Source organism: Pogoniulus pusillus, chromosome 29 (genome assembly GCF_015220805.1).
Source record: "Pogoniulus pusillus isolate bPogPus1 chromosome 29, bPogPus1.pri, whole genome shotgun sequence".
NCBI classification, from domain to species: Eukaryota; Metazoa; Chordata; class Aves; order Piciformes; family Lybiidae; genus Pogoniulus; species Pogoniulus pusillus.
In genome coordinates, this window is record NC_087292.1 from 6188977 (window position 1) to 6259839 (window position 70863).

The 70863-nt window shown below is 44.5% G+C and overlaps 2 long non-coding RNA genes across 7 annotated transcripts; one reads left to right on the forward strand and one right to left on the reverse strand.

The window, feature by feature from the left end:
• The first annotated feature begins 28574 nt into the window (after positions 1-28574).
• On the forward strand, positions 28575-37079 carry LOC135188457 (uncharacterized). Of its 6 annotated transcripts, XR_010307700.1 has the most exons (7): positions 28839-28901; positions 29669-29748; positions 30404-30465; positions 32167-32322; positions 33916-34340; positions 35895-35999; positions 36459-37079. It is a non-coding gene; the product is annotated as an uncharacterized LOC135188457 (long non-coding RNA). The 6 variants fall into 6 exon arrangements; XR_010307698.1 differs by lacking the exon at positions 28839-28901 and adding an exon at positions 28598-28636 and having other exon boundaries at positions 35895-37079; XR_010307696.1 differs by having other exon boundaries at positions 35895-37079.
• A 2000-nt stretch (positions 37080-39079) lies between these two features.
• On the reverse strand, positions 39080-41240 carry LOC135188317 (uncharacterized). Its single transcript, XR_010307655.1, has 3 exons — positions 41106-41240; positions 40615-40665; positions 39080-39720 (listed from the first exon to the last, which is right to left on the reverse strand). It is a non-coding gene; the product is annotated as an uncharacterized LOC135188317 (long non-coding RNA).
• Between the last annotated feature and the right edge of the window lie 29623 nt (positions 41241-70863).

The window sequence follows — 70863 nt, forward strand, 5'->3', positions numbered from 1 at the left end:
CTCTTCAGAGCTCAGCACTTAATCTGAACAGGGCAATAGCTGATTCCATTTTGTGGTCATTTGCCCTTTGCTTTCATTCTAGTCAAATGAACAAAAAAGCAACCACCACCACACAGTCATCAACACGGTGTATATTCATTAAAAGAATGACTAAAGAGTAAAGAATAAAATGCACTGAACAAATTTTCAACCCAATTTTTGCCTTCAGAGTGTACTAAATTAATTTTTGCTGTGCAGAAGTCACCAGTACCACAACTACTGGGATATGCCAGTACTGTACCAGCTGGTCACAAAGATGGATGAGTGAGTGGACACGGGAAAGGCTTCAGTTCTCTCTCTTCAGAGCAGCTCTCCCAGACACTGGACATCCCCTAGACACTGTGCCAAGTCTCATCTGCTTTGTCCTTGGTGTCTGGTAGTGTGCTGGAGGCAGTAAAACTCTGTGGTGCAGCTGCCCAAAAACCACAGGACCAGCTGTGACCTTTTGGACTTGAAGTCCACTTTTTTTCTTAGACTCCTAACCCCACGAGTGCTGCCTCTGTAATCCCCTGGGCGCAGCTGTGTGCAGGTGTTGCCTACAGTACTAAAGTCACTCTCTCTGAAACAGCATGGGAAAGAAATGAGTGTAGACAAAATAATAAATACACCTGCATAGGTCTCCTTTTCCTTGCAAGGCAGTAGATGTTTTGGGGCCTGGGTCAGAGTCATCTGATATGTCCCAGATCCCCTTGTCCTGCGCTCATCACCTTCTCTAACTCATGATGTTTATCTGCCTTTCCTTCCCCAGGACAGGTATCTTTGATCTCGGCTGGCCTGGCTCCTAAACAGTCTCTCCTGCAATGAAAGCATGAGCTTCTGATCCTCTCTAATCCCAAAACATCCTGTCTGATGGCGTGAGTCTCTCAAATGTCTTCATCCTACCGCAGATATAAAAAAAAGAAGAAAAAAGAATGTCTTTACACTGCATCAAACCTGCTCTTTATGGAAACAAATCTTACTATAAAACAGCTGAAGCATTCCTGACTGATGGCAACCTGCAGCAAGCAACAGCAGTCACACAGGGCTGAATTCAAACCCCTTCCTCTGTGCGTCTTCTGGCTTGGACTATGCTGATATTCACAGGCAGCCTTAGCAAGGACAAATGCAATTAGTTACAGAATCAGTGAGGGTTGGAAGGGACCACAAGGATCATCTAGTTCCAAACCCCTTGCCATGTCCAGGGACACCCTACCCCAGAGCAGACTGCCCACAGCCTCAGCCAACCTGGCCTTAAACACCTCCAGGCATGGAGCCTCAACCACCTCCCTGGGCAACCTCTTCCAGCCTCTCACCATTCTCATGCTGAACAACTTCCTCCTCACCTACAGCCTGAATCTCCCCACCTCCAGCTTTGCTCCCTTCCCCCTAGTCCTGGCACTCCCTCACAGCCTAAAAAGTCCTTCCCCAGCTTTTTTGTAGGCCCCCTTCAGATACTGGAAGACCACAAGGTCACCTGGGAGCCTCCTCTTCTGCAGACTGAACAGCCCCAACTCTTTCAGTCTGTCCTCATAGCAGAGGTGCTGCAGCCCTCTGAGCATCCTCATGGCCCTTCTTTGGACACGCTCCAGCATCTCCACATCCTTCTTGTAATAGGGGCTCTAGAACTGGACGCAGTACTCCAGGTGGGGTCTCCCTAGAGCACAGTAGAGGGGGAGAATCACCTCCCTCGCCCTGCTGGCCACACTTCTCCAGATGCAGCCCAGGCTCTGGTTGGCTTTCTGGGCTGCAAGTACACACTGCTGGCTCCTGTTGAGCTTGAAGATTAGCCAGCACTTCTGAAAATTAGGTGTGTGCTGCTAAGCATAACTTTGCAATTTTAAAAATTAAAAGCCAAGGAAAAAGATTTATTTTCATGTTAGATGTGTCTATATATAGATATATACACACACACATATATGTATGTATATAGCTATATATAAAACTCTCTGCTGTTTTACACTATAAGCATTATCTGTTCAAGCCAGAGCAGATTAAAAGTAATTGTTGTTAGGCACCTCTGTTTTTCCTTCTTACTGTTTTATCTCCTAAGCAACTTTATTTGGTACAAGACAAATAATCTGAATTCCTGAAGTCAGAAACAAGGAGTGGGAGTCCGGGAAACTGGCTGCTGATCTAATGCAGTTTTTGCAAGTGTGGTTATGGTCAGAAACTCTAAATATGGCAGCATGTTACTGTACACACGGTATAACTGCACCCTGTGTGTCAGTGTCTGAGTCACAGAAGTGTAGCTTACTGACAAAAACATGTTTTACTACTCTTCTTGGCTCTGAGGGGTCACTGGACCTGAGAGTTAATAGTTGAGCACAGGCATTGAGTGTTACCAACTGACAGACTGGGCTCAGTGCTAGGTAGGGTTTGCTCTTGGTGAGAGGGAAGGAAGCAGCAGGAGAGGCATGGTTTGGTAAGCAGATATTGAGCCAAGTGTCATTTTATTTGATGCTATCAGTCGAAGATGGCAGTGAGTAGGGATTCCTGCTGGCACCAAATGGGAAGGGGCCGCGCTGGGGGGAGTGTAGGCAGGAGAGCTGTCTCATGCCTTGGGGGTGAACAGATTCCACCTCTGTGAAAAGGTTTGTTTCCAACACCATGCAGGACAGAAACATCTTTCCAAACCTTGATGCTGCACAAGAGAATTGTCCCCCTGTGGCTGCCTCTCCCTGCTGATGTAGGACAGGATTCTTCTACCACAGAATCCCAGCATAGTGGGGCTTGGAAGGGACCTCTGGGAATCATCTAGTTGAACCTCCCTGCCTAAACTAAGGCCCAGAGCAGGTTGCCCAGGAACACAATGTCCAGGTGGGTTTGGAATCTCTCCAGAGTAGGAGAATCCACAACCTATCTGGGCAGCCTGCTCCAGGGCTGCAGCATCCTCACAGCAGTGAATATTTTCTTCATGTCCAGATAGAACTTCCTGGGTTCCCATTTGTGCCTTTTGTCCCTTGTCCTGTCACTGGGCACCGCTGAAAAGAGACTGACCCTACCAGCAAGCGAGCTGGCAAACACCTCAGCTTTTCAACTTGTGAGCAGAACTGAGCTGATCTGAATGGTGCTTGCAGACACTATGTTAATATAATGTTTTTCTTTTCACAGAGCTCTTCTCTTTTTTTTGGTTCTTATTAACCTTTTAAATCAGAAGTATTCACTAAGGAGACCAGCTGGCATTCCCACACTGCACACGTTCATCCCAACCTTTATTATTGACTGACTCATACAGACTGCATCTGTGAGAGTTATTAGCGGCAAGTATTAAATGCAGGGGGTTTAATATTTGCTAACTAGGAGGTGTCTTTTCTTTGTGCTTGAATTTGTTTCAAACGTCTGTGTTTGTGTTATTTATATGAATACATTTCACAGGCTGCTTAATAATAGTAGCAATTAAGATAATAGCAATATATACTAGTAATACTGAGCTGCACTGCTTTTCATCAGAGGAGGTCAAGGCTCAAGGGTACACCTCTGGGGCTGGTATAATGTAGAGCTGATCTCCTCCTGGTATTGCTTCTTGTGGAAAGCTAGGAGTATCAGGACGCCTGTATTTTGGCCTCTGGAATGTCTCTTAGGCATTATAAATGCCAGTAAGAAATATAAAATTGGAAAGAAAACAAACAGCAGGACATTGAAAAATAGAAGCACAAATACTGACCTATTTGAGTTGGGTTTTGTTTTCTGATTTAGCAGAATGCTATTAATATTATAATTAAAGCTGGGTTGTAGCCTGGGGGTTTGAACACCTGGCTCTTATTAGAGCTGGATCCACAGCATGTGGTGAAAAACACCCAAGAGGACAAGAAGGGATGGTCCAGAGGAGAACACAAGAGGGCACAGTGGCACCTGTGGTGCACATTTTTCCTGGCTGGCCTTTTGAGGGCAGGGTGAACTCAAGCCTCTGTTTATGTGTCGTAAATAATTACACTAGCGTGGTTGATTAGTTGGAACGGTAAAAATGTGATTTGGGCAACTTGGAGAGGATTGTTTGCTAGAATGATATTTTGGTTGGTTATGAGGGTCAAAGGTAGGATGTGGTGACTGTATCATAAAAGGTTAACACAGCAATGCGCCCCACTGTAAGTCTGACAGGGTTAACCTGGGCACTCAGTAGAAAAAGACCTGCTGTATTCAGTAAGGTACAAAATGCACCTTCCAGGGATGTGTTTTCTGCAACTTCCCTCACTACTTTTCTGCTGTGTTGCCCTAATGGAAGCCAATGTTGTGTCTTCACAAGCAAAGGATACTAATGCTGCTTTTCATTTTCTGTTCAAGGAGGACATAAGCTTTTGCAAAGCCTTTTCTTGTGGCTGATCAGAAACGACCCACACAAACCCAAGAAGCTCAAGCCACCTCACCTTGGTGAATGCTGCTGGAGTGAGAGGTCAGTGGTGAACATTTCCTTCTGAAATTCTAGTGCTGTAAATAGATATTTGGAAGCAAGCAACACAAAAATAAGCAAGATCCTATCCCAGATGTTAATCTGAAGTTCAGAAAACACCATTCTCCTTAGATACCTTATGCAGCACTCTTGCTCAAGGAGCATCCCTGTACCACCGTCACTTGCCTGTGCTGGCTTGTGTGGTGGGAGATATGGGCTCAGAGCCCTTTCACCAGTTTAAGTCCAGCAAAGAGCTGCAAATAGTCTTTTTCAGATGTGTTTAGTCACTATTTCTGGCTTTTGCAGGAGGTTGCAGTATGGGCCTTTACTATGGGAACTGTGGTTGAAACCTCTGAATGCTCTAATCAATGACAGGATATTATCTCACAATTGAAAATGAGCAACAACCTTTCCTTTTGTGCAAAGAATTCCTCATCCTTGGGCCTCCCATACATACCATTTTTAAGACACAACTTCTCCTCCCATCCCAACCAGCCTCCAGTGGTTTCTTACTCTCCCAGAAGCCAATCAATCAGTTACTGTATTTGGGGCTGGGAAAGGAAGATGCGATAGTACGCTGCATGCAAAGAAAGGAAAGAAACAAGATCATTAACATCTTAATACCCTGTCCTGACATCTCACAAATTATTTTAGACTTCATAGCCAATGTAAACAGGTTTGTTTTCAACTCCTCTAATTGCCTGCTAATTGAGAGCAGATGCAGGCCTTAACTTTCGGCAGATAAAGAGCAGCCTCTTCTCTGGGGTTTCGCATCCATCACAAAGTCTCTGATGTGTGCCCACGAGCTTCCCTGCTTAGCGCTGCCGAGGCAGAGAGTGGTGGGAGCTGCTCCTCTTGAAGCATGTCTGAACCCTCAGTGAGACAAAAGGGAAGCCAGAGCTGTGGGACTCATCAGTAACATCATCATCATTATTTCATTTCGTACTTCAGTGCACTTTCTGCAGCAGTGCAGGTTTCCCTCTTGGGGGAGGGTTGGAGTTCTCCGAATTATAGATGGGTTTCTCGTTATGATAGAAATCACTGGGTTTATGAAAAATGCATTGCTGTCATATTCCATTATCTACTTCCTCCCATGCTGCAATCCTGTAGCTTGCAAGTCATTAGATTCTTTTTCAGAGTTCCTTTGAAATAATCCTTTCAAAAAACACTATTCATTGGGTATGACCCCGGAGAGATACTGTCTGGTACTAAAGCGCTCTTTTAGTTCTGTGAGGGAGACCTGTAACAACAAGATAAGTGCATGTATATTCCAAGTAAAGTCTGGAGCTGGCTGTCTCCCATTAAATGCAAGAGGAGCCTGCAGTTCAAATGGTAGAATTTTGCTTTGTAAATGTAGGAGAAAATTTGGTTCAGATATCTAGGTAAATTTGCATTTGGTAGTGATTTAATGTTCCATGGTCTGTTTTAGTCCCAACTTAAATATTACATTAAAGCCAGCAATAAAAATATAGAAAAAGCATGCGAGCTGCTGGCTTCAGAAAGAGTGGAGATGATTTTGTTCTTGCTGTCAGTGCAGCAGCAGCAAGCTGCCTTTTACCTTCTCCTCGTCATTTAGCAAGTCAGCAGCAGCAGTTAAATGATAGCCCTCCAGTCTTTCTTCGGGACTGCTTTTGCAAATGAAAGCAGGAACTTCAAATCCTTGTGTTTTTCATCTAACTTGCAAGGTCTTCCATGAATTTGGGCATTTTTTTGCATCTATCTGCAAAAAAAAAGGTGGGGGGGCACAAAAGCAAGTCTTGGTGAGAAGCATCTTTTGTGCAGGGAGGCTGCAGGAGTTTTGGGTTCAGGAGGTCATAAAGGAATGCTTAAAACAGAAAACAAAGGAGCAAAAGTAAAAGAGAGCTTGGGGATTGGTGCATGATAAGTGGATAGAAGGAAAAAGAAGGAAGAGTTCACACCTAGCTAGTGTCATTCCAAAATACCAAAGCACCTAATGTCTAGATTATGAAAACATTGCTCAGACCCAGAACCACAAAACCTTCAGGTTTCGCTGTGATTTCTTCCTGAAGTCCTCTCTCTCTCTCAGGGCTGGCTGCAGGCCTCGGTGTGAACACAGAGTCACCCCTGCTGACATTATCCTTCTCTGGAAGGCTGCCACAAAGCTTGCAGAAGAAAGTCCTGCTCTGCCAGCGGTGCGAGCGGTTTAATAGGAGGGCAGGGGGCTGGCAGTCAGTAGCACGAGGCATAACAGACTAAAGTCCATTAAATCAGCGCGCTGGGGCTGAGGCATTTACAGTCACACAGTCAGATGTTTCCAGTAATTATTTCCCTATAGCATTTTTATTAGGTGCTCCATAAATAATATTCACTGCCGTGCTCTTCTCATGGTCCTTTATAAAGGAAGAGAAGAAGGAGAGAAGAGCAGAGGAGGGGAATCCACTTCATCTTCAGGTGGATTTTGTGGTAGTTTTGTTCCTCAGACCAAATAAAGCAGATAGGAGAGAAGTGGGGCTGTTTAGTCTTGGGAAGAGAAGGCTGAGAGGTGTTTTTATCAACACCTATAAATATCTGAGGGGTGGGTGTCAAGATGAAGATGCCAGTCTCTCTTTGGTGGTGCCCGGTGATAGGACGAGGAACAATGGGTACAGGAGGCTTCACCTCAACAAAAGGAGGCTCTTCTTTACAGTAAGGGTGGTAAAGCTCTGGAGCAGGCTGCCTGGAGAGGTTGCGGAGTCTCCTTTGGAGACTTTCAAAATCTTCCTGGATGCATTCCTGTGTGCCCTGCTTTAGGTGATCCTGCTTTGACAGGGGGTTTGGACTCAATGGTCTTTGGAGGTCCCTTCTGATCTCTAACATTCTGTGATTCTTTGATCCTATGAGCTTGGAAAATGTGGGCAACTGAGCTCCTCAGTGATCAAATGCTGTTCTCTGAAACCACTGCTGGATCAACTTGACTCAAGGCTCCTGTCCAGGAGCACCTCTCCTATGAGGACAGACTGAAAGAGTTGGGGCTGTTCAGGCTGGAGAAGAGGAGGCTCCCAGGTGACCTTCTTGTGGTCTTCCAGTATCTGAAGGGGGCCTACAAAAAAGCTGGGGGAGGACTTTGCAGGATATCAGGGAGTGACAGGACTAGGGGGAATGGAGCAAAGCTGGAGGTGAGTAGGTTCAGCCTGGATGTGAGGAGGAAGTTGTTGGGCATGAGAGTGGTGAGGGGCTGGAATGAGTTGCCCAGGGAGGTGGTTGAGGCTCCATGCCTGGAGGTGTTTAAGGCCAGGCTGGCTGAGGCTGTGTGCAGCCTGCTCTAGGGTAGGGTGTCCCTGCCCATGGAGGGGGTGTTGGAACTAGATGATCCTTGTGGTGCCTTCCAACCCTGCCTGATTCTGTGATTCTGTGTTTTAGATCTATCATGAATCCCATAGAGAGCTGAGAGGGACAGGCAGGCAAGTGCTGGGAATGAAGTGAGCTCTTCCTTCTATAGATCCTTTCTTTGGTTTTAGCTTGCCTTTTTTGTTTTTATTTTTGTGGTAATACATTTACATATATCATCTCCAAGGTCATCACATCACCAGACAGCACTACCTCCTTCTCTGGAAAGACCTTCCCAAATCACACTGTTGCCACTGTGTCCGTACATGTAGCAGCAATTGGTAAATTGGAGGCTACTGTGCAAATGCTTTTTCCAGGCAATGTCACTGTGCTGCCTCAATGACAGCGTTGATGTTAAGGAATACAGCTTCTTTCCTGGCACTAGGACTTGTATTTTACAAAGGGCTTTTACTCAGGCATCTGACTCAATTTTCTAGCTAAATTAAGGTTCCTCACATAAAGATCTGGGGGTTTTTTCTTACTGGGCTGCAGTATTGCCATCAACCTTAAGCAGAACTCAGGGGAAGAACAGTGAAAGGAGATGGAGTAAACAGTTATAGTTCAGATTTGCTACTATAAGGGTCACAAACTCTTCCACATGTGTGTGCAAAGTCTCTAAGCAGCAACAGGTGTGTATTTATACAGAGCTACACACAGCTTCTGCCTGAGCTGGAAATTTGTGCATTGAGTGTAGATGAGCCCCAGGAGCAGTGAGATTGTGAATAGCTGGGCAGAAAATAGAGCTTTAAACAAAGAGAGTGGTTTTGATTATAGTAACTGTCAATATCTACTCAGATTTGGTGGCCTTGCTCCTTGGTGGTCTCGATGTTGGTATATGAAGGTTCAGTGCCACATACCTTATTTCAAAGGGAACAGAATGTTTTCAAACAGCTGCTCGTCAGAGTACTAGAACTGTCTTAGCAGCCCCAACTGCTGGCTGAAATGTGTGGTGTGACAGTCTGACCCACGATCTAAGACTAGATGAGACTCAAAATAGCTCTTGCACTTTGTATTAAAGGGGCACACAGGAGATATTCCCTAAAGCTCTGCCTGGAGAAGGTTGCTGAAGCCTATCAGCGCTGGAAGGTGCTCTCTCTGCTGTTGGCCATCACTGTAGCAATGCCAGGGGATACCATACCAGTAGGAAAAGAAGAATTATCTCTTTCTCAGAAAATATTATTTCCAGGTAATTTCTCACTTCCCTTTTGTTCTCTGTCTTGTTTTCAAGCTACTCAGGCTGGGGAAGTCGCAGCCTGAAATCCAATCTGGACCCATTCGGATATAAATGTGTGTATCTGTTCCGTGGCATGGGAAGACTCAGTTCAGTGAACCCAGGCCATTGGCATTTTGTAATTCCTCCTTGCTCCAGCAGGTAAGGCAGTAACCCTTTGTTACTCCTCTGAAAATGAACATAGAAAAATAGATTCTCTACAAAGACCCAGATCTTCAAAAGAATAATAGCCCATTGGGTTGGAAAAGAAATATTTTATTGGAACCATAAGGATTCGTCTTTTTTTGGGGGGGAAGAGAGAGAGAAAATTTGAAATCCGGAGTTTATTTTTCCTTCAGTGTCTCTCCTTAGAACCAACAGGAATTGAGATTTCTCTCTCTCTCTCTCTCTCTCTCTCGTGTTTGTGCCTACTTATTAAACACACATGTGGCCTGGATTCCTTGCGTAGGTGCAAAGAGGTTTGGGGGGGGGGGGGGGGGGGGGGGGGGGGGAAGGAAAAAGGGGAAGAAAAAAAAAGGTGTAACCCAGTCCAGTGACCTATCTCTTTGCCCTTAGGACTCTTTCGAACAGCTGTGAGGGAAAAAAAAAAAAGGAGGGGGGGGGGAGGGGGACACAGAGAGAAAAAAGGAGCAGTTTAACAAGCCAAATCCAGATGTTCATTTCATACACACACCCCGAACAGCTTTTGCATGGTTTATTTCGTTTTCTGAAACCATTTTTCACCAGGCTGTTTTCTCAGCTGGGAAACTTCTGGTGTAGTGTTTTCAAAAAAATATTGCATTTGGCATTACAAGAAAACAGAGCCTTTAAGACATTAAAAGGACAATATCCTTGTTTGGCTTGGCCCAAGGAAGCAGGGCTATAGGAATTCTAGAGTTTTGTACCACCCAAAGAATAGGTAAAAGAAATTTTCCACTCTTAAACGTAGTTTACATGGGAATTTGAGAGTTGATTTAGCTTGATTTTTTTTTTAATTCCCTTTTAGAGACTTCTCTGAGGAGTTTGTGTTGGTGTAGTAGGATTTATTAGCGTGAAGGCATAAGCAAAGTGATAGCAACCAGATTGTGTCTAGAGTCTGATGAACCACAAACTATGGTTCAAAACTCAGATGGGTACTTAATGAGTGTTCCTTGTGTTTTGTAAAGACCAGATCATGGTCACTCACATCAGCATCTACACCATGTAGGCAGACAAATGTGACATTATTCAATGTTGGTGCAGTTATTTACAATAGAGATAAGCCTTAATATGGACCACAGCTCATACCAGCTGTGTGAATAGTGCTGGAAGCAGAGAGGTTGGTCACAGTATCACAGTATCATCAGGGTTGGAAGAGACCTCACAGATCATCAAGTCCAACCCTTTACCACAGAGCTCAAGGCTAGACCATGGCACCAAGTGCCACGTCCAACCTTGCCTTGAACAGCCCCAGGGACGGCGACTCCACCACCTCCCCGGGCAGCCCATTCCAGTGTCCAATGACTCTCTCAGTGAAGAACTTTCTCCTCACCTCCAGCCTAAATCTCCCCTAGCACAGCCTCAGGCTGTGTCCTCTCGTTCTGGTGCTGGCCACCTGAGAGAAGAGAGCAACCTCCCCCTGGCCACAACCACCCTTCAGGTAGTTGTAGACAGCAATAAGGTCACCCCTGAGCCTCCTCTTCTCCAGGCTAACCAATCCCAGCTCCCTCAGCCTCTCCTCGTAGGGCTGTGCTCAAGGCCTCTCCCCAGCCTCGTCGCCCTTCTCTGGACACGCTCAAGCATCTCGATGTCCCTCCTAAACTGGAGGGCCCAGAACTGAACAGAGGACTCAAGGTGTGGTCTAACCAGTGCAGAGTACAGGGGCAGAATGACCTCCCTGCTCCTGCTGACCACACCATTCCTGATGCAGGCCAGGATGCCACTGGCTCTCTTGGCCACCTGGGCACACTGCTGGCTCATGTTCAGGCAGGTATCAATCAGCACCCCCAGATCCCTCTCTGTCTGGCTGCTCTCCAGTCACTCCGACCCCAGCCTGTATCTCTGCATGGGGTTGTTGTGGCCAAAGTGTAGCACCCTGCACTTGGAGCTATTGAATGCCATCCCATTAAGCTGCCAAGACAGTGTCTATGCTGAGTTTAGAGGTACCCCAGCAACCCATCATGTAGACAGACAAATTTGACATTATTTAACATTGGTACAGTTATTTACAATAGAGATAAACCATAATATGGACCACAGCTCATACCAGCTGTGTGAATAGTGCTGGCAGCAGGGAGGATGGTCGTTAGCTGACAAGGCAGTGTCTATGCTGAGTTTAGAGGTACCCCAGCAGCTGGCAGCTAATGAATGAAATTAAAGAGATCAAGTGCATGCAAGATCTATACTGCTATCAGTTTGCTAATGAAAAGATTTATTGCCCTTCAAAAAACTCAGTATAAAGCCTCAACTCCACTGAAGCCAGTGAGCAATTTGCAGTTTGCTGCCCTTCAAACCTAAAAGTTCAATGAGTACATTGAACTCTTATGATCTTAAAGGTATTTTCCAGCCAAAATGATTTTTATCATTCTAAAAACACCCCATGCTTTTCACCTGTGAGACTCTACAAGTGTCTTTCACTATTCCTTATTGTATTAGAGAAAGACTTGATCTAAATTCCTCCATATAAAGAAAGATCCATAACACTGCAAAGATTTTGAGCAATGTTTGGGACTCCTTTTGCTCACTTTTTCTATAGCAGGGGGGAAAAAATTTGCAGATATTCATATTAGAAATGACCCAGCTTGTACAGAACTAAGACCACATCAACTGCAAGTTTGTAATGTTAAAGTGTTTCCTGGTATCCTCTATCTGGTTGTATGCATTACATGTATATATGTGTGTATCTGTCTGCTTGCATGCATACTTACATGTGGATTACTGCATGCATCTGTACAACAGCATATATTAAGTACTTGATTAAAAATGATATTTTGTTTGTATGGTCATCCAATCTAAAACCCGTGCAGCTTCACATCTGACTTTGGGTACTAAGACTTCCTGATATCTAAGCTCAGATATAAATAAATCCAGGCACTTTTGCAGAGATGCTGTCAAGACTCTGTATTAGGAAATTCTGTCAGTCAATGTGTATACAGTGCACTTCCACATTTGCCTTGAGAAATGTGGTTCTAGAGATATCAGGCCAACAAGATGTACAAACACCTTACCTATGTTCAGTCTCTTTTGGAAGGACAGACCGTAAAGAAACAGGGAATTAGTGTCAGGGTTTCATCCTGTGCTTGCACAGAATATGACAGCTGTGGCCTGTGGATGGGGCAGTTGTGTACTTCTGTGAGGCAGAGTCAGTAAAGCTGATTCAGGAGCTGAGAAGGAATTGAGGAGGTATTGTTGTTGAGTAGGGAAGTTCAGAATAATGCTGCCTTCCACTCTCACTCTGAACCATTCCAGTCAAGTAGAGGAGAAAGAGTAAATCTGGTGAAGTGTGAGGGCTCTTATCTCATTCTGTCTCTCAGCAAAGCTATGTGGCCTCCCCAGAATGTCATCTTTATTTAGTCAAGAACTGCCCTCTGTAAACCTTCCCCATCACTGCACTGAAACGGTGATGTTTATTATATCAGCCTGTCCTAAACTTTGGCCCAGTAGTGGTTAACAGGTGCCCTGGGAGCACTGGTGTCGGTGACCTTTGTGAACTCATTCAGTGCCACACAACACAGGAGAAGCTCAGTGTTACTCACTGCACTCCATGCTCCTTTGGCTTTCCTTACAACTTCAACTCAGGTTTGCCTAATACTTTGCAGAGGATGGAGAAACATTTCCTGGCAAAAAGATCAAGGTCAAGGGGACATAGTGGTATTTCTATTTGTCACATCCTGGTAAATTCATTTTGATATCACTCACTGTCATTGCAGGACAGCTGTGTGTCATCCCTACTTGTTCTCCCTAAAGACTACTGTTTCACTGTCACTGACAGTGCAAACAGAGACAACATACTTTAAGGTAATTTCTGGAGACTAAGATACTAAACTAATCTACCAAAGTTGCTTTTTGTCCACAGAGTGCATCCATGCCCCTGGCTTAGTGACAGTGAGGAAGAGTGAGATTTATTCTCTTTCTGAGATGACAGATCATGGGACAGAGCAGAACTGGTCCTGGTTACCCATAAATGCTGTCGTGTGCTCATGTAGCTCTTAGTACAACACTGCCTTCCTCCACAGTCGGCCTGCTTGTTATAGGTGATGATGATGATGATACTCAGAGAGAATCCAAAGCCCTGCCACAATGGTACAAATGACAAGTGGCGCACACCATGTTTTCAACAATGCTCTATCCTGCCTTCTGGTTTTCAGGAGTAAAAGAAAAAGTTTTCTTTTAGAGTAGGACATCATGATTGAGGTAGGAGATGAGGATTGCTGAAAGTGATTGTCTACATCACTGCAAAAAAGGTGTAACAGGTATTCTCAGAGTCATGAACTAGTTAAATTTGGAACTGGCATTTGTAGATCACCTGGCCCCTGCTTAAAAGAGGGCCAGCTTCAAAGGCAGCTGAGGTTTGTCAGGGCCATGTTCTGCCAGGTTTTATAAATCTGCAAGGTTAGGTGTTTAGTCACCTTTCTGCACAACCCATTCCAAACCTTAACTGTCCTCCTTTCAATGTATGTTATTAACCAAGCTGGAATTTGTCTTGCTGCAGATCATCATCATTGCCTCTCGTCCTTTCACTGTGCATATCTGAAAAGAGCTGGGCTCCTTATAGCCATCTCTCAGTCAGTAAAAGGCATCAGTTAGATTCTCTTTAAACTTTTTCTTCTCCAGGCTGAACAAATTCACCTTCCTCAGCCTCTCCTTGTGTGTTCGACTATCGCAATAGTCTGCTACTGGACTCAGTCTAATTTGCTGGTATCTTTCTTGCTTTGTGAGGAGAGAAAATGGTCCAAAAGTAGATCTGGGTTTTAATTGCAGATGATATTTTGTATTAACTGTCTACTTTATTGACATCAAATGTGGAAGCTTGGCATAACTGTAATATAAGGGCTCTCATTCAAGTGTTGGGAACATCAGGGTGTACCTGCTTGGCCTCCTTGTTTCTTGAACACACTGTACTCAGGTTATCCTGTCCCATTCATTTGGCTCTTGGTGAAAGCAATACATTTAATTGCGCTCTCCCCCCTCCCCCCATTACCATCCAGGCTGGATGAGGCTCTGGCCAGCCTGATCTAGGGTGAGGTGTCCCTGCCATGTCAGGGTGGTTGGAACTAGATGATCCTTGTGGTCCCTTCCAAGCCTGACTAATTCTATGATTATTGAACTGTCTGGATCACCCTGGAGGTGCTGAATTTTTCTTCTTTGTCAAAGTTCATACACTCCCATGGATTTTTTACAAAGAAACCAGAGATACCTAGGGAAAAAAACAGAAGGGGTGAAAAGCCCTCAATTTCTTTTTCAGTGAATAATTTAGTGCCAAGTTAACCAAAATGTCTGAAAAGAGATCTTTGGCACCTAGCTTCATTAAACCCTCTGTGCCCAAGTGTATTCTCTATCAGTGTCAGCATCCAGCACTTCATCTTGTCCCAGTCGCAGCAAAGGACTTGTAGAAATAAAATGCAGGGGAGAGGACAAGCAGATTGTTGTGGCCATTTATGCATGTTTGTGTGTGCATGTGCACATGTGCTCTATAAGCTTACAGTTGGCCTGTGGATGTGCTCTATCTGGACTTCAGCAAGGCCTTTGACACTGTCCCCCACAGCAAACTGCTGGCTAAGCTGCCAGCCCGTGGCTTGGATGGCAACACTCTGTGCTGGGTTAGGAACTGGCTGGAGGAGTGGACCCAGAGAGTGGTGGTGAATGGTGCCACATCCAGCTGGTGGCTGCCACTAGTGGTGTCCCTCAGGGATCAGTGCTGGGCCCCATCCTCTTTAACATCTTCATAGATGATCTGGATGAGGGCATGGAGTCAGTCATCAGCAAGTTTGCAGATGACACTAAGCTGGGGGCAGATGTGGCTGGGTTGGAGGGCAGAAGGGCTCTGCAGCAGGACCTTGACCGCCTGTAAAGATGGGCAGAGTCCAATGGGATGGCTTCAATAGCTCCAAGTGCAGGGTGCTGCACTTTGGCCATGCAGAGATACAGGCTGGGGTCGGAGTGGCTGGAGAGCAGCCAGACAGAGAGGGATCTGGGAGTGCTGATTGATACCTGCCTGAACATGAGCCAGCAGTGTGCCCAGGTGGCCAAGAGAGCCAGTGGCATCCTGGCCTGCATCAGGAATGGTGTGGTCAGCAGGAGCAGGGAGGTCATTCTGCCCCCGTACTCCACACTGGTTAGACCACACCTCGAGTACTGTGTTCAGTTCTGGGCCCCCCAGTTTAAGAGGGACATTGAGATGCTTGAGTGTGTCCAGAGAAGGGCGACGAGGCTGGGGAGAGGCCTTGAGCACAGCCCTACGAGGAGAGGCTGAGGGAGCTGGGATTGGTTAGCCTGGAGAAGAGGAGGCTCAGGGGTGACCTTATTGCTGTCTACAACTACCTGAGGGGTGGTTGTGGCCAGGGGGAGGTTGCTCTCTTCTCTCAGGTGGCCAGTGCCAGAACGAGAGGACACAGCCTGAGGCTGCACCAGGGGAGATTTAGGCTGGAGGTGAGGAGAAAGTTCTTCACTGAGAGAGTCATTGGACACTGGAATGGGCTGCCCGGGGAGGTGGTGGAGTCGCCGTCCCTGGGGCTGTTCAAGGCAGGACTGGACGTGGCACTTGGTGTCATGGTCTAGCCTTGAGCTCTGTGGTAAAGGGTTGGACTTGATGATCTGTGAGGTCTCTTCCAACCCTGATAATACTGTGATACTGTGAGGGGGGGAAAAGAAGACGATATGAAGAGAAGGAATGAACCCCGAGAACACATCAGCCTTCAATAACCTGCACTCCTTTTGGGGAGCCACGTTCTGTCGTATTAAAGAATGTTGTGCCACACTCAACCCTCTTATCTGGAGCACAGGTTTCAATCAGAGTATTTCTGTTCTTGTCCACTAAGCTTTTACCAGCAGAGCGAGTGGGACCTCCTTCCCTTGGCAGTGGTTTGTGTCAGCGATCTGTCTTGTGCAGCTATTTCCGTGGGAAGGCCCTCCATCTGCTGCTTGGCAGGGAAGGCAACTTTCCTCTCAAATGTTTTCCCTCTCTCCCTCTTTCTTGCCCTGTTTAAGGTATACCCTTTGGAAATCTTCAGCTTTCAAGATTTATTTTTGCACGGGGCACATACTTTGTTTTACGTGGTCTGGCTTTCTTGTGCTCTAGCGAGCCGCCACCCCCGTGCCCTGCTTATCCTGGCAGAAGGAGAAGTATGCTGTTTGCTTTAACGTTACCTTTGGGCTCAGTATGCAACAGGTCAAAAGATGTGACAAGTACACATGCTAATCCCTTTCCCTTTCGGTTAATAGAATAACACAGATGGGAAAGTTTACATTGGGATCTGACACTCACTCCAAGCTGATGTTGAGAAGGAGACAGGGTTGGACATTGCCTTTCAGATCAGAGCAGTTATTACACAAACTCACCTCCCCGCTCAGCAGCAAGTTGGTCCTACCATCCTAAGACCCATTTGCTCTCCCAAGAACATTGCTTCTCTGCTTTTACTTTTAGGTAGAATTTGTTAAGACTTTGAAAGCTTTTGCAGAATGAAATATTCTCCAGGAATCAATGTTCAAGTGGAAATGTTCAAGGTGTTCAAGTGAGAAATATCAACATTTTCCACTGAAGCACCACCATTTGTTTTGAAATGGTGGCTTTTAAACGTTTGGCAATTTTGAGCACTGAAATACCACATAAGAAAATGCTTCCACTAAAAGCAGATACTCTCTTAGAAGTATTAATTTGATTTCAAGAAACCCTCATATTATCATTTTTCTCATGTATAATCAGACTGTTTATGCTTAATTTGATTGTATTTTCTGTTTCTTTGTGGCCTCCAGAATATATCCTCTGACATTGTGCAGGACATAGCCTGTTTGTAAGTTGGCATGCCTGAAGATTTGCCTCTTAAACTATTCCTGCAGGAAACACACAGAAGAATAAGACCTTGTGTTATGTTCATGATGGCCAAAGCTGCAGTGCAACTAACTGGAGTGGCTGACCCATCACCCACCAAACACCAGTCTCCTCCAATCAGGTAGGTACCACTGGTTGAAAAACATCACAGTGCCTTCCATGACAGTGTTCTGCTACCCTCTTTGTCAGGGAGTAAGTTTCTGGTTACCAAGAATGCCTTAAAATTCAGGATTTGAGGATATCTCTACAATTAGATGACTAATGAAGTTCAATTGTTAGACAGGCAGGAGCCTCAGAGTATAAATCTAGTTGAAACATAACCGTTTTCACTGAAAAAAAGACTCATATTTGACCTGAATTTACTAACAACAAAACCACTTAAGCTGTATTAGAAACTGTGCCTATAAGGTTTGCATAACCACAAATGTTGGTGGAAAGCCTTCCTTGGGTGGCCTGCTTTCTGATTAGAGCACTAACAGTTGTCTTTGAGAATCACTGCCTTTCACTTTCATCCGCTTTCTTCCAGCACGTGCAGTTTCAGAGCTGCTTTTTCACACTGCTTTATAGGCTCCTCCATGCATACAGTGGCAGATGGTGCACCTCTTCCTGCCTGCTACCTACCAATACCCATGATAACTTATTAATGCTTAATTCAAAACATCAGGATCTCAAATTCAAAATTCAGGCTCTCAATTTCTGGCCTAGCAACAGCTCTGAGGCTCTTGCATGTTGAGGAGCTCATGCCAAAGCAAGTTTCTGATTAACAGGAACCCCTTCAAATTAAGGATTTGAGAGTATCTCTGTAATGAGATAACATTTAAGGTCTGTTCTTAGATTGACTTGGGCCTTGGTTTGACAGGTGAAAAAGATTCTATGATCAGGGCTGGTCCACTGAGTGACTGAGATACAGAGATTGAGGACATCTCAGATTGTGCAGGTTTGTGAGGTTTTAGCTCTGGGAGTCATGCTGATGTATCTTTCTTGTTGATCATAGAATCATAGAATAGAATCATAGAATCAACCAGTTTGGAAGAGACCTCCAAGATCATCCAGTCCAACCTAGCACCCAGCCCTATCCAGTCAACTAGATCATGGCACCAAGTGCCTCATCCAGTCTTTTCTTGATCACCTCCAGGGAGGTGCATGAGATGGGGATCTTCAGGGGAGCTGAATGTCCCATAAAAGCTCTCATCTAACTTCTGGAAATGCCTTTCTCCATCCTTTGTGACAAAACCTGAAACAGCAGCACTTTGACTATCACTGTAGTGATTAAACATGGGTCAGGTGAGTCCCAGATCCTGATTCCTACATGGGAACCAAACTTTCCAGTGGTTCTAGTGGAAGTTCAGGCTCCTCATTTGTGTTGAGATGCCTAAACACCTTTGTCATCTTGACCTTTACTATGTTGTAATTTCACTTCTAACTTCTTGATTAAGACCTCTAGCAAGGGAGAGCAATTAGTGCCCATTACAAGGAAAGCTTTTGCAACATGGGTGACTGCCCACAAGAAACACAGTTGAGACCACCAACTGTTTTATTTGTTTTTGTTCCAATTTCCGCTGATTGAGAAGTTTGTGAGATACATCTCATTTCCCTGGGGGCTCTCTAGGGAAGCAGTGGTCAGACAATCCTTTTCTAGGCTCTTTTGAGCCATGCTGGTGGTACAGCACTGCTGGCACTTCTACGTCTCTTCGCACTGGCAGCTACATAGGTTATTCAAGTCTGCCTGAATGAAATCTGATTCGATGCAACAGGCAGCTGACTTCAGCCACCAAACTCTTGGTGTTAGATGGTAAACACATTTTTTCACCCTTGCTCACAGCCTGATTTGAGCAAGTTACCTAGAGAAAAACGTCTTAATGCCCTGAGCTCCAGGTTCTGAAGACTGAAACAAAAATCCCTTATAATGGGGATGATGCTGGAGAGGCTCCATCATGGGTGTGAGCCACTGGCCTGGATTTTTAAAACTAGCTTCTCACACACTGTGTTTCAAGGGGAAGGTTTTCAGCTCTATACCTGTTTGCAGACCTAAATTTGAAAGCTTCAGATGTTTTTGCATTTCTCTGCACTAATTTCTGCTCACAGCTATCGCCCAGCACAGTAGGTAGCACCTAAACTGCATCATCCTTTGGCTAATTGGAGCAGGAATTTCGGTATCCCTTGGAATCATGCTCTTCCCTGCTTCCTCCAGTTTGAGTGATACCAGGAATTTGCTGGTGGCTGTTTAACCTCAGGAGGACTTTTTTGCCTTCCCATCTCCTACCCCACAGAGCCAAAGACGCTCTTGCCAACAAGTTGAGCTGAGGCCCTCCTCATTTCCTCCCCTGCAATTCCACCCTTAACTTGGAAGAGAAGGCAGAGAATAGATTAAACTGACTCTTTCCTCTGTGGCCAGTCTGTCAGCCCTTCCTGTGCATGGGAACACAAACCAAGTCACATTGAGTTCTAGTAGTGACTCAAACAGAGACAGAGCCTTTGGTTTAACTGGACTTTGTATGTGACTATCTCAAAGAATTGAAACAGTACAGTTCTGCCATGTAAATAAAATATGCCAGCACACATCTTCTCAGCCCTCCATGCTGTACTTAGGACTTGCCTCTACTGATGTCTTTGGAGTATTTCCACCCAGGTTAGTTTGAACTGGATGATCTCCTTAGAAATAATTTTTTGATGGTGTCATTTATGGTTCTTAGTTTGATTTCTTTAATTGAACCTATTTTCATCTAATAAAGATCTTTGATTCCTCATGCAGTAGGTGCAGAACAGACCTGATTCTTGGAACCTTACAAGCCAGAAATAGTTACAAGATCATCTCTACCACAAGTAGTAAAATCTTGGCTTATAGAAATGTCTCAACCAGCCAGAAATCTGCTTTCATAACAGGGCTAAGGCACAGCATGAATGCCAGTTCATTTAAAGCACACAATTAAATATGTGTGTATGTGGACTATAAAGCTGTTTGGGGAAACCAACTAGTGGATAAATATACAATGTGTTATTTGTATGTTAATATAGTCTATGTTTATTCTCATTCCAGAGATGATGTGACTGATCAAAACAGATCTATAACAAAAACATTTGAAATATATTTTTGGACCAAGAGAATGAATTTTTCCTCTGCCACGATGCCTACAAAAGGAGCTGGCAATGCCAGGGAACATGATGTGCTGACGAGACTACTGCTTGTCGTAGTTGTCACATAGATCTCTTTTATTTCTTGTTTGTTTGTCTCAGTCTCTCTTTTGTCCTGCACTTAGATATCAGACTCCTTGGGCAGAGTGTGATCTGGCATCCATTGTTACACCAGTAGTTATTCCAAAGGAGCTCATGATTTGGGGCCAAATGGTGAAGAAAACAGGCATTGAATGGAAGTCACAGAAGAAAGCTCTGCAGCTGAGCTTGGACTTAAGATGCAACATTAGAAAGCGTTTATGAGAATACTTTGCAGAGTCAAAGTTAGTTTCTCTTCCAGTTTTTGATGTATTTCAAGGAAGAAGTGACCGTACCCATCCGCCAGAGTTTCCTTCTGGTGCTATCTCTGTGCTACGTGGCAGAGAACATTTATGTTTCCTATGAGTTCACTCTAAATCATCTCTCCTTTTGTCACCAGAGCATCCCATTTTGTCGCTGGCTTTCTGAGAATTTAGATGAGAGATCAATCCTTGGTATCCTTTTCCTTGTTGTGCTTCTCTTTCTCTTTACCTGATGCCAGTCCTACCTTATTCCTTGGCACCGTTGAGATACGTATGTACATTTTAATGCTATTTGCAGAGCCTAAGTGTGCTGTTTGGACACAATCCTAGAGGAAAAGGAGAAAGAGGTAGGTTAGAGTGGCACCATTCCTGGAAGACCAGCAGGAGATGGAAAATGCCCATGAATTCAAGACTGTTTTCAGGCAGCCTAAATCCTACCTGTGTTCTTGTGCCTAATGCTGTCCACAAGACATTCTGGACCTTCAGGGTTGCCAAACCAATAGGAAATAAAAGCTGAACTAGGAGAATTAGATGGAATACAGCTGTTGGAGCCTACACGAGCCTGTGTCCTTCACAGTCATGGAACTTACTGGCAAAGCTGTGTGAATAATGAACTATTTTTGTTTTCTGACAGGCCTGAAAACACGCAACTAAAATATTTGTAAAGAACTGTTGAGCTTATTGAAAACAACCTCTCTCTAAAAAGTGTGTGGACTGAAGAGCTGTCAGCCCTCCTTCTCATGTCATTTCATTTAACTGGGTTTTTTTGGTAATTTTCTTTAGGATTTAAATAAAATGTAATTTAAAAAAGAAAAAAAGAAAACCACACACCAAAAAAAAATGGAAATAAGTTTAACCTTATTAATGAAAAATGCAGATATTTCTCTTGGAAAAAAAATAAACCTAAACATTAAAATGGTTTTGAACTGGTTTTATCATTTGAGATGGTTATTTTAAGCTGCTAGCACAGAGTTGGTGACTATTCTGGTTGATCAGAAGGGAGATTTTGGCAAAATCTCTGCTATAACTCTTTGACCAGCTCTGGGCATCAGTCTTGCCTCTTCTCCCTCTCTTCATGAGTTCTGTAAGACACTACCAAAGACAGTACATGTTCATTCAAGACTCTGGCTGCAATATTGGTTGATCCTAAAGCAGAGATATAGAATCAGGAAGATTAGAAAAGACTCCGAAGGCATCAAATTCAGCCATCAACCCAATGCCACTATGGCCACTAAACCATGTCCTAACGTATCCTGTCTACATGTGTTTTTTTTTAACACCTCCAGGGATGGTGACTCATGAATTGTAAAATTAAGAGGGAAAGATTTCACCATCTCTGCTTCTTGGGCTTTTAGACTTCCTAAGGGTTTGTAGTGTAAAACTGTCCATGCTACTGCCAGAAAGGCAGACAGCCTGTCACTGAGAAGAAAGTCCCTGATCCACATGCCATAGGACAGTGTACCTCTTATTTCTGCATGGCAGTTCTGTGCCTGGCAGTGTTGGTCAGATGGCTGAGCTGTGGGTTTGTGCTGTCTCAGGTGCTGTCTGTAGTGGGGTGGACATTTTTGCATACAACAGAAACAGTTGTTTGCCCACCCATTAGAAAGAAAGAAATAGAAGTCCCTACCACTTGCAGAACCTCTACTGATCTGTTGATCATCCTTGCAAATGGAGGAAGATGGTTAAAGTGCTGGAAGCAAGGTTCATGCTTGGAAATAGTCCAGTAAAAAATAAATAGAAGAGTGGAAGATGATCAATTGTGCTAGTTTGAAGCAGGCTGGAATGTTTTGGTGAGAAGAACTAGATTACAGGCTGTGGAAAGAAAACAATGGTGATGTCTACTTTGCACACAGTCTTGCTGAGATGTATAGGAACAAGAAATAAAAACATTAGATAATCACTCTCGCTTGGGCTGCTGGCTGAGCTGCATCTCTCTAACCTCACCCTCGATTTTGGACTAATTCACTTTGTTTCCTAACCTCCATCCTTCCCTGGGTCTGGGGTAAGGTTGAGAGGGGCAGGGGGAAGGTGCAGGGGTGGTTGAGAGCCCCTCCTGGGGACTCAGGTTTCTGGGAGGGGAGTTGTGTTTCTGCATTACCTTTTACCTTGTCTATTTCTGTATCTAACTGTATATGCTGTAACTAGCTGCTTGTCTATTGTGCTAGCTGTAAATATAAGCTTCATTCATATTTCCAGAGCTGGCTGAGTCTAGTCTGGGTGATTTCTAAAGTGTGTGGGGGTGGGGAACACCCAAACCATCACAAATGAGCAAAGAGGCTGCTGGTTCTTCTCCAGGACCTGCTGGTCAGGTTCTGGTTCATGCTGACTGCCAGCTTGTGCTTCGCTGTGTAGGTCTCAGTGTCATCTGGAGAAACAATCAGTGAAATAATTTGCTGTTTGCTTAGGATCACTCACAGGTGTCCTGGTACATCTGAGAGTGCAATTTTTTTCCTTTAATAAGAGGGCAATGTCACTGAATCAACAGCAAGACGTGTCTGGTGCATGTGATCCTCCTGTGAAATTCATCTGCTAGCCGCTGAAGCCACGAAATACAACCAGAGTGGATCCGTGTGTCTGCAAGGCAGAAAGTCGATATCGCACAGACCTCAGTTGTGACTTTCCCATGAGAGAACTCAAGGAGCTGGGGTACAGACATGGTGCATCTCAAAGCCTCAGGGCACTGGGGACTTCTGTCTCTTCACACAAAACTGTGGGGAGGTTTTTTTTTCCCTTTCCAGAGCAAGGAGATTTTCTCTTGGAAAGCACAGCTCCAGCAAGTTTAAGCAGAGAACTTCTTCAACACCTTTCCCATCTCTTTTTTGTCCTGCTTGTGATGTTCTATCTCGCCTTGGTATCTTAAAGAGCCTGGAACTATGAGTTTTTAATATTTTTTTTTTAGCTTATACTTACCATAGGACTGTAAATTCTCTTCACAACGTGATAGTATTTGGCAAATGGGGACTTGGAACGGTGCAGCTTTGAGTAAACGAAAACATATCTGGGCAAGATGCAGCCTTCAGCAGAGCAGAGCTGTCTCTCTGCAGTGGTCACAGTGACACATGTAAAACATTTGTACAAAGGGAATATGCTAGTCACCAGCTGTTATTATAAGCCTTTCACATTATTTAGAGCCCAGAACAGGTTTTAGGCAGCCAAGCAAGGGACTGTATGGCCCCTAAGTGCCTCTTGCAGCCTTGTAAAACCAGGGCGTGATCTTCCCTTCTCTTATCTCTAACGTTATTTGCAAAACAAAGCACACTGGTGTTTGGTTTGCTAACCAGAGATGCAAACCACTGCAACGCTTGAGGGTGTTTCATTAGAACTCCATTAAAAGTGACCAATCAAGATTTAAAACTATAATCAGAAGCCACAGAGCAAAGCCTCACAGGGTATAACCTGTCCGGTGTCCTTTGCTTCCCTGTGAACATGAGGACGAGTTGCTTTTAATTTGCAGCTCTTGCAGCTCTTAGGAGTGGCACAGTATTTCCTTTATATATTTATTTAAGCAGAGGTTTAAAGCCCTGCACAAATGTGGGGAAAGGCTTGTGAAAGAGAAACTGGCTAAGGCTCGCCGTGGTGTTGTTTTGTTCTGCTTTTAGATGCAATTGTATCCAGCGCTGCAGCTGGCTGTTCCTCTTTTAACAGCCAGGCTCTTCAGCCCATGTGCTTAGGATAGCTTAGAAACTGCCAAGCTGGGTACCCATGATTGCGTCTGGCAGAACGTCGTTACGGTGCTGGTGGTAAAGGAGAAGCATGTGTAATGCTAGTGAATGCTGCTGGAAATAGGACACCTGCCTTGTGCCATCTATGATCCAAGTGATGGTGGTTCTGAAGTGACAGTCTCCCTGATATTGGTTTTTAAACTATTTTCCTTTAGAAGTGGCAAGCCTGATGGATATCTAAAACAAACTTGAAGAGAATGTAAGACATATGAACTGCAGGGAGGGTTTTTTTTTTTTTCCTTTTCCCTGAAGATTATTTAGGACCCAGGGTGATTAAATCTGAGCACCTCTGATCTGTGCTAGCACTAGTTGCTAGCAAGATATCTACATGTAGCTGCCAAAAAAAAGGTCAGTAAAAGGGTGGTAAAAAGGAAAGAGACAGATGCTTGGATACATGGGAAGATGAACACAGAGTTTTGAATCTACTTTCATCAAGAAGATGAAATGAAAGTGAGATACTGTACATAGTGTCACTTTAAGAGTTCAGGGAAGCAAGCAGCAGTAAACTGAAGCCCTCAGGGAACCAAGTTCAAGGCAGTCGTTTGATACAGCATCCAGGTTAGCACACAGAAACTCAGCCTTGCCCAACCCGTGTCCTCAAACTGATTAAATGTTTCTCCATTCAGTCACCCCCCACTTTCACACACCCCTCTCTCTCAGGCACATGGCACATCATAGCCAGGCAGAAGAGGCAATGCTCTGAAAACATTTGCAGTTAACTTTACTCTCTCCAGCTGTCTTTGGGAGGCAGGTAGCTGTGACAGTTAAACACTCGCAATGCTGACATCTTACTTCAGAGTGTCTGAAGCCACTTTCTGTTTAGCCCTCTTCCTTTTACCAAGATGAGCTGAAAATTCAGGATCTTGGCAAACATAACTTCAGCATCTTTTTGGCATATTCTGACCTGATCACATCAAAAAGTTTTGTTTGATCTTTAGTCTCAAAGGTGTTACTCATTTGTGTATGAAGAAAGTCACGTTTTGAGGTGAAGAGTTGGTTGTGCTAGGTAAAAAATACTCCTAGGGGTTATAGTGCCTAACTTTAGTGCTGTATGTAACTCACCTTGACCTTTTTAATTGCTGCTTCTCTCACTGAGGAGCATGTTGCTGGGGAAAAGGCTGTGTGTGTCATGTGCTGTGACCTCTCTGCTCCAGTAGTGGGACAGGAGCTTGTGCCGGTGACCAAGCACCCTTAGTGAGGCATTGCTGATGAGGCGAAGGGATTGTGTGCTGCTGGCTCCAAAGTGAAAACAATCACTCTGAAATTCAGAGCTTCCTTAGAAATGTAAAAAAATGGGGTGGGAGCATAAGTTAATTGTGCTTTTACACACTGTTATACTTGTCACTCTGCCAGACTCTACATTTCTTCCAAGGGTGAAATGAAAACTCCAAATTCATGTGGTTATGAAACAATTTCAGTGTGAGCACTCGGCAAAGAATTATAGAGTGGGAAAGACACAGTCCTGTGTCACAGCTGGTTGAGAAGGGTCTGAATTGATCAAGGCTTCTTCCAGCTCAGAGGAGCCTTTTAGAGTGCATTGAAACCATTCTGCATCTATCTGATGAATGTATATAAGGTACTGATTTGTTATGACGTTTCTTTGATTAGGAGATGAGGCAACTGGCAGAAGGCATCACCATCATTCCAAGAAATCTCATTTCTCTGCAACTGGAGATTTTGGAAATGAATCTGGCTTGCCCTGATTTACACCAGAATAAATTCATATATTGGAAACTGGGCATGGCCAGAAATTACTGGTACTGCAGGGAACTCCAGAAACATAATGACTGCAGTGGAAGACCTTGATGGACAAGGACAAAACACCATTTTCTTTCCTGCAGGAATAGAACCTGAGGTTACCTGAAGACCTTGTAAGCAAATGTGGCATCAGCCCCGCTTGGATTTAGTCCTGAGACCAAGGGAGTCCAATACCATTTTAAAATCACATCGTTAACCCTTGTGATTACATCCTGGACCACAAGTGCTTCACTGAGACTGTAATTGCAAGGTCAGTCCTGATTGGCATCACCAAGACAGGAGAATTGGTCTCAAATAAACATCTCACTGGGCAAATAGTGTTCTGCTTATTTTGTTATTACAGATGAGTCAAGGGTGAAAAAATGCAGGAGGTGGAGGTCAAAATACCCTGGGCTAAATCTAAACTGGAGCAAATCCATATTAAATACTCAAATGTGCCTAAAGTTAGCACATGCAAATCTTCTCTTTTAGACACATAAACTCTTAAAGATGCGTTGTAGCCTAACTCTCACTTGGGTGCTTCACTCCCATTGATCACACCATGTGCTAAGCCAGGCACCCAGGTTTCTGTGGCATGTTCTTACTCTGAAGAACAGTTGGTCTGAAGGGAAAACATTTACATAGATGACAGCTATTTTCAGGAAAGTGAAAAGCACTGGGTGAAAAAGGAGGTTTTGACATTGTGTGAAAGATGGGGTTTACACACAGTAGTCTTTGCTGTGTGTATATAAATGGGTGTTTTACCATGTATTGATTCACACACCATTTGTAAGTGTCTAATTTATTTATTTATAGAGATGTATGGAACCCATGGTTTGAGAAGCAGTTTGCATAACATCTGGTGTGTCAACAGCGTAACCTTTCAATTTACTTGTTGGTGAAAATGTCAATAGAACGAACCTGAACTCAGCCTGGGTTTACACAGATTTCCTGGCAGACAAAGCAGTAATGATTTGCATGTCAGTGTAAGTGACATGTGCCCTCCAGTTTGGAGTAGTTTACACAGCTAAGAGGTATAAAAAGGGTAGAGCATATGGCTGGTTCCTTGCATGCGTACGCTGGCGCTACGAATGGTGTGTATTTGTGTGGTGTGAAGCCTTTAGGCTTGGCATGACTTCCAGTTTTTCACCAAAAGTGGGTTTTGTTGGTTTGGGTTGTTGGTTTTTGGGGTTTTGGTTTTTTTTTTTTTTTCATTTGAACACATGGTGGGGAAGAAAAAAAGGAGAAGGGAAAAATTTGAGACCTGAAAGTGACTTCAGATTCTGGTAGAGTATAATCCACGAGCCTTCCCTGGGTGTAACCTGTGAATCTTCCCTGAGTGCAATCATGGATTCATAGAATGGTTTGGGTTAGAAGGGATCTTAAAGATCATCCAGTTCCAACCCCCCCTGCCACGTGCAGGGACAAATTCCACTAGACCAGGTCGCTCAAGGCCTCATCCAATCTGGCTTTCAACAGCTCTAGGAAGGGGCCATGTATGACCTCCCTGGGTGACCTATTCCAGGAGCTCACCCCCCTTACTGTAAAGACTTTCTTCCTCATACCCAGTTTAAAGCTGCTTTCCTCAAGCTTCAAGCCATTCCCTCTTGTCCTATCATTACAAACCCTTGTAAAAAGTCCCTTCCTGGCTTTCTTGTAGGCCCCTTTCAAGTACTGGAAGGCTACTATGAGGTCTTCCAGGAACCTTCTTTTCTCCAGGCTGTATCTTCTCTGGGTGTAATCCATGAGCCTTCCCTAGGTGCACTTTTTCCAGTTACTTTGACACTTTCTGTTTTCTACAAAGATATGGTTCTAGGATGTCATCATCAAGGAATCTAGTGGATCCTTGATTGCTCCTAACATGCTAACAGGAATGACAACAGTAATGTGCTGTTTACACCTGGTATAATCCTGCCAGTACAAGGTAGGACATATGAATCACACAGCATTTTTTTTTTCACTCTGTGACTCACTGCCTGATGCTTTTGAAGTAGTAATAAATGCTGTTGATACTGAATAATTAAAAATAGCTCACTTCAGTGTAGAATCCAAGTCCATTGATGACATCCAGGTGTTTCTTCTTGATTTCACACAATCATAGAATTATTTTGGTTAGAAGGAATCCAAGTCCCACACTAACCCATGCCCCTCAGCACCACATCTACACAGTTTTCAAATCTCTCCAGAGATAGGGAGTCCACCACTGCCTGTTCCAGGGCTTGATGACCCTTCTGGGGAAGAAATTTACTTAATGTCCAACCAAAACCTCCCCTGGCTCAACCTGAGGCTGTTTCTTCTTGTCCTATTTCTTGTTACTCTACAGATCAAACTCCAACTTACTCCAACCTCCTTTCAGGGACTTGTAGAGAGTGAGAATCACAGAACTTTAACCCTGACCCCCAGATATTCAGTGACTACAGTGCAATGGAGTCACAGAATGTTAGGGGCTGGAAGAGATCTGGAAAGATCATCGAGTCCAAACTCCATGCCAGAGCAGGATCGCCTATAGCAGATCCCACTGGAACACCATATCTGCACCTTTTCCACCCCACCCAACCCATTTTGGCCCTTTTTCCCCCCAACCCAGAGCACCTGGGCTCTATTGGAGTCTCCTCCCACCCCAGGTGTGGCCACTTGGCCCTCTCTGCCCACTCCCCTTTATAATCTGCCCCAAGACAGGCAGAAGTCTCAAGCTGTGGCCAACTGGGCAGAGAGATCCTCCTCCTGGCATCACTGGTGAGTACTCGTGGTGTGCACTGGGTGAATGGGAGTGGGATCTAAAGGCTGGGGGGGCTTGGTGACCCTCTGGTTAGGCAGGATAGAGAGTTGATAGTCACTCTAAAATCACCCAGAGCACCTGGGCTCTGTTAGAGTCTCCTCCCACCCCAGGTGTGACCACTTTGCCCTCCCTGCCCACTCCCCTTTATAATCTGCCCCAGGACAGGCAGAAGCCTCAAGCTGTGGCCATCTGGGCAGAGGGATCCTCCTCCTGGCATCACTGGTGAGTACTTGTGGTGTGCACTGGATGAATGGGAGTGGGATCTAAAGGCTGGGGGGCTTGGTGGCACCTCTCTGGTTAGTGTTGTGGAGGGCCTGTAGGCCTGAAAAGGCTTGTTTGTGCCTTGCCATGCTTGGTCATGTTTTTCTGCTAGGACCCCTGGTTGTAAATGAGTTGTATAAGCCCACACACACCCAGCTCATGTCTCCCTGGGGAAAGTGCAGGCAAGAGCCTTCTGCCTATTATGGTAAGGTTTGGCTAACTGCCAACCTGATTGTTCATTCTAGTGGCCAAAGAGGCCATTGATCTTGGCCCACGTTTAATAAATAGGGGTGCACAGGTAAGCAAAGTGCTCAGCTCAGACCTTCAGGCACAGACCCTGCGTAGCTCAGCCACTCAGATGCTCAGAGGCCCAGACCTCATGCTCTGACTCATTCACAGCTCACCTGCCTGCATACCTTTCTTGCAAAGCTCATTTAAACCTGCACATGTATATATATGAGGAGCCTATAGTCTCCTAAGACAGCTGTGCACATCTGCAAGCTATTGTGTTATCAGGACCGGATCCTGTATTGCCTTTACCTACGGAGCTCAGACTCCCAGCAGCCACACACACTTTACATGCTCGCTGCCTAACCATTGCCTGGTAAGAGCTGTTGCCACTGAGATAACCAGGAAGCAGGCTTTGGATTGTCTGCACACACACACAGCCTGCTAGCTCTGAACAACCATGCTAGACACAGCACGATATTTTCTTCAGATCCTACCAGCTGAGAAGTCCTGGACAGAAGCATCCAGAAGAAGCCAGCAGCACTACAGGCAGAGATTGCCTCTTTGCCAGGAGAAAAAGGTCAGAAACCTATTTCCCTGGAAGCTGGGAAGATTTATCCTCTCCCCTCAAGCCGGGAGGATTCCAGCCTCAAAGTCCACAGGCAGAGATCCCCAGAAGTCTGGACATTAGGCACAGGCTGTGAGGCAGCCCTGGAGGGTGATTAATAAGAATTGTGAGTAAAAGTTTCAATACCTGTGTAAATATAAGATATCTCTGCCATAGAGCAGAATCAGCTCCAGTCTGCTCTGCTGGGCAAATAGCATAGAGACCCCAAATGGCATTAAGCCATGGGGAAAACTCCTCTCTCTGTTTATAGTTTGAATATTTGTTAGATAATTAACAAGTTTCTGTACATATTTTATCCTAGACTGTTTTTATTACCATGTAAAGAAATTTAATATTCATATACAGTGATTGGGGGTGGTGAGAGTTCAGGATATTGAGATCAATAAATCTATATTGTTATATAAAATTATCTTGCCCCAATTAATTTCTGCCCTCTGCCAAATAGGTGTAGGTATTGAGAATCCCCCTCTGTAACAGTTGGGCAGGATAGAGAGTTGATAGTCACTCTAAAATCACCCAGAGCACCTGGGCTCTATTAGAGTCTCCTCCTACCCCAGGTGTGACCACTTTGCCCTCCCTGCCCACTCCCCTTTATAATCTGCCCCAGGACAGGCAGAAGTCTTAAGCTGTGGCCAACTGGGCAGAGGGATCCTCCTCCTGGCATCACTGGTGAGTACTTGTGGTGTGCACTGGATGAATGGGAGTGGGTTCTAAAGGCTGAGGGGCTTGGTGACCCTCTGGTTAGGCAGGATAGAGAGTTGATGGTCACTCTAACATCACCCCTGGGTGCTGGCTGGGCCTTCTGACTTAGGCTGAGCTCCTCTCTGTTTAGCTGCTTCTTTCTGCTCACTTGTAAAGCTGTAAAAAGGGCAGGACTAAATCCAGGCCTGATTACCTGGTTGTCCTGAATCAAAGAACTTCAGAAGTTGGAAGGGACCTCTAGAAATCCCCAAGTGCAACCTCCCTGTCAAGGCAGGGGTCCCTAGCATAGCTCACACAGGAGTGCATCCAGGCAGAATTTGAAAGTCTCCAGAGGAGGAGACTCCATAGCCTCCATGGGCAGCCTGTTCCAGGGCTCTGTTACACTCACTGTAAAGAGTTTTCTCTTCTTGAGGTGAAACCTTCTCTGTTCCAGTTTGTAGCTGTTGCTCCTTGTCTTGTTGCTGCTGACCAGTGAGAAGAGCTTGTCCCCATCCACTACTTGATGCCCTCCTCTCAGATATTTGTACACCTTGATAAAAATCTCCTCTCAGTCTTCTCTTCTCCAGACTAAGCAGCCCCAAGGCCCTCAGTCTGTGTAGGGGAGATGCTCAAGTTCCCCAGTCATTCTTGTGGCTCTCCACTGGACTCTTTCTGTCTCTCTTGAATTGGGGAGCCCAAAACTGGACACAGTATTCCAAGTGTGGTCTCACCAGGGTGGAGTAGAGGGGGAGAAGAACCTCCCTGGAGCTGCTGGCCACACTTTTCCTGATGCACCCCAGGATGCCATGGGGTCGCTTGGCCACAAGGGCACATTGCTGGCCCATGTAGAGCAGCTTTCCCCTGAGCCTCCTTTTCAGGGAATTTAGACCTGCATTGAGAAGTCATTGCTCTGGTCCTCAGACCAAGTTATCTCTGTGAAAAAGGAGTCCTGGTCTTAGAAAAGTACTTCCAGACCCTTCTGCCAGATGTGAGTCTCAGCACGTGATGTGACACAGGTGGTTGGCTGGGAGGGTTGCACCATGGCTTCTGGACACTGCCTGAGGTACTGCTCAGCATCCCTGCTCTCTGCTTTCACTTGAGCAGGACAGGTTATCTCCTTCCTCCTCTCTGTCTTCCTCTCTTCCCCTGGCTCCCCATCCCAAATATCTGCCCTGTGGTTTGGATTCCTAGCAAGTTGCTGAAAAGGGTGGAAGAAGGAGGGAGAGTTACGTAATCACATTGCATGTGATGATTCTCTCCCCCCCTCCCCCCCCCCCCCCCCCCTTCTCTTGATTTTGTTTCTGGTTCAATAACCATTTCCCTTTGTTCTACCCACACTATCCAGTGTGGATCTGATTTGGGTGGTGCCCATCTGCATATGTGAGAGGGAGGGTCACAGGGAGAGCTTTGTGTGCCTCTTATTATCTGATAGCTCTTAAAAAATAATTGAACCCATACACAAGCTGACACTCTCAGCTGAGAAGTGGAAATTTCATCAGGTTTTCCAGATCCTTCACATGATGTGGAAGGTGTCTGGTACCTTGACTGAATGCAGAGCCTGGACCAGTGCCAACTGTCTGTAAAAGCTTATAACTTTTTTTTTTTCATATTTTACTCACTACATACACTTGACCATTGTTTATACAGTTTAAAAACTTGTTACAAGGTGATATTTTCCTTTTAATCCAGTTGGCCAAACTCGATGATGGGAGCCCAGAGCACATCCAGTAGCCCCAGGCGAGATGCATGCCCCAACTACCTGCAGAACTCCTCAACATCTCCTTCAAACTCAGTATCCACTGAGGGAAACACAGTCCAGAAAGGATCTTCAGTGCCATCTAACAGGTATGTTGACCAGAGTGCCTCACGTGAGCCACTGTCAATGCAGCAACATTTCTGTGCAGACTGGACAGATACTGAGATAGTTTCAGATTTCCCAGGATCTGATAATCTGATTTAGAATCATAGAATCAGTCAAGGTTGGAAGAGACCACAAAGATCACCTAGTTCTGTCATGTGCAGGGACATCCTACCCTAGAACAGGCTGCCCACAGCCTCAGCCAGCCTGCCCTTAAACACCTCCAGGCTTGGGGCTTCAACCACCTCCTTGGACAACCCATTCCAGCCTCTCACCACTCTCCTGCTCAATAACTTCCTCCTCGCATCCAGTCTGAACCTACCCACCTCCAGCTTTGCTCCATTCCCCCCAGTCCTGTCACTCCATCTTAGTCTAAAAAGTCCCTCTCCAGCTGTTTTGTAGTCCCCTTCAGATCCTGGAAGGCCACAAGAGGGTCACCTGGGAGCCTTCTCTTCTCCAGACTGCACAGCCCAAACTCTTTCAGTCTCTGCTCATAACAGAGGTGCTGCAGCCCTCTGATCATCCTCGTGGTCCTTCTCTGGACATGCTCCAGCATCTCCACATCCCTCTTGTAATGAGGGCTCCAGAACTGGATGCAGTACTCCAGGTGGTGTCTCACCAGAGCACAGTAGAGGAGGACAATCATCTCCCTTGCCCTGTTGGCCACACTTCTCCTGATGCAGCCCAGGCTCTGATTGGCTTTCTGGGCTGCAAGTGCACACTGCTGGCTTGTGTTGAGCTTCTCCTCCACCAGCACCCTGAAGTCCCTTTTGTGTTTTTTTTTTTCAATTTAAAGATGACATTAACTCATTATCCAACATTTTGGATTGTAACTCTAAGCAAAGCTTTCTGTTAATACCTAGCATGCTTTAGACAAATGCTATTGTAGCCTGAGCTTTTTTAGCAAAATGAGCAAGTTGAATAACTTACCTGACAGGTAAGGTGCACCTGAAGCTGCACATGAATGAGCCTCTGTAAAGGTTATGGAGGAAAGAATGAAATGTTGGAGAAGATGAGGCAGGGCAAGGCAGGATAGGTTAAGACTGATGAGAAAAATGGATATTTGTAGTTTTAAACCATTAGTTGCACAAAGGAAATGCAGCTAAGGTTTGATGTTGATTTGTTATTTTATGTACCTGAACAATCATAACAAAACTCCTGTAAATACCTGAATGGTGCTGAAGTTCACTCATTCATTTGTTTAGTGCTTTGAGTGGGACTCCTGCTGAGTTTTCCCTACAGGCATCCTAACTCGGGACCCTAACCGGGCCTCTGTGTAACATTATATACAACACAAAGCATTATTTGGAGTCCCAGACACACTTCCCACTTCATTAAAATCAAACTGAGTTTTCCCAGGCCATGTTGTTGGCCTGACTGGCATGGTCCTCCAAAAGCCTTTCCCCCTTTTATTGGACATTCATTCCTTTTCTTCACCTTGCTGGAAAATGAGGACATGAGCGAGCTGCACCCCTTAATCCCACCAAATTTCTTTGCTGCATAACCAAAACCAGCTCATCTCTTTGTCCATGCTGTATTTTTCCTGTAGCATTAACTTTCTCTACTCCTTGTTGACACAGGTGGAGATGACCCATTTGACTGAAGAAACACTCATCCACAAGTGCATCCACCAAACTTCAGCACAGGTGAGCAGGCTCTTTGCTGTGACTTCTGGATTCTCAGCTTCTGACTCAATTTTAGCTTCTTGACTTCAGAGTCCTGGAGAGCTGCGAAGACCACTCTTCTTTTCAATGCTTGCTTCTCTCTCTTGCTTTTTCATGCTCTGGACTAGTAATAAAGCAGGAAAGTGCTTCTAAGCCTGGCTACAAAACGCCATCATATCAGACAAGCCTTCTTCTAATGCACACCAGTCATCTGTGGGTGGCTTTGTGGTGGAGACTGAGCCTAGGATGCTAAGACTGCAAGCAGCCCAGTAATGAGTGCACATTCCTGGAAAACAAACCTCCTTGCTTTTGTATATTCTGAACTGCATGAGGACTGAAAGGTAAGCCACTGAGTACTGTACTTTTGAAGGGAAAGACCTCCAAATGTCCTGGGTGGATTCTTTCTCTTCAGCTACAAAGAAATGGGCAGTGGTTAGAGAAGCATTTGACTTGACTGGGAACGAGGTGGGGAAGAGAATAGCAAATAAAAACAAGTTAGTTCCTAGGACAGGCTCACATGGGGTTCAGTTTAGTTTTAAGGTTCTGATTTAGTTGAGCTGAGCATCAGCTGAAATTCAGAACGAAACTAGGACACAAACCTAATTGCAAAACCAGCTGAAACCACAGTCACAGAAAATTCTCACTCGTTTGAGGCTGGCATAGGGTTTCACTCTGAGCTTCAGCAGGAAGTTTTGGGGGCCTCAAAACAGATTCAGGGAATGAAAATTCAGTTGCTTTCCCAAATTCAGCCCTGGTCTAGCAGACTTATTGAGGAGGTGATTAGAAAGCATCCACGCAAGTAGAAGTGACAACCGATTGGAGTGTTACTTTTCCACCCAACAGTGAGATTTCTAGGGGATATGTTGTAACTGTTGGTGTAAACAGATATGGTCATCCTAAAATACCTCTATTCAGTGCCATGGCAGTAAGTGACACAGAAAAGCTGAAGGTCAACAGCTCCTCCTCTAGTTAAAAAAAAAACAAAACCAACCCAACAAACCAGGAACCTCAGACCAACTGAGCCTGGCCAGCCGCAGCTCTCGTGTTGCTTCTAATTGTCAACTGCTGATGGCTGATTCCTGGAAGTAGCCAGGGAGAGAGCAAGGTCTGTGCTTAACATGAACAGACTTGTGGTCTCGTGAAAAGCCAAAACAACAGTTAAAGAGAGGCATTCCAGCAACATCTTTCCCTTGCTTGTTGCTGTCTCTTTGCTGCTCCCTAAGAGAATATCTTCTGCTGTGGGCATTTGTTCCACTCTGGGTTTCACTCCTCCTGCTGCTGTACTGGTTTTGTCCATAAAGGAAGGCTTTGTCTAATTCACAGGAACTCAAAGCCTACTTTTTCCTATGCTGGAAGCAAAGAGGGACAGTCTTATAAGCAGTGCCTGTTGTAGCAGGACAAGGGGCAATGGTTCCAAACTCAGAGAATGAGTTTTAGACTAGACAAAAAGGAGAAACTTTTTACAGCAAGGCTGGCGCGACACTGTCCCAGGCTGCCTAGAGAAGTGGTAGGTGACCTATGCCTGGAACCGCAGGTCAGTTGTCTGGGGGGTCTATGCCACCTACTTCAGTTGGAGATGTCTCAGATGATTGAAGGGAATTTGGACTTGAAGGTCTTTTTTGGTCTGAAACATTCTGTAATTCTATGATCCTGTGGGATGTTCAGGCTCAGAGAAGTGCTACACAGAGGGGCATCTTGGCACGGATACTCACCCTGAGGTATCACAGAGGTACTCCACCACCTGAGCCACTTTCTTTGTGACAAGGGCAAAGATGTACAGGGAAGAAGCTGATAAGTTTTTGTTTCTTTCTGGCATTTCTGAGAGCCAAGCATTTCCCAGATTGGGAGCCTTGCTGCCTTCAGCTCTAAATTGTGCTCTCTTTGGTTATTTTCAGGAGGTCCAATCCTGTGCTGGGGAAAGCTGAGGGTCTGATGCAGAGCCTGTTTATATCGGGAAAACAGTTGCTGCTGACCGGAGTGAGGTTTTGGGTAGCAGATAGGTGAATTCTGCTGCTGGGATAGGCAGGTTTTGCTGGTGCCTTTGACACTGGCAGTTAACTGGAGTTATGGGTGTGAAACCATACTACTCACTTCTGCTTTCTGCCTGCATGTTCAGTGTGATGCATATATGGGTTGGGGTTTTGCAATCAGTGTATTTCTACATCAATTTTGGGTTATTTCTCTGATTTTTGAGGCATGAATGGGATATCATTTCTGGGCAAAGCATGATGTAGTGTATGGAGGAAGAAAAATCCAAGAAAAATAGTATCTGAATTGTTTGTTTTACAAGCAAGCACATGTAGGGGTTTATTATTTCTGAAGGCTCTCTTGTCAATTGGACATTGAACAATCTTGACATGTGTTGCAAGTTATTGTCCTCCAGAGTCATTTCACAAAGTTTGGAGTTTGTTTTCTTTAAAATCCACAAATAAAGCTCAAAATTATCTCCCTGTCTCCAGAGAGGTGCATGGGAAGCACTTGGGAAAATACCTCAGACTCCAAGAAGGTGGAGATGTTCAGCAGAAGTGAGTGAGTGAGTCATCTCTGCCCTACCATGGCTTGAGTGATGAAACTCCCTATTCACCCTGAGAGAGAACCCCACTGAGGTCCAGAAGAGATGAGGTAATGATCATTTCATTAAAACAAAAATCAAAGATGGACTGCACATGCTGACCTGCAACTCCAAACCTTCTGCACCATCATCCTGGGATGCATCAAGGATCCTTGTGTTGATGTTCACAGGTTTGCACATCGTTGATAACTCCCCTACTTGCTACTAGGAGCTGGGAAGGCTGCAGCCAAATCAGCTTTTGCTTTCAGCCTGTCTGCATTTATCAGAGAAGAAATAGTGTCTGTTTGTTTAGGTGAGATATTAGTCTGCCCCTGGAGCTCCAGGTCACTGTAAATGTAACACAAGTCTTATTTCCTGTTAGGAAAGTGAGAAAAAATACACCTGTGAATTGTCTCTGTTCTGCCAAGTGTCAGAGAAGATTCAATTTGGGGGAGAACATAAATGTAGATATGGTAGTTTGCTCTTTGTCTTTGGGCTGCACTTCTCCCTAACCTAACCTGCTGTGTGACTAATCCATCTGCTTCCTAACCTCTCAGGCCCACCACACAAAACTCACCTTGAACATAAGGCAAAGTCATGGATAAGGTAGAGGGGTGGGGAGAAGGTGAAAGGGTTGTTAAGAGCCACTCCTCGGGACTTTGGTTTCTGGAAAGGCTGCTGTGTTTCTGTATTACTTTGTAACTTGTGTATTTCTGTATAGATTGTAAATAATTGCTTGTATATTGTGCTAAGCTGTAAATGTAAAGCTTCAGTCAAGTTCCAGATCACATGAGTCCAGTCTGAGTGATTTTCCTAAGGTTAGGGGGGCAGGTAACACCCAACCATAACCCTGGGGCAAAGCTTTCTGTCACCACTTTGCTATGATAAAGGAAACCCATCATTTTCCTTCCACCTAGCTAAAAAGCTAGACTAAGTCAGACTAGAATTTGCTCTCTGTGTACGATGTCTTCACTGCTAATCCAATAAAGCAAATATGTGACCTGTGGAATGACCCAAAGCTGCTACAATAAATAGTGCTGCAGCTCACTGACGTATTTTGCTTTCTTTTGCATTTCCTCTATCAACACCAATTTCAGCTGTCCACTAAGCTGGGTAGGCCTTGCACAAACCCAGAGGCTTTGGAAATAAATTCACACATTTGGTCTCTTATTTACAATAAATGCTTCTTGCACCATTTTCTTCCTCCCACCAGCATGTACACCTTCGCGAATCATAGAATCAACCAGGCTGGAAGAGACCTCCAAGATCGGCCAACTTATCACCCAGCCCTATCCAGTCTTTTCTATCCACACTTGTTCATGCCTTTTCACATACACATTCACTGCCATACGCGCTCCTCTTCACCTTTGTGGTTCACCATACACGAGGGAATAATTTTTACAATACGCGCTCACTTTGTCTTTGCGTATTAGCGTACGCGCTCACTTCACCTTTGCGTACGCGCTCACTCCGTCTTTGCGTATTAGCGTACGCGCTCACTTGCGCGTCTTTGCGTATTAGCGTACGCGCTCACTTCACCTTTGCGTACGCGCTCACTCCGTCTTTGCGTATTAGCGTACGCGCTCACTCCACCTTTGCGTATTAGCGTACGCGCTCACTTGCGCGTCTTTGCGTATTAGCGTACGTGCTCACTTGCGCGTCTTTGCGTATTAGCGTACGCGCTCACTTGCCGTCTTTGCGTATTAGCGTACGCGCTCACTTCACCTTTGCGTACGCGCTCACTCCGTCTTTGCGTATTAGCGTACGCGCTCACTTCACCTTTGCGTACGCGCTCACTCCGTCTTTGCGTATTAGCGTACGCGCTCACTTGCGCGTCTTTGCGTATTAGCGTACGCGCTCACTTCACCTTTGCGTACGCGCTCACTCCGTCTTTGCGTATTAGCGTACGCGCTCACTTGCGCGTCTTTGCGTATTAGCGTACGCGCTCACTTGCGCGTCTTTGCGTATTAGCGTACGCGCTCACTTGCCGTCTTTGCGTATTAGCGTACGCGCTCACTTCACCTTTGCATACGCGCTCACTCCGTCTTTGCGTATTAGCGTACGCGCTCACTTCACCTTTGCGTATTAGCGTACGCGCTCACTTGCGCGTCTTTGCGTATTAGCGTACGCGCTCACTTGCCGTCTTTGCGTATTAGCGTACGCGCTCACTTCACCTTTGCGTACGCGCTCACTCCGTCTTTGCGTATTAGCGTACGCGCTCACTTCACCTTTGCGTACGCGCTCACTCCGTCTTTGCGTATTAGCGTACGCGCTCACTTGCGCGTCTTTGCGTATTAGCGTACGCGCTCACTCCGCCTTTGCGTATTAGCGTACGCGCTCACTTGCGCATCTTTGCGTATTAGCGTACGCGCTCACTCCGCCTTTGCGTACGCGCTCACTTCACATTTGCATAATACATTATTTTTACTCTCAGTTCTTCTCTGCACCTTTTACCATACACGTTCATGTCTCCCCACTCAACTAAGCCATGACACCACTTCTGCTGTACTTGCCTTATCTTATGAAGTGTTAGGAGGGTCTGCACTTATGACCTGAGCCCTCAATTGCAAACAACAAAATAACGAACACCTCCATGATAATTTTTCATTTTAATAGTTTTGACCAGTTCCAGCTCTACAATCAAGCTACATTTCTAACTAAGCACTAAGAAAGTTGAAGGCAGTCTCCAGTGAACTCTGAACATTTCTGACATGGCTACAAAACCAGGACAAGTAGCAGAATTCTTTATTTTTCAACATACATTGTCTCGGCAGCAGAGAAACTGTTTGGAAGATTAATCACATTCTTGGTTCATTCTTGACCAGATTTCCTCTACCAACACGTAGCTTTGTAACATCACAAATACAAATATAATATTTCAAATGAGCCTATTTTAAGATATTTTATTTTGCCTTCAACACTTCCACTACTACATCTGTAACAAATACAAAAACCAATCTTTTACAGTACAGAAAATGTTACATAATTTATTTAGAAGGAAACAAAAAAAAAAAGAGCTGAACAAACTAATTTTTTTACATCAATAAAGAGTAAAGCATAAAGAAGCAAACAGCAATCACAGGACGTGTCTCTCTTACTGGAACTTTCTCCTTTCAAACATCTTTGTTGCTGGCATAGGATGGCAATTTTTTATTCTCTACTGGTGAGACCTGGTTAGAAAAACAATAATCATGATTAGTATTTTACAGTACATCATACCCCTGGGCCATACTGCTGTAAAAGGATCTGCAAACAGAAGCTTCTGTGCTCCTCAGAACTTCAAATTAAAGTGATAAGACTTCTGTAAGCAGAAAGGCTTTTTCATGTCATGACTAACTCAGGAAGCAGCATTTCAGAAGGAACTGCTGAGAAGGGTGGGGGACAAGAGGTTCACCCAGACTAGACTCAGCTGGCTCTGGGAATCTTAATGTAGCTTATATTTACAGCTAGCACAATAGACAAGCAGATAGTTACAGTATAAACAGTTATAGACAGAAATAAACAAGGTAAAAGGTAATACAGAAACACAACTCCCCTCCCAGAAACCTGAGTCCCCAGAAGGGGCTCTCAACTGCCCCTACACCTTCCCCCTACCCCTCTCAACCTTACCCCAGTCCCAAGGAAGAATGGAGGTTTGGCCAGAGGTTAAGCAGCAAAGTGGATTAGCCCAAAATGGAGGGTGAGGTTAGAGAGATGCAGCTCAGCCAGCAGCCCAAGCGAGAGTGATTATCCAATGCTTTTATTTCTTGTTCCTATACATCTCAGCAAGCCTATAAGCAAAGCAGACATCACCATTGTTTTCTTTCCACAGCCTGTAATCTAGTTCTTCTCACCAAAACATTCCAGCCTGCTTCAAACTAGCACACCATTCTATGACTCTTTGACAACGTTAGAGGTTGCAGCATATTTACTGCACTAAACCACTATCACCCAGACTTGATTAGGTAGCAAAGGTGGAGCAAGTGAAACTAATTCTGACACAGCTGACTAACAATTGACACAATAACACATTCTGCTAATGGGGATATATCATGGAATTAAATGCAAGCAAAAGTTTTACTTACCTCCAGGTTTCCTTCCAGCCTTCTTCTTCAAGACATCATGAGTAAAAGCCACTGAAAAAGAGAGATTAGATGGAAAAACACATTAAAAAGCTGTGCAACATTTTAAGTATTGTGGTCCAGCATTTGTATTCAAGTCTTATGACCAAACATGAACTACTGTCTGAACTTGTAGCTACAGGCTGGGCAGTGACCTGGCAATCACACACAGCTCTTTACCAAAACTACATCTTTCTTACCAAAATCCATGAAGTCTTCGGAGACCAAAAGCCCAGGGGAACAAAGATTATTAACAGGATGCCTCCCCTTTCCCTCCCACCTTTTCAAAAGGAATTAGGTAGAAAGAGTGAAAGGGGTAAAACACCCAAAGAAACAGTCCTGCACCACTTTGGAAGTTAAAAAGAAAGCTTTAACAATCAATAAAAGTGTTTATAGTAAGGGAGGATTACAGAGGTATAAGGGAAGGAAAACAGATACAAAATAAACATACAAACCCAGATTGATGGCAGTGGACGGAGATGGAGTGTCCTTGTAAAGGCTGGAAGGTAGCAGGGGTGGCCACGTGGCCAAGTAGGAGCAGCTGCAGCAAGGAGATGTTGGTCAGTTGAGAGAAGGTGGCAAAAAGAGAAAACAGGCTCTTGGTCTCCCTCTTAAAGGATTGCAGGCAGGAAGTGGGAGTCGGCTAACCTCTCACCTGGGGGGTGGTCCTCCCATTAGGAGAGACCAGGGACACCTGGGGGCTGAGGTTTCCAGAGCACTCCACCCAGGAGGGCTTAACCTGTAACACTGGGGAACGGAAAACACCTGTGAGGTAAAGTTTATTCCACTTCTGTCAGCCTGAATAATGAAGTGAGGAAGCTGTAATAAATGATGGCAGGGGCTGAAAAAAGATTTAAGAGGACGGAAAAGAAATCATTAATCCACTGCATCATCTCTGCTGTGTCTGCTTATAGCCAGCAGACACCAGGCTGCCAGCACATCCTTTTTACCCACAGGTTATCTCCTCATGCAATGTTTGTTCTGATTGGGCTTTTTCCTCTCTAGCAGCTCTGACTCTTGTCCGCTGACTCATCTGGATAGCTTTACCCATCTTTGACTCAGATCTTAGCACCTTTGTCTCCTGCAAAAGTATTTTTCTGCTCCTTCTTTGACCATGATCTACTGTAGATCGTCACTCGTGGAAAGCAGCTTAGCAGGGCTATCACAGTGTCACACTGAGAGTAGCCAAAGACCCTTTCCAGGTTTATTGTTTGTGCTGTTAAGCATGGCCTCGACATGCATATTGTTGTATAACCAGAGCCAGGTCCTTCGATTCCTACAAGGCCACTCTTTTTCTCCCCTTCCCCCTCCTTCCCTGGCTATCCAGAAAAATTAAAAGCCTCCAACATGAGTTCATGCTCCTGACAAGATGAGTGTTGTCAGGAATATACAAGCTGTGGTTTTTCCTTTCTGCATCCTGAAAGTGAAGAAAGAACAACAAAAAAAAGACCTTTGATGTATCCAAAGTCCTGTTATTCTTTTCTCTTCTTTGAGCTAATAAAAGGTATCATTATATTATCACACTTGTGTCCCTTGCATGTTTATCCTGGCCCATATTCTGCCCTGTAACAACAAGAGCATGAAACATCCCACGAGAAACCTTAGGTTAAGTTTATTTGACTCTTTTTTTTTTTAGCCTATGTTGTAATCAGGGCTGTTTTCCTAACTCAGTTCACAGAAGTAGTTTTTGGTAAAGGCTAAGATTTGCTTAAGTGGCCAGAAAGAAAATACATCTGAGTGGTTTATGCCTTGCCACCCGGAATTGTAATGCTTTGTTTGTTATGACTTTGGGCATGTTTTATTGGTGAGTGGAGAGGTCACAGCCTCATGTTTAGAACCTGGATTTGTGCTCTACGGGTTCTGGGATTTGAAACCACAAACAGTCACTGAACTTTTTGACTGCCTTAGGTAACTGTGACCAGGTGGCCAGACCATGTCCTCTCCTCTCTGGTCAGCCTACCAGGAGCAAAAACGTGACAGGGACCTGTGATTGGAGGTCTCCAAAAGGGCAGGTAAAAAAGATGAGGCTGAAGTAGCCCCAGTACAGCATACTCTGCTCTCTTCTCACCATTTTCCCAGCCTCTAATCACAACATCATATAATGATTTAGGTTGGAAGTGGCCTTTAAAAATCAACTAATCCATCCTCCACTGCAGTCAGCAGGGACAGCTGCAACTAATAGCAGGTTGCAGAGCCCCAGATAACCTCACCTGGAATGGTTCCACGGATGAGACATCTACCACCTCTCCGGAAACCTGGGCCAATGTTTCACTACTCTCAGCGTAAAACATTTCTTCTTTCTGTCTAGTCCAAATCCCCTTTTCTAGTTTGAACCTACACCCCTTGTCCTGTCACATCAAGCCATGCTGAAATACCTGCCCTCTGCTTTCTTATTGGCCCCTTTAAGGGCTGAAAGTCTCCCTGAAACTTTCTCTTCTCCAGGCTGAACAAGGCCAACTCTTTCAGTCTGTTCTCACAGCAGAGGGGATCCAGTCCTCAATCATGTTGTGGCCTCCTCTGGCCCCTCTCCAACAGGTCTGTGCTGTGCTGAGGATTCCAGAGCTGGCTCCAGTACCACAAGTGGGGTCTCAGCAGAACACAGCAAAGGAGCAGAATCCCCTCCCTCCACATCTTGCCCACACTGCTGGGGCTCAGCCCAGGACATGGCTGGGGCTGGGCTGGGAGTACACAGTACTGGCCCAGCTTTTCACCCACAAGTGCTCCCCAGGGCTGTTCTCAATATCTTGCTCTTTTTAATGTTCTCATATTCTAAGCTTTCCAGTCAGTCTTTTCTTTTGGAAACAAATGTTTATTAATAAATATGTGTTCACACCTCACCTAGAAAATATTTCAAAGATACACCCAGCTTCTGCAGTGGTGGATCCCATTATAACTGGAATGTGTCCAATGCTTTGTATTTCCAAATAAATCAGTGGTGGAGCAAAAGGGCCTTCACTTCAGGAGGGTTTTCTAGACTCAGACTGCTCAACGAGGGCAATAGCATTGTCAAGTAGTACCTGGAGATGTGACAAGCTTGGAGATATTTGAAATAGATTTGCTTTAAATTAATTTTTAAAGGGGATAAAATCTCTCCTAGAAAGCACTCGGTGAAGTGAGGGTTGCTGAGGTGTATGAAGAACACCTAAGTGCTAATTGTTGTGCTGTTTGATTTAAAAGCTGAGCAATTATGGTATAACACAAACATGTATTTACTGCAATCAGTGGAATTGCAACGTTCCACCCTGGATTCTAAACACTCAGGTGTTTTACTGCCGCATGTTTTGTGTACAGCTTGTGTCAGGAGTACTCAAAACAAGCTTGGTCTGAAGCTCTTCTCACAGTGTGCGTCCAGAGCAGATGCCATGTTCAAAGCAGGTTCTGAGAATAAATGAAGTCCCATTAATGGGTTGCAACCAGTTTCCCATGTAACAAGCCATAGGATAAGAGGAAGCAGACTCAAGTCATGTTAGGGGAGAATTAGGTTGGTGTCAAGGTCCAGAGAACAGAGATTAACAGTATCTGTCCAGAGGAGCAAGATCTGTTCTTATGGATTTCTGTGTTGTGAAATTAAGGTTGCAAACGAGACCATAGATCACCACAAAACTATTTAGTAAAGGATAAAGTTGGACAAAATAGAGGGAGAGAGAGAGAAGGGGGAGAGAGAGAAAGAACCATGGAGAAGAAGAGAAGAAGCAGGGGAGGAAAAGAGCTGGGATCATATTACCCAGAGCAGCAGACGGTGGGGCCTCCACCCCCTCCCTGCACTGTCCATACCCTGAATACACATAAGCCTTTTCTCTTCAGGGTAGCTGAGATAAGATGTAGGCATCCTGGGCATTCCAGCCAGGGTGAGGTGCAGGAGTTTCCAAGGCATTGTCTGTTGATTTGCATCCCTGAACTTTCGGCCAAGCACCTAGTCTGAGGTTAACAAAGGCAATCTTTATCTTTGTTGATTAGGGAGAGAGGATGCAATCTTTATCTCTGGTGATGAACAAGAGAGAGGATTTAGACTCTTACAGTTGGACACGTGGAACAATTTCTACCCCACAAAGGGTTGTCGAGCTCTGGAACAGGTTGCCCAGGACAGTGGTGGAAACTATCCTTGGAGGGGTTTCAAAGTCTGAAACCTGGAGGGATGCTGAGGGACATGGTTTAGTGGTGACCTGGCAGTGCTGGGTTAGTGGCTGGACCTGGTGATTTTAAAGAGGATTCAACCAGAACAATTCTATGATTCCGTTTTACAGTGGGGAAAAGTGAGGCCCAGGGAACTTACTGACTGCATTTATGCTGCTCAACAAACAGCAGCTCCCAGGCCGATGAGGGTTTTTTTGCCACTTGCTCCTAAATTCTCTTTATCTGATGCTGTTTTATGTCCCTTATGGTAACAATGTTAGTGCAACCATTCCATACCAAAACAAGTGAAGCCACCACAATAAACAATTCCTGCTGGCTGACATTAACTGGTAAATCTCCTTTAAATATATCTAAATGCAGCATGTTTGGTTTCATCTCTCTGTTGTAAGTCTCCTCCTATGAAACACAATTTTTTTTCCAGGCCTCAGTGGGATGAGTAGAACTGCATTAGTCTATTAAATCACCCTGGGGAGATCCAGGTTCAATTCTCACCTTCAGTTATTTTGTTCTAGATAGTGTGGAAAAAGAAGCTGAGGATCAGCTATTTGACCTCAATCTTTTTTTGTTCTTTTTTTTCTTGAAGAGTGAAATTGTTCTGCCTAAAGCAAAAGATCTCTTCGAATGTAGAATTAATACATTATAACTACAACGAAAATACACAATCTGCTTGCCAAGATGTATATTTTTCCTTCCATTCTCTGTGTATTCTGCAGTTATTTTTGTCATGGCCATTTACTAAATATATATACATTCCTCCTATATGCCTCGGTATCCAGCTTCAAGAGTTCTTGTGCTTTCCCCAGAGTTACACAAACAATTCATAGCTCAGCCCTCAGAGAACAGATCCAGTGAAAGCCACCCAAGGGAAGAGATCCCTGCACTGGTTCCAGGGATGTTGGGGATGGACTTCCTGGAGAGGTGTGGAGATTGATGAGAAGGAGGCCTCCAAAAGGTACTTACAATATTTTGGTGCTAATGACAAAGAAAAACAAACAGCAATGTTTAATTGTATCAGAGAATCATTAAGGCTGGAAAATACCTCTAAGTTCATCAAGTCCTGCTGGCAGCCTAGCACCACCCTGCCCACTAAAGCATACCCCAAAGTGCCATGTCTACACAGTTTTTTGCAGCCTTCAGGGATAGTGACTTTGCCATCTCCCTGGGCAGCCTGTTTCGGTGCCTGACCACTCTTTCAGCAAAGTATTTTTTCCTGATATCTGACCTAAACCTTCAGTGCTGCAACCTGAGGCCATATTCTTTCATTCTATCACTTGTTACTTGGGAGAAAAGACCAATACCTACCCAGCTCCAGCCTCCTTTCAGGGACCTCTAGGGAGTGAGAAGATCTACCTTCACCTTTATCTTCTCAAGACTAAACAGCCCCAGTTCCCTCAGTCAATCTTGTGCTCTGGACCCTTCACCACTTCATTGCCCTTTGGGTGCTATCCAGCATGAGCAAATATGGTTAAATGCATGATGCTGTCACAGTGCATGAACTTCAGAGGAGGGAAGGTACTATCTAGAGACATAAAAGCTATTGTGCTCTGAAGAGATATTTGGGCACTTTGAATGTATAGGAAGTGTACTGTAGAACTGACTAACAATGAAAGCTTTTCTTTTTTTTACAGATTGGAATATTTTCACATTTGTTCCAGTTCTCTGTGCCTGATAATGGTCATTTGCTCATCAGCCCACAATGGGACAGCTCTTTCCACCAGTCAGTGTACGTTGGCAGAGATTCTGCTTTCCACTCTGAGAACAAAAGACTCTGCTACCAGCAGAAGCTGGGAGAGTTTGGCTTTGTTTGTTTTCCTTACCCCACTAAGAGGAGTTTGTTCCCGAAAATGCTTATAATTGCTTCTCACTTCAGGTATATGTTTCTCCCCCGGGATCTCAGGCTGTGGTCTGTGGAGTGTGAATAGCACATGAAGTCACTGCTGCTGATGCCCACACTGGAACACTAGAAAATCAAGCAAGCATTGGCATCTCGGCGGAGAAAGGCAAATGGACAGCATCACCCTTTCTGTATCAAAGCCAGGGCTGGAATTCAGCTTTGGCAAGTGTGCATTCGCAGATCAGTCCTCACTGGGATTTCCACACACCCCCTCCCCCTCTTATTTGTGCATGTTTATTTATTCCATCTTCTTTTTTTGTTCCATTTTGGGCCTGATCGTGCAAGCGCCAGCTGTCGTGGTTGTGCAATCGGTTCTCTAGCATCCAAATGTGCATGCGCTTCGTGGCAAAGCAGCCACTAGCTCTGGGCTCAGCTGAGCTCTCTGGTTTCTCCTTGCTGCAAGGCAATGCTCTCAGCTGTGTGTGCAGAGTGCAAGGGATGACAGTTTGCTGGCCTGGACGGGGACCAGGCTCTCGTCCCCTGGGTGAGCTGGCTCGCACGTTAAGTGGAAACTTTCATTATTTACCAACCAGTCAAAATGATTTTGGTATTGACAGAGGCTTCATTATGTCAGCCACTCAATTCTTTGAAAACATGGTCAAAACAGTGAAAGAGTGGTGGCAGGGAGGGGGAAATTCCATTTCTTCCTAAATTGAGTGGAAACATCTTCAGGAAAATTAAAGAAAAACCTGGGAGAAGGAGAAGAGCAAAAGAAATCACTCTAGCCAAAGCCACTTTCCTCTTTCTTTTTTCAATCTCCCTTCCAACATGCTCCTGCTAAAATCATTACAAAGGCCGTTTATTTTTAAAATTGAAAGATTGGGGAGAGTCATAATGAGATATTATGTGTAAAAGTTGCACATAAATTTCCTTCTGTCATATTTTGGGCTCGCCTAACGCATCCCCTTGGCAGGCCTGAGGGAAGCTGATCGCTTTAGTATAGATTGTGTGTGCTTCAATAATATTGCCCAAGGACAGAGCTACTGGGTGGCTGAGTTGGCTACATGCTGATTTAAAAATTAGCCTGCTTTTTATTGGCCACACTAAATTGCTCTTAAGAAAAAAAAAAAAGAAAGAAAGAAGTTTTGTGTCAGGACGAAGAGGCATGTTTGGAGGAGTCTCTTCTCCATGCAACGGTTTTACACCCTGGAGAGACTTGTTTTAGTTCTTTCTCACCTTCGTGGAGAGCCGTGGAAGAAAGGAGATGCAATTGTGGTGTGTAATGTGAGAGGGTCATTGGACACTGGAATGGGCTGCCCGGGGAGGTGGTGGAGTCGCCGTCCCTGGGGCACTTCAAGGCAAGGTTGGACGTGGCACTTGGTGCCATGGTCTAGCCTTGAGCTCTGTGGTAAAGGGTTGGACTTGATGATCTGTGAGGTCTCTTCCAACCCTGATGATACTGTGTGTGATACTGAACTTCTAAGTTGAGTGTCTTAACACTCTTCCACAAATCTCAATGCTTCCCATGGGCCTTTCCTTGTGGATTACCCTGCACAGGTCTCCAGGACGTGAACAGTACAGTGTCATGCTGCAGCCTGGGGTTGGTCTCAGATCAAAGGGATGTGTCTTTCTTTTTTTAAGCATAAGGACACAAGATGCTCTGCATTTATTACAGAAGAGTCCTAAAATGTTATTGTTATTGAGTTTGCAATTAGGTGAGTTTGAAATTCATTCTGTCAGGTCCACAGTCTGGGATCTGTGGCCCTTCTCTGAGTTGTGGGCTTGTTCTGAGGGTCATGGAAGTCATGCCCATTTCTTCTGCTGAATTTGGTGAGCCATGAATGAGATTTTTTTTTCTTCCTATTTTGTCTTTATTCTCCTCACTTCTCTGAGGTTTTAGTGCTTCCAGGATCTCAACTGAGGGATCTCCATGGCTGCCAAGAACTGGGGCATTTCCTTTTCCTTTCCTTTCTTAGTCTAAACCAGGAACTGGTCTTCAAGGAAGCAAAGGCCATCAAAGAATAAATAGTAATTCATGAGATTCTTTACTAATATGCTCTATTTAGAGCTCTGAAGTCCAAGCCCTAGCCACATCTCCTTTGTATTTTGTTTTTATGAAGTACTTGACCTATTTACTCCCTCACTGACCTAGCAGGCTAAGAAATATGAGATGGCAAAGACATGACCAAAATGAGAGGTTTAAATGAATAGCTTTTAGAGTGGGAGAAGGCTGAATTCATTGTAACTGTAAATATGTTTATTTGACATGAGTCAGATCAGAGCACCTTATACTTTGAGTAAATCTCAGCTATTCTGAATGTCACATCAAGCCTGTCTCAGGCCGGGCCAAACAAAAAGCAGATCTGGAACTTGTGTAGCCAGTGCTTGAGCTCAGTTGGTTCATATAATTGCGCTCCAAACCTCCCAAGCTTGTCCTGTTGGGAGTAAAAGTTAATTAAATTAAGATTTCAGACTTCTTCACTGGTATCTTCATTTCTGGGCAGCAGCCTCGGGCGAGGTTGAAAGTGAAACTTGCTTCCTTTGCTTGAAGGCAGCTTTGTCTAAAATCAGCTCTGGAATCAAAAGCACCGTGTGCAGCTATTAAAACTCTCTCACCACAAGCTGTTCTGCCAGCACTGCTGAATACCCAGTTCCTACAGGTAACCCAGCATGCTTTCATCTTCTGTGAGTTGTAAAAGAAAGCATCAGGCTTTATTAAAGAGTTTGTGTTGCTAACGTGTCATACATCATGCCATTAATTAAAAGCAATGCCTTTTTCCCCAGTTGGGCAGCTGCATAATGCTGCCAGCGTGTATGTATTACCCCTGTCTCCGCACCCTGGTCTAACCCAAATGTTCTTTGACTGATTGTACCCCAGAGAAGCTCCAACCTCTTCAGGTTATTCACTTGCTGAGCCTCCAAACCCAAGGAATTAAAGAAATCTCTGCACTGGGCTCTGCTTCCCCTGTAATTGGTAGCAGAGCGAGCGGAGCAAAGTGGGGCGCAGCGTGCCCATGTGTTCCCAATCACAGCCCACACAATGCAAATGTTTTCTTTCTGGGACAATCCAAAGAAACCTCCCAGGGATCTGAGGCTTTTAGGTATATATGTGCATGTAATAATAATAATTATCCTCATTAGGAAGTTAACTCCAAAGCACTGCAGTCTGCTTTAAAAATTGGTGGGAGAGCTGGATAATGTGCCAGAGAATCCCAACTCATGCAGAACCTCTCACATCTCCCTGGGTGTTTGGGATAGCAAACCAGCGCTCAGTCTGGGGCCAGCCCATGCCTCAGGTGCTGCTATATGCTGCACCAGGCTGATGTTTACCTACCAGCAGCTAGACCTGGACACTTAAGTTGGTTCTGTCCTTCATCCCTCTGGGTGCAACATGTGGAGACTGGTTGCTTTTGTAAAGTTCTTCCACCTGACTTTGATCCTACAGAGGGCTTTCTTCATCTAGGGTGGTCAGAGAGGCAGCATGAACTCACTTAGCAGCACCCAAAATTTCTACACTTCTCACCAGTGCTCTCCATCTGAGTTCCTGAGGAGCAGAGACACATCATGGGATGCTGGACTGTGGTTTTGCTGGGGGGGACAATATTCCTCCTCAGAACGAGCCATAGGGTATCATTAGAGCTGTGCAGGAATTCTGTCACTAAAAGGCTTTTGGTTGGAAATGCCAATTTTTTGAAGCAAACATTTTGGAGTAAAGGGAAAGGTTTGTTGTGTCAGAGGGACAGCCTTTAGAACAACTATGAGCCCTGGGTAAAGGAGAGCTCTGTTAAAGCCCCAGCTCCAGTGAAAATGTAAGTTACTTAGATATAAAACCCAGGACAATAGAACAGCACTGCAGGATTCTGTGCTCACCCCACACATGAGCAAACTGTAGAGCAAGGGCTTCAAAGAGACCCATCCTGTCTAAGCAGGGGTTCTAGATTATTTCCCACTTCCCAGGAAGCCTAACTGACTTTAAGGACTTGTGTGGCTCTCAAAAATCAGACCATCTCATTAAAAGGTAGGATTGAGAACCTGTGCAGGGAAAGATAACCTTCCGAGAGGCTCTTGATGAAGTGACCTCCCCAGAAGAAGTTTTTAGGGGGAGACCTGAACTTCTCAACCACAGGCAGACCCAGATACCAAAAAACACCTGGCAAGTAATTAATTGCCAGCCTGGTGCTATCATTGCATTACTAACTCAGTTAGTAATGGCATTAGCACAAATCCCACACACCACTAACTAACAATAAATTCACTCCATCATGAAGATAAATCAGCTCCACTAGAGATGGGATGCCTGACCTAATAAGCCACTAACCCACAATTAATAGCTCACATCCAAGCATCACTTTGGTACCCAGCACTCATTGCAGGTAGGTAATCCTGCCTGAATATGGCACTCTTAGGAATAACCCCAGCATGCCAGCCAGTCCTACTGCCAGGAAGAGCAGAGCTGCAGATATCCTATCAAGATACCACTGTAGGTCATAGGATGGCCTGGCCTGGATGGTGCTAGGCAAGCTGTTTGGAAGGGCAAGTCAGGTTCCTAGCATCTGTGCATTACAGGATATAACAAATTAACCAGAGCAGACAACCATGCAACATGCTTCAATGTGTTTGCTGAGCTCATCTCCTGAGCTATGTATTTTTAAAAGTATTTTTTTGGTGTGTGTGGTTTGCTTTTTTGCTTTTTTTTTTTTTTTTTTTTTTTTTGGGGGGGTGGGGGAGTGAGCTGTTTTTTGTTTGATTTGGGTTTTGTTTTTTGGGGGGAGGGGGAGGTATTTTGTTTGTTTGCTTTTTTAAATAAAGAATTTTGCTGCTGCTCAAGGAGTTTGGTTTATGCCATGAAATGGAATCTCTCCAGTGCTCTGGGAAAGGCTGGCTTTGATAAAGACTCAGATTGGAAAGAATTCTGGGAGAAATCACTGAAGTGGGACTTCTCAGCATTTTCCTGATGCAAGCTGTGTTCCTCATTGGCAGGTGACTGTGATTTGAACTTTAAATAATGTTTTAGGGTTATTCTTTTTTTAAGATCAGATTCTGAACTAGTTCTGGCTTTTTCAATATCTCTATTGATCTGGTATCATTGTGGGATGTATCTGTTACAGTTATTGTTGCAAAAGGAAAATTGTTGAGAATATTCCTTTTGGGGGAGAGGAAATCTATTGAGAGAAGTGATTCAGAAGTCTCAAGAAGTCTCAAATGTAGGAAAATCTTCTCTGTCCTCTTTCAAGTACCATTTGCTTGAATGCTATGTAATGTTGGTTTACCATTTGGCTGAGTTTCCTCTGTTTTGAAGATGTTTAGTTTGCATTTAAATGGGAAAAAATAAAAAAAGCAAGCTTGGAAATCCATGTGGTGGCCACTGAGAACTTGTGCTGCTGGCAAAAGTTGCTAGGAGCTGTGGGTTCAAGAAATTCAACACAGGAAACTACTTCTAGAAACTTAGTTTGAGGGCAAGTCTAGAAATTGAAAGAGGGTGAGGAGATCCACAGGTCAGTGGCTGGGGTGTGGATATTTGGTGTTGAGGAATATGGGGAATTAACTTCAGAGTTTAGGGACATTGCAACAGAAACAGGGTTAGAAGGATGAGTGCACCGGGACAGGGAGGAGGATCAAGAAAGATGGGGATTAACTGATATGGGCTTGTGTCAGTGCTCTGTTTCCAAGAGGACAAGGAGGCTGCACTGACCCACCCTGAGATCAAAGAGCAAAGGCTGCTTTAATGCTTTATTCTTCCTTTAAAGTCTATTTATTAGGAATTCACTTAAAAGAATGAAATATGGGTATCAGTTTGTCCATATCAGTTCATTATGTCACCTTATTCAGGATAAATTTCAGCCTAGACTTCTGTGTATGAGGAAGCATTGCTTTGAAGCAAAACTCTAGTGTGAGCTCTGCAAACTCTTTGCCTTCTCTTTGTTAAGTTTCTCACATAAAAATGGTTTCATTTTTAGGAATGGTCTCTCCCTTCTCTCTTCCATCTCTAGGTGCTCTTTGTGATCTGTTGTCATCAGTTCACTAGTGTGGGAGTTATGATGGTTAGGAGGCAAAGAACAGACCTTCTGAAGAGACACCAATAACCAGCAAATTACCCACACTTGAGATTTTAGGAATTTTCACACTAAGCCTCTTTTTTGCTCTATATTTTAGTCAGAAACAGAACTCTGTAAACTTGAATCTATCCTGAAACGAACACCTAAAGCAGCAGACAGGTGCTGCCTCTGAACCTCAGTCTGCTGCAGATATTCATGGCTGTGTTCACTGTTTGCCAGGGAGGTGTGGAGTCCCCATCTCTGGACACATTCAGGGTTAGGTTTGATGGGGCTCTGAGCAAGCTGCTGTAGTTGAGGATGCCCCTGATTACTGTAGGAGTGATGGACTAGATAACCCTCAAATGTCCCTTTCAACCCAGTGCATTCTGTGTTCCTATGATCTTATGACTCAGTTGTAATTCATACCTGAATTACCCTCTTAGCGTGCACAGAGCTAGGGTGAACTTTGTGCAACCAAACCTCGGTGCTTGGTAATGTTAAAGCTGGAAACAAAATCATCTGAGCTGCATTTTCACAGGCATAGGCATATAAAATGAGGCATTTCATACATACAACTGCATTTTCAGAAGTGTTTGTGCATTTGATCCCCCTATTTTATAAGGACTTTTGCAGGCAGGGCTGTGCAGATGGTCAGAGCTGCAGTTCATGGACACTTTGGGAACAGCTTAATGGCTATCAAGCGTGTGGATTAGGCAGTGCACTTTTCGTGTTTACAGTTAACCACTCCAAAAGTTTGATGGCAAAGGAATCATTCTGCTCCTGAAAATGTTCATTACATAAATATTGTCCTTTCTGGTTCAGTAGTATATTCTTCTCATTCCTTTTGTACAGCCCCAGCACTGTCCCTGCTCTTGCTTTTCTGAACTTGTGTAACTGGCATGTGGAATGCAACAGCTGGTTAACTCTGCAATGATCCAAGAGCAGCAGAAGACAAGGAGTGCAGAGGGGGCTGCCTTCTTCTGCCAAGTGTAGAACTAAGCAGCTGCTTTGTGTTTTCACATGAACAAAAATGTTTTGTTAACCGTTTCACTGCCAAGGCACAGAGCATGCATAATGGTTGCTGGCCTGTGGGGTTACTCAGCTTCCAGAGGCTTAATGATCCTCTTTTTGTTCCAAGGAGTGGCTGGCAGCATCTAGGAGAAATGCTGCTGTCACAGGAGGGCTGACTGTAGGACAGTACTCAAGCAACTTCGTTTTCTCTCCTTTGCATTAAGCATGCCCATATGTGCAAAAATCTGCCCTTAAAAGAACACTCTTGAACTGCAACTGCTCAAAAGCTGGGAAGTGTCAATGAAGAAACATCTTTCATTGTGCAAAAGAATGGACTTCTAGCAGGGTAATGTGGAAGAGACCTTAAGATGTCATCTGGTACTCTCTACTCGAGGCAGGACTGGCTCAGTCATCTAACAGATACAAAACCTATCCTCTAATGGCTCAAGGTTGCCTGATAACTTTTTTTTTTTTTAAAGAAGTGTGGCTTTTTGGGATCCTGTGGAGGTGCAGAACTGAAAATCTGCATCTTTTTGTGAAGATGGGATTTGTTGAAGCAAAGCCTGGCTGAGGCACTTAGTGCCATGGTCTAGTTGACTGGCTAGGGCTGGGTGCTAGGTTGGACTGGATGATCTTGGAGGTCTCTTCCAACCTGGTTGATTCTATGATTCTGTGGTTCTCAGATGAGTGAAGAAAGTGCTGCTAATTAAGTGAGATTCCTCTGTTTAGATTAAGAGTATTGGAAGTGATACTGAGAGCATGTTATAGTTCAAAGAAAATACAGGCTGGAGAGACTGAGATAAGAATTACAAGGGCAGATGTTGAACCCTGTGTAGTATATTTGCATCCAGATTTGCTCCTGCTTCTCTTGTGCATGGATGCTGTGGCAAGGTAATTAGGAGGCAGGCTAATCAAGAGTCTTAAGATGTTGTTTCTGATGTGAATTCATGTACAAATAAAAGAGATGGTGTAGGGGAAGTGCAGCTGCCATCTGAAAAAAGAGGTTCTTGAGGAAGTGAAACAGATGCATTGCAAATATTCATGCTCCAGGCTCCAACTAGGAAAGGAGCAAAGTCTGTGAGGCTGCGAAGTGCCAGAAGCCAGCCCACAGGTAAGGCGCTGGAGAGGCAGCTTGTGTAGCCTGTGGGTGTGGTGGAAGCGCTGACCTATTGGCTACTCTCTGCCTTAGCATCTGGAAATGAGCTCCTGATGGCACACACCACTGGAGCCTTGGATAGTGTGGAGCACAAGCCATGGTCACTGCACTCATGAAGCTCAGTAGTGAGCTAAATGGGTCTGACTGGGCTGTGAAACACATTGTGTCTAAATTAGGGTCTCTGTGAGGTTGGGTGCTGACAGCAAGCTCTACAAAGTCAGAAGATTAGAGCTAGAAAGGAAACATTTGCTTACAATATGATGTGAGGAAATGGGACAGCCTTCACCCCCATGGGCATGCAGCAGGGAATCATGGAACACCAGGCTTCAAGATGAGTATTTGCATTTATCTCCCAAACCTTGCCATGTGCACTCTGATATGCAGAGCAAGACCTGCTGAATTCTAGACAAAGACAAGACAATTAGAGTGCAATCCAGCTGCGGTCCTGGGTGCCTCTGCCTTATCTTCTGTTTATTCATAACCTTCTGTTTAAAGTCTTGAGTTTAAATTGCTGAATAAACCTTTCTTATTCATAAGCCTTTCTGTTTTGAAGGAAGGAGGTGAAATGAAGCAAGGTGAGACTGACAAACAGGCTGTTTTGGGGAAGACAGTGACTGTCTTTATAGACATGCCAGCTTGTTGAGCAAAATAGACCCAGGAATATTCCTAGGGAAACCAGGGAACAGAGAGCATTCACAGCCAACACAGAATGTGTCAGGGTAGAAGCTAGCAAGGCCAAGTGCCAAGTTTAGGAAACAGCACTAAACATCACCAGACAGGAGTCAGCATTGATTTGGGTGAACTTAAACTATTAGCTTTGAAGCTTTGGTGGATATTCAGATGCTTGCTTGGTAGAAATTAGCCCTCAAATTAAATGGCAGCTCCAAACATCCTCCAGAATGGCAGCTCCAAGCATCCTTCAGAGCAGGGAGGACTTATCATGTGCTGATCAGGTCCTGAGTTGACTATGGTCTAGATCTTGTGTTTTCAAAGTCTGCTGGGGGAGTGAGCTAGCTTTCCAGACAGAGTTTTGGATGCCCAGTGCAAATAAGTCTCGGCTAGATAGCATCAACCCATTTTGTGACATGGCTTGAGGAAACGGAGGTGGGAAATGCCACTTGAAGCACTTTCTTAGCAAACAAACCTCAGCTTTAAGAAAGCCTAGATAAATTATGAGTCGATTCTCCTTCAGCCATTATTTGCTAGACGTTTTTAGAGATTATCTATTTATTTATTGCCCTCTGAGGCTGCTAGAGAGGGAGGAAAATGCAGTTAGTCCATCGCTTCTCCGGATGAAAGGAGATGCAAGCTCTTAATAAAGTATCGATGGTACCCCAAGGGGACAAAAAGAGATTTGCATCCCAGTGGCCCAGCTGACAGACCACATAAGTTACTGCAGCAGCAGTGAGGTCCTGTCAGAGGAAGAGCAGAGGGAGCAAAACGCGATTCGCACTGGCATGCAGTGAGCAAGCTGAGCCGTGTAAAAATGAATACATGAAATTAAAAGGATTAATGGGACAAGTTAGTGCAGGGTAGCAGGGAAAGTCCCCTGTCGAGGCACTTCTGCCAGGTTCCGCCCATACAGGTTGTTTTGTTGTTCTTTTTTTCCAAGCCTCCTTTCTTTTGGAAGTGAAATTTCATCTGGAGGGCGCTTCATGAACAAAAAGTTCCTCCCCCACAGATCCACCTGGATAAGCCCTCTGAGCTTTCAAAATTCTCTCTTATTTGAAAAAATCACACTGGATTTCACAAGAGCCTGAAATGTTGCCTTGATTCGAGGAAGGCTAATGGCATGTTAGCCATCAGAAATCATTCAGAGAGTTCATTTGCATCGAGTGCTCCTCTTAACCTCCTGTTGTAAATCACTTTTAAATAGCTGTGCCGCTTCACCCCAGGGCTGGCCACCGCTCAGGGCTGAGCAGAAGAGTTTCTGCTTGTGCTCTGAAATCACCTGTGATAAAGATGTATGGATGTAAGGTTTTTTTACTATTGAAATCACAAAGCAGGGCCTAAATATTTCTCTACACTGCTATTTTGCTCTGGAACACAGCCTGCTCTTTTCAGGTCTGTCTGCTCCCACCTCTGAAGCCAAACAAAGCTGTGTGGTTAGATGCAGCATTTGCCCCATTTAGGTGCTTGGAGGTTCTTTATCTATCTATCTATCTATTTATTTATTGCAGTACTCTACCTGGTTTTCATCTTGCAAAAGGCAATCACAACATTCACAAGATGACAGCCTTTTCATGCAGCAGAAGGCTGGCTAATTGAGAGAAAGGGATGGTATTTGGGAAGGAAAAACAAAGCTGTGATATGTAAAGTTACATATAAAGGAAGGGTTTGGGGTATTTGTTTTTTTTGTTGTTGTTGTTTTTTTTTGGTTTTTTTTTTTTGTGTTCCTCATAAAATTCTCACGAAGTGAACTCCAAATGTCAGCATTTAAGTGCTGTCAGGTATTGCTTGAATCCTTGTATCATCTACAGAATCATAGAATCAACCAGATTGGAAGAGACCTCCAAGATCATCCAGTCCAACCTAGCATCCAGCCCTGTCCAATCAACTAGACCGTGACACTAAGTGCCCCAGCCAAGCTTTGCTTCAACACCTCCAGAAATGGTGACTCCATCACCTTCCTGGGCAGCCCATTTCAATGGTTACAGGCTCCCTCCAGCTAGTTGTAGACAACAATAGGGTCTGTCCTGAGCCTTCTCTTCTCCAGGCTGCACCCCCCCAGCTCCCTCAGCCTCTCCTCACAGGGCTGTGCTCCAGGCCCCTCACCATCCTTGCTGCCCTTCTCTGGACACACTCCAGTACCTCAACATCTCTCTTGAACTGAGAAGCCCAGAACTGGGCACAGCACTCAAGGTGTGGCCTGACCAATGTTGAGTACAGGGGAAGAATAACCTCCCTTGTCCTACTGGCCACGCTGCTCCTGAGCCAGGCCAGGATGCCATTAGCTCTCTTGGCCACCTGGGCACACTGCTGGCTCATGTACTCTCTATCAGGACCCTCAGGTCCCTCTCTGCCTGGCCACTCTCCAGCCACTCTGTCCCCAGCCTGTAGCACTGCTTGGTGTTGTTGTTGCCAAAGTGCAAAACCCTGCACTTAGCCTTTTTAAATCTCGTCCCATTGGCCTCTGCCCACCTATCCAGCCTGTCAAGGTCCCTCTGCAGGGCTCTCCTACCCTCTAACAGATCAACACCTGCTCCTAGCTTGGTGTCATCTGCAAACTTACTGATGCTGGACTCAATCCCCTCATCCAGATCATCATAAAGATATGGAACAGGACTGTGCCCAGCACTGATCCCTGGGGCACACCACTAGTGACAGCTGCCAACTGGATGTGGCACCATTCACCACCACTCTCTGGGCTCAGCCCTCCAGCCAATTCTTGACCCATTTCAGATTGAATCTAGCCAGACCCACAGAGAAACTCAGGTGGGGAACAGTCCTAACCTAAGGGGCATGGTGTGAATTGAGGAGTGTATGGCTTTAGGTGGGCAAGCCAAAAAAAGAGAAAAAACAGGACATATTGGCACTAATTTGGTCCAGTTTCTTTCTTCCTTTAAAAATAACTGCAACAAGTTCCATCTCATTTAAATTAATCAGAATTTAAGATGATGTAGATATTGGTGCCATGGGGAAAATATAAATGAAAAAGACAAAATAGAAACCTTTCTTCACTGTGAAAAGTTCATTACTGTGAGAGTGGTAAGACACTGGAACAAGTTGCCCAGAGACACTGTGGATGTCCCTTCCTTGGAAGTGTTCAAAGTTAGGTCTGATGGAGCTTTGAGCAGCCTGGTCTACTGGAATTTATCCATGTTCACTATGGGGGCTTGGAACTAGATGACCTCTAAGGTCCCTTCCAATCCCAACCATTCTATGACTCTATGAAATGTACAGGTACAGTGACAACCCTCTTATATAGATAGAGAGTTTCTACTGAGGAGGTAGGTGGAGACCAGAATAAGCCTGAGCAGCTCCGGTGGCTGTCCGTAGTCATTATATCTTGGTAGACTGAAGCTGTGTGGATAGGTCTGCATTTCAGTAGTGCTGCTGTTGCCCTGGTGTTGCCCTGGTTGCAGGAGGAACACCACTGTCTTCCAGGTGACTTCAATCATATCAGCCATGTTCTATCCTCAAAGAGTCATTGTTGATGGTGTGCAGCTGTAGTAGTTCAAGTTACATCACTTGGACAGGTTCAGTGTCCTCTCTGTTTCTCTGAGGAATTAGTGGGAAGAGGCAGTTTAAAGCTGTTACTGCTATGCCTGTTTGAACTTTCTGTGGAAAGTTCTGAATCTGTTTTCTCTGGCTTACCATTTTCCTTGATCTAGAAGAGAACTTGTCAGGTTCAGAGGTCTTACTGCTCCTTATGTTTTCAAAACAGATCAGTTTGTATTGAGCAGCTTGAGGATTTATAAACCATTCCTTATATTCCTGTAGTCTTGTCCCTAGAGGCATTAGCATGAAATCTTGCACTGATCCATTGAGAATGTTATGATCTTCTTGAGCTGAGAAGGTTTTATTCATCAGTGAAATTCTCACCACTGCCTTTCTCCATTCCCATATGCCCTGTCTGGAGCACAGACAAACAAGACCAAACATAGTACCACTGGAAAGTAGGGTAGCCAACACCAGTCTCTTACTTCTGTGAGAAGAGAACACTTTGGCTGCAAAATATACCTGTAAGATCAGGAAGGTATCAAACACAGCAAATGCTAAGACAAGAGCCTTGCTGGAAGGAAAATTAAAGAGAAGTTGGACTTGGCCAAAGAGGTAATGAGAGTCACAACTGGGGAAAAAAAAATCAAATATACTTAAAGTTTTGCTTAGATTGTTGAACTGTGGTAAAGGGAATGAAAAAGGGGACAGGGCAGTTGCTAGGAGTTTTGCTATGACAGGGAATGTATGTGGAGCAACATCTGGTACGTTTGGTCCTAACACTCCAGGTCTTTTACCATATCCTGCCCAGTACTGCTGAAGTAAACCAGGTGTAAGTGGTTTCAACAGAACAGCCAAAACCACATCTTACTTGGAGAAATCGTGTCTAGAACATGAAGGCTTTGTTCTCTAGGGCCAGAGCTCCTCTCTTCTCACTGGTAGTCCATGAAAGTGTTTACAGAGGCCAGCAGCCCAAAGGAATTGAATTCAGGATCTTGAAAGCTTTGGCCTTTGCAAAATAAACCTTCAAAGGAGATTCAGAACTATCAGCAACAAAATACTTTCTATTCTCATCCACAGCAGCCCCCTCCATTTCTGCTCATGTTTATTTAACAGTTTAAAAAATAAATCCATTGCTTTGAGCTCAGGGGATTGATATTTTTAAGGTCTGTTTTTGTGTTGGTTTTTTTTTCCTTGTACACTTCCCACAATATTCTTAATTTTCTTTTTCTTTTGCTATTTCACTTTGTCAGTTGCTCTCGTTAGCAATTAAAACTCTTGCTTTTTCCTTGTGTTGATAATATGATAGGTGAGGAAATGCTGATGACAAAAAACTTCTCTACTTCTCATCTTCACCTGAATAGTCCAAACTGATTCTTCATTTCCACGTGGGAGATTTGGCTTAAAATAGAACCAAAAGGTCATATTTTCAAGTATCAGCACTTAGGCTGTTTCTGCCATGCCCTGTGCTCTGTGCTCTTAACACTGATCTGATGGGAGCCTCACAAAGCTTATATATAGTCAGGAGGCTGTTTAAATTCCATTAAAAAATAAATAAGCTAAAATCCCTATAGACTTCATTGCCCCAAAAAATGGACAAACACCAGAGCTACAAATTGCTCTAGTGAGTTCAGCTCCTTGCTTCTTTATAGGGTAGTAGAGGAATGAAACCTGCATGGAACAGACCTATGACTCTGGAAAACAAAACAAAACAAAACAAAACAAAACAAAACAAAACAAACCAGGAGGATTTTTTTCTGCATCAGAGTAGTTGGGTTTGATTGCAGTTATCTGATGAGATTGACTGCCAGTATCACGTTGTGTTGTTTGTATCATAGAATAATAGAATCAGGGTTGGAAGGGACCACAAGGATCATCTAGTTCCAACCCCCCTGCCATGGGCAGTGATATCCTACCCTAGAGCAGGCTGGCCACAGCCTCTTTCAGCCTGGCCTTGAACACCTCCAGGAATGGGGTCTCAACCACCTCCCTGGGCAACCCATTTCCAGCTCTCACCACTCTCATGCTCAACAACTTCCTCCTCACATCCATTCCCTCCTTGGGTGGTATTGCAAATGGGAGAAAAAGGCAAAACCCAAAAGCTATTAAAAACTAACCAAGGAAATCCATACTGATCTTCTTATGGGTAATTTAGAAGGAGTTCAAGTTTGGCTTTCTAACTGTGTCTCCTGTCTATGAAACGATATCACTCCTGCTCTAGGTGTTGTAGCATCTTTTTAATGAATGTATAATAGAAAGTTCTTTGCCTTATCTGGGTTTTCTTGCATGCCCATGAATGCTTACAGTCCTAAGCACCAGGCCAGATCATCTTAACAGTGGAAGGCAAAGGAAAAATAAATAATATATTATCTATTTCTCATAAAATCATTTTGATTGGGGAAGACCTTTGAGATCATTGAGTGCAACCACTGTCTAGCTCTACCAAGTAGAGTAAGATAATGGCTGAAAGTGTGGTTGGAGCCTCCTCACTCCAGAACATCTGTGGGCCTCCTGCAGGGCTTAAGGGATCACACGAGGCAACTGACATTAGAACCAGTTCAGCATGCCTTAGCTTGTGCAAAACACGTGTCCAGCCACCAGGCTTGCATAAATTGGCTGTAAATAGCATTTGTACCCCACTACCTGATTTGCATGCAGGACTGTCAAAACAGCCTGCTAAGATTAGACACAATGTACTCCCTGAACACAATTGTACCACTGAAACAGGCTGAAAATCTGGCGCATTGAGTTAAATTTTCACATTGTGCCTTCTTGTGTAATAACAATAATCTCCTCTGCCTTGGAGTATAATCGCAATAAAGAGCTTTTTGTGATTCATTCAGTGTTTATTCACTCAGTAAACAGCCCTTTATTGCTTTTTATACTACAAAGCAAATGAGATTATTGCTTAAATTGTCCGGTAGCGACTAGCTTCTGTCCTCTGGCTTGCTTGTGCAGTTTGTTTTTGTGTTGTGGTTTTGGAAAAGAAAACTTGTTTAAAATTAGCTCCCCAATAAATCACAGTAACAATGAAGTGAGAGTTTCTGCACTGTGACAGATTTGTAGCTTTTTTATGTTTGCAATGATGATGGTATGTTTTCTAGCTTATTTATTCCCTTCTGCCTTTATTCTCTCAAACTCCAAACTCTGCTGTAGTGAAGAAAATTCTAAAAGTTGGAGTTTGGGAAGGGGGAGTTTGCAGCCCTCGGACTGTGCAGCTGCCTCTGCAGTATTCCCAGGATGGAAAGGTGAAGAAAAGAAGCAGAGATAGTAAACAGGCAGGAGTCTGATGCTCAGAGTCAAAAGGCATCAACCCTAGCTCTCATCTTACCCTGTTCCTAAAAGCTTGAGTGATTTCTTTCACTTGTTTGTGCCTGTACAATAAGGTAGGTGATCTCTGGAAAGGCATTCTTTAAATCCTTAACAAGAAACATTTTTGTTATTCAGTTACTCTCAAAGTAATTCCTAAAGCAGCTGTTCTTAAACATACAACCTCCCCATGAAGATGTATGGTGGAGCAGCTCCGAAGGCCTCAGAATAGGAGGCTTGGGAGCACTGTAGTGTTCTTTGAGGAGAGCAACTCAGCCTTAGCCAACATTTGTTCTTTCCTTCTTTCCTTAGTGTGCAAATGGAGCAGCCTATAATTATTCCTCGTCAGGAGGCCAAGTAGTGTGTTCACCAAGAGAATGGAAAAGAGTCTTTCTCTCTTTCAAGCAGTAACATGTAAGTGGCATTTCTTGTTTCAGTCCTGCCAACTTTCAGACGTTAGCAAAGCATTTCACTGATAATCATCGATCCTCTTTATTTATAGAATGTTAGGACCTCATACAATTCAATAGTCAAGAGATGCCAATTTTCCATGAATACCTGAGAATGACTTGGTCATTTTCCATTTCTGTAATTGCTTCTGCATTGCTGGGGTTTGAATTGCATTCGTTACAATTCACCTAGAAATGGATCAGGGGTGAGGAAGCTGGGCTTGAATTTTCTTTCCTCTTTCTGAAGCCAGGTTTGTTGTTTTCAGTTTGGATACTTCGAGCATTAATGTCCAACCTCATTTACTAACCTCAGCTTCCACACTCAGATGGATACTTTAAATTAATTGATCAAGAATTGCAAATTGTGGCCCTCAACTTGTTAAATATGCAGCTGAGTCTGTATTTTCTCTAATGGACACTGCATTTTCTACAGGAGTCTTTGCGTTTAGCTTCTTGACAGCTTTTGAGTGACTATATTTTGCCTTCGGGTAATAGTGTGCCCTGGATTTAGCTCTTTTACCTCTTCTGTGTTGTTATATTCAGTTGTCTGATTAGACTATAGAACCTGCTTTTAACCTGACCTAAGCAGTGACACAATTCTTGAACAAAGAAGATCAGGTCCAGATCTGTGTCTAAAGAAGGGCAATGAGCAGGTGAAGGGTCTAGAGAACAAGTCTTGTGAAGAACTTCTGACTGGGGTTTTTTAGTCTGGAGAAGCTGAAGATGAAGGGAGACTATCTCACTCTCTATAACTCCCTGAAAGGAATCTGGAGAGAGATGAGTATTGGCCTTTTCCCCACATAACTAGTTGTATAGTGATAGAACAGAAGGAAGTTGACCTATGTTGCACCTGTGGAGGTTAGATTGGGTATTAAGAAAACTTTCTTTGCTGAAAGAGTATTCAGGCTTTTGAATAAGCTGCCCAGGGAGGTAGTAATGTCACCATCCCTGAAGCTGTTCAAAATACATGTGAAGATGACACTTCTGGACTTAGTTGGAATGACGGGTTTGGGCTGATGGCTGGAGTCAATGACTTCAGAGGTCTTTTCCAACCTTTATGATTCTATGTGCCAGCCCCCTGAAGTCCCTAGGCCACTGGCCCCAGAAATGAGATGGTACATTGTCATTGTCTTGAGCTTGCAATATAGTTTGACATCTCAGAACTGAGCAACTATACCTAGTGGTTCCCAAAATGAATCTGATATGTGAGCTGGTACCCAACCTTGCTCACTCTGTTGAGTAGCCTCCGTGCTGCAGAGCTGCAGAGGTGGAGCTCATTGGTCATATGGGTATCTGTCAGTGATTTAAACTGAGAGCAAGGCCTGGAGTACCACGTTATTAAGTTTTGACAGCTAAATCTCCAGTGGTTCACAGGATCACAGGATATTAGGGGTTGGAAAGGACCCGAGGAGATCATCGAGTCCAACTGCCCTGCCAGAGCAGGGTTCCTCTTTGGGATGGTACAGCATAAAAACCATCCTGACTCTGGGCAAGCAAAAATAAAATATCTCCAAACAACCCCTGTTTCCTTGATGCTAAAATAGTCTCCAGGTGCCAACTGCTGCAGGACCTCATCAGCACCTATATGAAAGGGGAGATTTCAGCGTCAGCACTGACAAGGAAGCAGTGTCCTCCCTTTGGGCAGGCAGACAGCAAGCTGTCAGGCAGGCCGTTGAACATCTCCTCTCAGCTCATCACATGCCAGTGGCTCTTGCATAGGTGGTGGCTGAGAGCAATGCTTTGTGCTCTCCAGGTCTGTGCTGAACATGCCCTGGGAGCGACGTGCTGCCCTGCAGGCGGTGTGCCCATCGTCCCTGCCCCCCTGCCTGCAGCAAGAGTTTCCCAGTGAGACTTGTGCCAGTTCTGCCGCTGGCTCCTGTGTGGATGTGACATGTTTGGTTTCATAGGGTAGGAATGCACCCTGCTTCGTAGTTTCCATGCATAAGAACCTTGCTAAGTGCATGGCCTCATCTATGATTAGATTTCCGTTTCACGAGGCAGCAGTGATTTATGAAGCATATTTTCATGTGGTAACCAGAAAATGTTTCCATTTAATGATTGGACAGTGTACTTTCCTTTATCAAACCTGCTCGAAAACCTTTTATTGTTTTAAGACTGCATTCTCACAGGAGATTTGTTGCTTTAACCACGTTTAATTTTAAAGGGTCTCTGCTCCTCTTTGCTTCCAAGTTGCTGGATGAAGTGTGCAGGTTGCAGGAACAAGGTGAGGAAACTTGAGCTGCCAAGCAGGAGCTTACAAGTGTTTCTTCAATTACCAGCCCTGACACTGGGATTTTGGGTGCCCTTGGGCAAGTTGCTTTGCTTCCACACTGCCAGCTCCCCATGTGAAAATCAAGAACAATCTTATTCATTTTCCTCTGCAGTCCATCAGCCTGTTTGTCTCTTCAGACTCTTAACTGGAGGCTCTGGTTCTCACTGGGACTTGCTGGGTGCCCAGCATGGTGGGACTAAGCAGCCTTGGCTGTCACAGAATGTTAATTAATCGTTCAAATAAATCATGTCAAAGAAGTATTAATTAATCACTGCTCCAGAAAAGAATTTGCCACAACCGCTTGCTGTGGGCCCTCGGCGCAGCCTCGGAGGTGCTGGAAACACATCATCTTTTGCAACATGGCCCATGGACATGATTAAAAGAACTGCCTCCAATCATCCCAACTTTCTCACTGTTAAACAGCAGCTACATCTCCTTCTCTTTTTGATTTTCTTTTCTTGTTCTTTTGTTGTTGTTGTTGGGTTTTTTTGAACCTGGCAGCCTTAGTCAATAAGCCATAAGCGCCGAGCTAAGAACTGCTGTCATCAGACAAAAAGGCCTCCAAGTCCACATCCCTAACAACCTATTTTAATAACAAGAGCAATAACGGGATTTATTATGCATGCGGCTTGCTGCAATCATTTCTGAAGAGAAAATTAGTTTGAAGCCTCAGGCGACAGTTGAACTCTCAGAGGCGCCTAAAATAAAATAGGGGTGTGGGGGGGGGAAGGTAGGGAAAGGGAGTGGGCTGAAAAAAATAATAACTGGGGAAAAGAAGTGTGATGGGAAAAGTTATCTGAGCAAGCACGCTGGTAAAGTTTAGCTGTGACTTGCTCTTGTCCTCTGGAAAGGGACAGAGTGGTGGCCAGAAGCCAGGGGGTTTGGCTGTGCTGCTGGTGCTGCAGGTGCTGTTAGGAACCGTGGTCCGGCATCGTGGCCCCAGTGCCTTGATTTACTGCATGGGTGGAGAGGCCATAAATTACTGAGAGTTCTGTGCTGAGGAATAAATCTCAGCTCAGCCAGGGGGTTAAAAAGAGAAAAGAAAAAACAAAAAGTGAAAAAAGAAAAAGAGGACAAGGGCTGGGTGAGCTGCTGGAGGCAGTTTAGGAGCAGGACCATGCCCAGCACTGGTGTATAACTTCCTAATCTGTGCAGTTGCCCAGGGCCAGCCACCACTGCATCCATACCTGCCCCTTTGCAACCACCTGAACACTGCCTCTCTCCCTAACCAGCTTGAGGCCCACTTCGAAATAGAGAAACATTTAGGTACTGTGGCACCAGCCTCTGGTGAGCATAGAGGGGAAGAAGTTCAGGAATGGGAAAAGGCTGCTGTTCCAGTTCACACTAATGGCTGTGTGCTTTTCTGCTACCAAGGGCAGGTCAAACTTCAAACTAATTCCTTACCAGCATGCTGAGATCCTTCCCAAGTCTGCACCTGCCCAGACCTCTCTTTGCTCCTCAGCCTTGCCCTGTGGCATGCACAGGTAGATGGTGTTTAGTAGTTGTGATACGCTGAGATATAGCCTGCAACTCACAAATTACTTCATGAGTGTGATGCTAGGACCTGCCCCTAAAGGACTACCCCATGCAGCTGTGTGCTGTGCAGAGTGGTGTCTATTTCCAGCAGGGATCCAGAGAAGGAAACAGTATTTGAGAAGCAAAGCTGGCTGCTCCCCTGCCCTGTGCATGTCTTCCTCTTCGTAGGCCAAACCAGCACCCATGGACTCAGGTACTGCATCCAACACAGGGCCAGACACCACCATATCCACCCATCCTTTCTCTCTCCTAACACCCAGGACAGGTTGGCTTTGCCCTGCTTCTTGCTTTGCATTCTCATTTCAGACCAACAGAGGAGCAGGACTGAGGTTCCTCCAAAAGTAAAAACAACAAAGGAAAAGAGTGTATCTGCATACATCTGTGTGTGTCCCCACCAGAGAAAGGCAACTCCTGTAGCTTTTGTCCATGTACAACTTGATTTTTATAACTCTTGGGGATTTTTCCTCCCCTTCCTGAGGCACTTAACTGCTGGAAATAGTGTGGACCCAGCTAAATGAGACTGAGAATCTCAAACCTGCTATTAGATGCTTTTTGTTTTTCAGGCTCTGGTTTGAGGACAGATGACTTTACTTTGACTCTGGAGCTCGGTGCCACTCCTTTTGAACTGCAAGGGCTGGGCAAAGAAAATATTGTGTGATTGAACTGGAATTCTGGCCAGAAAATATATGATCACTTAAAAGCAACATCAGAGAGCAGGGTCTTCTGCTGGCTTCATCCAAGGCCTTGGCTAACCAGATAATTCCATAGTGATATTTATGGCTTGTATATAAAAGAGAAAATGGTCTGAAATCCTGTGGCTGTTTGGTGCCCACCTCTTCCATGTCTAACTGCTTATTCATTCTAAAAAGTGGGATTTAATAAGACAGCTATGGTATGTTATTTAAATACCAATTGATTATTAAAAACATACTTATTTATAACTACAAATTATAAAGTACTTGGGGAAGTGCAGCCAATGAGATTGGTGGGCTGCCTGATGAATATCCTTCTCTAACCCCATCATTTTATATATAGAAAAGGGGTTGAGTTATGCAGTGGGAATAAAGCTAACTTAACTGCCTTTATGGGTCATTTCTTTCTTTGATGAATACTTGTAGCTCCCTTTAACAGTAATAGGACCTTTGCTTTCCAACTGAGCAGAAAATAAACAGACCTCACTGTAGGGGCTCTGTTGCCTTTTGGGGGGCTCAGAGCAAGGTTAAGCAGAGATGGATGAAATGTTCTCTGCTTTAATAAAGGATGCCTAAAATATTCCAGAATAAGATCCTCTTTCCCCATTTCCTACCCAATGCTGCCCAGAGGGTTGTGCTGGTTGCACTGTTGCCTTCCAGCAAAGCAAAACTTTGTTAAAACAAGCAGCTGGCTAATTGCCCTTGCAAGTCAGTGTTACTGACCCACACCACCAAATCAAGCCCCACTTTGCAGTGGCAGGCTCCCACTCCTTTGGCAGTCACACCAGAAGGCTGGATTGATGATGAAGAGGTCTTCTCTAGATTTTTTTTTCACAGCAGTCTTTTCTCTCTTTCACAACAGACTTTTCTCTCTCTCTCATGTTCATTCCTGGTCTTCTTTGGTGGCTTTTGCATCTGAGGATATAAAGACATATTGAAAGCTAGAAGAAATGAGAAATGCTCATCCCATCCTTCACTTTTGGTTTGCTTTGGCTTCCTCCCCCATTTTATTTTGCTTTCACCCTTCTTCCCCTGGTTAAATTATATGATTGATGAAGGCTTGGAAAAAAGAAAAGGTAGCTCTTTCCTGACTCCCTTTCCAAATGCAAAATGCAGCTGCTGCTGCAGATTCAGGTTCTGCAACTCCAACAAGCTTCCACAGCACAGCAGGCCTGACTGGCAGCCAAAACAGAGAAAATCTGATATGGTTTTTATGTCTCTGCTTAGGGAAATGAACCCAAAACAAGGTGGTAGCTGAGAAAGGCGATAATGAGAGAGGGGAGAGGAAACTTGTTCTTGAAAGAAGAAAGAAAAAGGAAACCTATTCAGGTAGGCTCCCAAATAAATGACAAACACTTTGAAGTCCTAGATCCTGGTGGGTTTACAAATTAACTTTGCTAAGAAAATGGCTTGTTTTCCCTTTCTGAGCCCCAGTCAGTCTGAGGGGTACACACTGAAGTGTCGTATCAGCAGCAGGTATCAATCAGCATGACTCCCCTGAAATCAATGTAACTACATCCACTAACACAAGAGGCAGGTCCAGGAGAAACAGACACGTCCCTAGGTGGTATGTTCTAGTCAGACCCTGCTGCACCAATGAGTCTTTCCAAAGGTTTCACTTTAACTTATGTGTTCATTTAACTTATTGATACCGTTTTCTAGAATGTAGACTGATTCACTGTTAGAAATTAAGTGCAATTAAGAGATGTGTTGCTTCAACTGCTGTTTTCTTGTAGATTCTCCTCTTTTAATGTAGAAAAAAAAGGCAAAACCCCATTCCTAAAGAAGGCAAAAGCTTTAAAAAGACCTTCATTGTATTTCAAGAACCATCTTGCTTTGGTTGAAAGAAAATACTTCTCTTTATTAATTAAGAGGAATTTGTTTAATTTAGTTCCACTAAACAAACACTTTGTTTTGCCACAAGAAGCCAAATACTTTGAGTTTTCATTTGCTTCGGGGTGCAGCCCTGTTGTTATTGAACTGAATGCTGCATAACTCAGAGCAAAAGCCAAGCCTTGCAGTTTTTGCAGACACCTTTTTAACCCTCCAAGTATTTCTAAGACACTCATTCACACGAGTATCTCAGCTCTGAATCATTTATTGTGAATATGTGGCCTCTTAAATCTTCCTTTCTCTGCCCACAGTTGGTGGGTAAAAAAACCCAACTGTTACCTTCTTGCAGTTTGCTGAACATTTCATCCTAACAAATTTCAGTCTGGTCCAGAAAATATTTTTTTCCAAGTTGTTGGTGTTTATAAAGCAGATGATAAAGTTGGCAGTGTAGATCATTGATGTAATTTCCCACCCATACCACAGCACTGAAGTGCAACAAGAAAGGCTCTGAAGAGCCCTCTGAAGAGGTCTTGCTGCAGGTCTGAATTTTTTTTTGGAGCAAGATGTAAGCCAGAGTATGTCAGCCTAGAAGCAAGTCTAAGCTCAGGGTTTTCCCCTGCAATGAAGAAACAGTGGTTTCTGCTCAAGTCCACTACAGGATCATAGAATCATCGAACCATAGAATCAACCAGGTCGGAAGAGACATCCAAGCTCATCTGGTCCAACCAAGCACCCAGCCTTATCCAGTCAACTACACCATGGCACTAAGTGCCTCATCCAGGCTTTTCTTGAACACCTCCAGGGGTGGCAACTCCACCACCTTCCCTGGGCAGCTCATTCCAATGCCAATCACTCTGTGAAGAACTTCCTCCTAACATCCAGCCTAGACCTCCCCTGGCACAACTTGAGGCTATGATTTGATTGCTTTTGCCCTCATTTTGCAGAGAGGTCGGTGTGAGAATGAGTTGGAGCAGAGGCTGGCTGCTCATCCTGTTACTAATGTGGTAACTTTAACAGATCTCTAGAAATGAAATAGTTCACACTGTGCCAGGAAGCAGAGTCCTGGTCTCAGCAGAGTTGTTCTTGAAAGACAAGATCCCAGTCTGAATGAGATTGGGACCTTGACCCATTCCCCTGCATCCAGGCAGTGCTGGATCAGAGAAGGATTTAGAGCTGAGCCTGCATTTTACAGCTCTGGTTTAACTTCAGGCTTGCATGTAAAACAGAGTCTGGGCTGATTTTTCCTGCACCTCCGTGAGTCCCAGCTCTGCTTTGTGGGGGGTTCTGCACAGCCATGTGCAGCCATTCTGCACAGCAAGTTGATGCTCCTCTTGGTTTGTGGTCCAGGCAAAGCCACCTGAGTGGAGGGCAGACATTCAGCTGTGGGCTTTTGGACAACCACCCCACACTTAAATACCATTTACACTTATTAATGGCATCACAGTGACGTCCACTACAGTAACTTCTGTGATGTGAAGGGTGAAATGACTTCACCAAAAGATGAATACTGGAGCATTCCTTTTTGTGTATTGAACATTTCTGTAGGCTCTGTACTTGTTCTTTTCAGACAATGCTTTCTTAGCTGGCTGGGTTTTCTATATCACCTCTCTAACCTGCTGTATTAATTTCCATTGACTGTGAAAAGAACTTGTCACATAAGGAGGAAAAAGGAGGGGGGGAGCATTTTAATCCATAAGGCAGAGTTCTTAAAAGTACCTTGTTGTGTAGTAGCTGAATTTGTCAAGAGTATAGAGCTGCTGCTAATTGTCTGAATAAATTACAGCTTTGGAG